The 72,089-nt window shown below is 33.7% G+C and overlaps 8 protein-coding genes across 9 annotated transcripts; 4 read left to right on the top strand and 4 right to left on the bottom strand.

The window, feature by feature from the left end:
- Positions 1-20,629: 20,629 nt before the first annotated feature.
- LOC123913451 lies at positions 20,630-27,861 on the bottom strand. Its single transcript, XM_045964200.1, has 6 exons — positions 27,536-27,861; positions 27,313-27,445; positions 26,812-27,216; positions 26,467-26,695; positions 20,984-21,360; positions 20,630-20,902 (listed from the first exon to the last, which is right to left on the bottom strand). The coding sequence occupies exons 1-6, from the start codon at positions 27,859-27,861 to the stop codon at positions 20,630-20,632; spliced, it is 1,743 nt and encodes a 580-aa protein (XP_045820156.1).
- A 153-nt stretch (positions 27,862-28,014) lies between these two features.
- On the bottom strand, positions 28,015-29,455 carry LOC123918268. The gene is made up of 2 exons (XM_045970277.1): positions 28,900-29,455; positions 28,015-28,819 (listed from the first exon to the last, which is right to left on the bottom strand). Exons 1-2 carry the CDS (start codon positions 29,361-29,363, stop codon positions 28,045-28,047), a joined length of 1,239 nt encoding a protein of 412 aa, XP_045826233.1. The 5' UTR covers positions 29,364-29,455; the 3' UTR covers positions 28,015-28,044.
- LOC123913446 lies at positions 29,374-30,571 on the bottom strand. The gene is made up of 3 exons (XM_045964194.1): positions 30,535-30,571; positions 29,490-30,187; positions 29,374-29,418 (listed from the first exon to the last, which is right to left on the bottom strand). Exons 2-3 carry the CDS (start codon positions 30,183-30,185, stop codon positions 29,374-29,376), a joined length of 741 nt encoding a protein of 246 aa, XP_045820150.1. The 5' UTR covers positions 30,186-30,187; positions 30,535-30,571.
- A 7,590-nt stretch (positions 30,572-38,161) lies between these two features.
- On the top strand, positions 38,162-42,093 carry LOC123918267 (U-box domain-containing protein 4). The gene is made up of 2 exons (XM_045970276.1): positions 38,162-38,633; positions 40,974-42,093. The coding sequence occupies exons 1-2, from the start codon at positions 38,302-38,304 to the stop codon at positions 41,824-41,826; spliced, it is 1,185 nt and encodes a 394-aa protein (XP_045826232.1). The 5' UTR covers positions 38,162-38,301; the 3' UTR covers positions 41,827-42,093.
- A 1,342-nt stretch (positions 42,094-43,435) lies between these two features.
- On the top strand, positions 43,436-44,527 carry LOC123913442 (protein FAR1-RELATED SEQUENCE 5-like). The gene has a single exon (XM_045964189.1). It carries the CDS (start codon positions 43,436-43,438, stop codon positions 44,525-44,527), a length of 1,092 nt encoding a protein of 363 aa, XP_045820145.1.
- A 439-nt stretch (positions 44,528-44,966) lies between these two features.
- On the top strand, positions 44,967-46,355 carry LOC123918266. Its single transcript, XM_045970275.1, has 2 exons — positions 44,967-45,440; positions 45,543-46,355. Exons 1-2 carry the CDS (start codon positions 44,984-44,986, stop codon positions 46,241-46,243), a joined length of 1,158 nt encoding a protein of 385 aa, XP_045826231.1. The 5' UTR covers positions 44,967-44,983; the 3' UTR covers positions 46,244-46,355.
- A 22-nt stretch (positions 46,356-46,377) lies between these two features.
- Positions 46,378-48,588, bottom strand: LOC123918265 (protein MAIN-LIKE 1-like). Its single transcript, XM_045970274.1, has 3 exons — positions 48,348-48,588; positions 47,446-48,129; positions 46,378-47,280 (listed from the first exon to the last, which is right to left on the bottom strand). The coding sequence occupies exons 1-3, from the start codon at positions 48,498-48,500 to the stop codon at positions 46,543-46,545; spliced, it is 1,575 nt and encodes a 524-aa protein (XP_045826230.1). The 5' UTR covers positions 48,501-48,588; the 3' UTR covers positions 46,378-46,542.
- Positions 48,589-53,470: 4,882 nt separating this feature from the next.
- LOC123918264 (protease Do-like 7) lies at positions 53,471-70,935 on the top strand. Of its 2 annotated transcripts, XM_045970272.1 has the most exons (25): positions 53,484-54,045; positions 54,130-54,200; positions 54,544-54,678; positions 55,672-55,730; positions 55,833-55,869; positions 56,262-56,387; positions 56,525-56,614; positions 57,430-57,495; positions 57,599-57,655; positions 57,735-57,800; positions 58,634-58,741; positions 59,312-59,392; positions 60,107-60,156; positions 60,418-60,583; positions 62,872-63,363; positions 63,587-63,769; positions 63,863-63,968; positions 64,877-65,047; positions 65,130-65,209; positions 65,897-65,980; positions 66,919-67,146; positions 68,712-68,927; positions 69,049-69,206; positions 70,171-70,282; positions 70,394-70,935. In XM_045970272.1, exons 1-25 carry the CDS (start codon positions 53,760-53,762, stop codon positions 70,568-70,570), a joined length of 3,405 nt encoding a protein of 1,134 aa, XP_045826228.1. In that variant the 5' UTR covers positions 53,484-53,759; the 3' UTR covers positions 70,571-70,935. The 2 variants fall into 2 exon arrangements, with proteins under 2 accessions (XP_045826229.1, XP_045826228.1); XM_045970273.1 differs by lacking the exon at positions 65,897-65,980 and having other exon boundaries at positions 53,471-54,045.
- The last annotated feature ends 1,154 nt before the right edge of the window (positions 70,936-72,089 follow it).

Raw genomic sequence — 72,089 nt, 5'->3', positions numbered from 1 at the left:
TGTTAGTAAAAATGTAGGTTCCCGTGAAAAAAATAACGGTACTGCATAATTAAAAGAAGTGACAATTTTTTTTCAAGACACAAAATATCCCTATTTTAATTATTTGTGTATGTATTAGAAAGGGTAGTAATAACCTTTTCATAGCATATACTTTTAATAGATTTATATAGATAGATTTATATTTATTATATATTTTGATTATGTGATTATTTATTAGAAAGGCTAGTAATGATCGTTCTATATATTTTGATTATGTGCAGGGACGGAGCCACTTGATGGCTTGTGTGGGCATGTGCCTTCACAAAGTTTTGAAAAAAAATTAAGTAGTATATAGAATAACATATATATATATATATATCTATCTCAAGACTATTATAATTTTTAATGAAAGTGAAACAGACCACCCAAAAGAAACACATCTCACCACAACAATATATATATATATATATATATATATATATATATATATATATATATATATATATGTCAAATACATGTTTTCACATTTGTAATAGTTAAGTTCTTTAAGCTTTTTAGGTAATAGATATGTCCTTTAAATTTTTAATTTGTTGCATCTTTACCCTTTAAGTCTTCTGTTACAAAAACTTGTTGCGCACCGTTACTGTTCCCGTTAATCTCCTATAACATATGTGTCTTTTTCATCAAAATATTCACCATTGTGGAAGTCAACGTTAATGGCCATAGTGCAACAAGGTAAGAAGGTTAATTGGAAGGATAACAATGCAACAAGTTAGAAATGTAATGAACCTATTTGTCACCTACAAAATTGAAAGGATTCGGTTGTTACCTAAAAAATTAGCTCAAGGGACATAACTGTAAAAAATGCGAAACTTAATGGATCTTTGGGTACATTCGGCCTATTATATATTTTGTGAGTTTGAATTTGTGTTAATTATAGTGGAAACTCCATTGTTAGAGAGAAATATTTTTATTGATAATAAAAAAAATATGAACGTTTTGAGAATATAAAGCATCGTAGAAAACAACTTATGCAATATAAACGACGATTAAAAAATGAAAAGTTATTTTTATATTTAATATGAAAAATTTATATATAGTGGGGAATATATAGTGCCCCCACCGCTCAAAAGTTCTGGCTCCGTCACTGATTATGTGCTTAGCATCGTTTATCTGTAACACCCTCAAATTCCCTTGATTTTTATTTATAAAAATTAAATGATTGATTTACTGAGAGAGTGTTACTCTGCTTCAAATTAATTTCTAAACGGCGTAAAATTGCATCGAAAAATTAAAAGTTAAAAATTATAAATCCTGAAGCTTGAATTGAAAATCACTAAAACGAATAACATGATTCAAATAGTCTTAGATGGAAAAACAACTGAAATTCCAATAGTTTTTTTTTTAATGTAATAATAACTGAAAATGTAAATAAGAGTTCCCCTCCCAATTGGCTTCCCAGAGCGACTTAATTTATTGAAAGCAGAAAAAGAAGATAGCGTCCTATAGCCATCCTCGACACTCGGCAGCTAAGACTCATCTGTTACCTGAAAAATCTATGATTACACACCGTAGGGCCAAGCCAGAAGGGAACAAAGGGGTCAATGACAAAATCACATAAGAAACCGAAAATAATAGCAACACAATTTATAGTAAAAAAAAAAATAGAAGTCAACGAAATAAAATGTCGTCGTCTTTGAAGAATCAAACCTAACGGGGTCAACACAATAATTAACAAAATAAAGCAACTCATAACTATAATAACGGCAACACGACAAATTGCAACGTAACGGCTACCGTGACAACACGACAAACGGCAGCTCAACTGACACAATAGCAACAACAATAACAACAAAAATACCAATTTACTGCCACATCTAATTTCCAAGATAGATGAACGAAATAGACAAAACACACTTAATTAAGCAGAAGGTAGTAGTTCTCAGGTTTTGCATTATACAAACATAACAGGGTCAAGTGGCAATTGTTCACAAAATTTAGATTGTCTGCAACATGTTTCAGTGATAGAGGTTCATGTTTTAACTTTTATAAGATTCAAACTGAAACTTAACCGGCAAAGCCTTCAGTGCACCGCAATACTAAAAGTAAAACCATATACACCCATGAATTGAACAAAACTTGCATTTTTCATGTTGTTTAATTATAACCAAAAACATATGTTATTCAAACTAAAAGAAGCCAAAATAAAATTGGTTATGCATCATATAAGTATGGGTCACGTGACATTATTTTAAAAAGAAAGAGGCTAAACCACATCACAAAGTTTAAATAAAATAATAGTGATAATAATCAAATTAATTATATTCATCAAAATCAAACCCAATATCATTGCTATCGCATGAACCGAAGAACAATTAAGTTGTAAAGAGCAATCAATCGAAACATGGTATACCAGAGCATGTAAAGAATAATCATGAAAAGAAACCCATATAAATATGCCAAGCAAAACAAAATACTGAGAAGTAATTAACTCCAATAAAATTAAATCGGTGCATAGTCTTGTTCTCAAAATAATTCCATATGATTTGGTTCTAATATGAATTCTTAGAATTACGAAAGGAAGACAAAGAGAAAGGGAAAAACTATACTCATATGATTACTAAAACTTGGTTCTTAAAGATAAATTCGTTAAGCGCCCTTACTTGGATTTGTAGTAATTTCCCTAAGCTTGAGGTATGAGACTTCCCTTCTTTCCCTTCTCTGCTTCCCCTAAGTGCTCTCTCTCTATTCTCACACTGTATATTTTTGTTTCTTTGTCCAGCATGCTGACATCTCTCTTGTCTTGTCTATTTAAATTAACTCAGTCTATTATTATTATTAAAACCTAATAATGGAAATTAAAACCATGTTTATTCCTTTTAATGGAAATTAAACTATGTTTATTCCTTTCTTATCCCTGCCTCTACCAATTTCCTATCTACACCTCCTACTATGCTCTCACACCTCATTATATAATTTTCTATTCCTATTTCTTTTAATTTTTTATTTTCTAATTAGCAACATCGTTATATTTTTTTATTTATTAATTAATTAATTATTTTGCACACAAAATAATTAAACAAACATCGTCAATCAACACCACACCTAAATAATTAAAATACGAGAAAATCCTAATTTTTGGGGCGTTACACTATGAAAATCATAAACCTCAAATCTGGGGTGCTTGGGCTCTCTTAGTGGACCAATTATTTTAATTCGTACAAGCAGCGTCAAACTCATACACAAATTTGGGTAAGATTAATGGAGCTGCCCCAAGAATATTGGCGCCAACGCATGCTGTTTGAAATATAGCTAGCACTATCGGTACTTCGTTGTCGTTAGATAAAGCTACTAAAACTCGTGCTTTTGGCCATTATGCATGTATTTTGGTCGATATGGATATTTCAAACTTGCAGTGGTATATGAACGTTTGCCTGACTTTTGTATGCACTGTGGAATTATAGGGCATAGTGTGCAAGCTTGTAACTGGTTGAAACCGTCTGAAGCGATGGTTGATAGTCGTGGCAAAAAGATTATTACAATCAAGAAGGAAGGTGCGAACATGCAGTACGCACCAAAGAAGAAGGAGAATGCCTTACATATGGTTGAAGTGGAAAAAAAATCAGCAACCCGAGTTTATAGGAACACATGTGGGGAATAAGCAAAATGAGGAGCATGAAGCGGAACGCCAACAAGCGAGCCTTCCATGTAAGGATAATGGCGCAATTCTGGATGCTACTGATGGAGTTGTTGTCCAACATTCAACATCCTTTAGTATGACGCTAAATAATGTTCAAGATGACATTGTTCTTGGAGATATTGAAATCGATGATCCGGTAATGCAAGAAGTGACCATCGATGATGTGGCTAGTGCTACCGTTATGAATAAAGATTTGGACCAAGAAGCGGAGGAAACATATGATAATTCCTCTAGTGTTCCAGAAACACAACTATTTGTGAAGCAAGCTGATGCGGTAGAAGTTGAAAATCATTTCACCCCGGTAAATACTGCAGTCTCGGCGGCTAACTTTGATGCCTCCGCTCGTTCTATACCCGATACTACGCAAAAGATTGTGATATTGCCGGATGAGGAGTTTGATGAGGTGGTAGTGGATCTAAAAATAATTAAACAAGCTTTGGTCGCACAGGAGAAAGGAGAGAAGCATTTCACCCCGCTACACGTCAAAAAAAGAAGATAAAGCAATTGGCTCAGAGTGTTGGGCAACGATATCACATTCGCTCTAGCAGTGGCACATCTAACATGTCCCGATGACATGGGAGGGGTATTTTGGCAAACCGGAAGCTCGGGTCCTTCGTGAATTCCATTTGTAGGGATGACTATTTTGTACTACTTTATTTTGTTTACTCTTGGGGTAAGGTCTACCCATGTACATATTTTTTTCTATTTTTATTTATATTAATATGAGATATAGGTATAGGATGAGAGTGTTTAGAGATACTAACTTAGTTGGTATGCCTATTCAATCCTTGATGCCTAGATACTCTTAATTTATCTATAAAAAATCTTTCTATAGTATTTTCTTTGAGTGGATTTAATTTATTTATATGACTGGAATAGGCCATAAAATATAGGGTTATATTGAATATTCAAGTTCTACTATAACAATTAGTATTTAAATAGTTTTTCTGTAAAAAAGTAGTTGTTTTATTATGAATGACGAAATATTATTTTGAATGATTTTTTGGAGATATATTTTTAGGTGTAAGTATATTGAAAAGAGAAATGATTAATAGTACGACGGAATTTCACGAACGGGAAATTAAAAATTTTCATTCTTCATAAACTTCATAGAAAGTATAAACTCAAATTAATCATGATTTGATGATTTATGAATACCTCTAAAATTTACTTTTTCTGCTCATGCCAACTTCATCGTTTATACTGTCAAAAAAAAAAAAACTTCGTCATATATGACATGCGATAAATCATTATTGAGTATATTGTTTTTATTTTGTTTTTAGTCTATATGCGTGAATGAATATATTATTCCTATTTTGTTTTTAGTGATCTAAAGTTGTTCGCGGTGCGGTTTGGTTTGGTTTTGAGCATAAAAGTCATCCTAATCGCAAGATAAAATTGCATGCGGTTCGGTTTAGTTCGGTTGGTTTTTAAAAAGTCATCCAAACCAAACCAAATCAATGCGGATAGAGTTGGTTCAGTTTGTGCGGTTTATTGTGATATAAAAAATATGACAATATTACAAACTTGTTACAAAATAACATTAGGAAGTTTTAATTTATTTTATTGTTTACATGATATAATATGCATATACGGAAATTGCATATACATAAGGTTTTATTTTTAATACCAATAGTATAGCTCTGAATCGCGTTAAATGGTATGTTTTGACAACCTATTGTTTTATTAACTCAATTTGGGTTGGACTTGCTAAATTGGACTAGGTAATAGGTTGATTACTACTAAATGATAGAGTTAAATTAAATATTGCGGTTTGGTTCGGTTTTCTAAAATGAAAATCGCAAATCAAACAAAACCGTGCGGTTAATTAGAAGAAAAATCATTCGTGCGGTTTAAACTAAATGCGGTTTTTTGCAGTTTCGGTTTGGATTGGTTCGGGTTGCGGTTTTACTTTTGAATTTGTTCGGATATGATCACCCCTAGCTGGGAGAGGCATATAAGCTTGTATGTGTTCTTGGTCGAACTTCTCAAGGATATTTTCATCCTATATAGCAAGCTGCTCGCCTATCTTATTATATTTTACAGTTTAATTGTTGTGCATCGTTAGTATAAAATTATTTTACTCATGTATATATCTAATAATATGTTGTCACGTCATTTAATGAATATGACACGTAATGTGTTTTAAAACATTTTAGATGATTGTATCCAAAAAAACATATTACATGGCAATATATTATTGGATGCATGTGAAAAATAATTTTATATCGACAAGATTAATATATAAATTAAATTTTTTATTTTTAGTTAAAAATAAATGGTATGGATTTTTCTTAAGAGTTTGTTATGTTAATTAATTGATAGGAATGTCGTGTTATATATTTAAGAACTTGAGTTTAAACTCAGAATTTTCCATTTATATATTCGTTCTAAGAGAATTTATAACCACTTTTACTACCTAACAGTAAAACAAAAGAATGATTAGGCGAATGAGGTAAATATTTCAGGAGTTCCATTCTCATTCTCAATAAAAACAAAATTGCTAATTACAATATTCGCGGTATAAAAGAAAGAAAAAAATAATTACCAATATAGTGTGACATAAGTGGTAGATATTTGGATCCCTTAACTATTTGGTCCCGGGTTCGATCCATGATCATCGCTGTGTATGGAGAATTATTTATTCGGGCAGATCAACCTCTTAAATGGATCTCAGTTAACTCGAGGGAATTAATCTCTGTAGTTGCGCACGGAGGATACATTTGGTTTACCAAAAACAAAACAAAAAAGAAAGGAAAATAAAAACACAACTTCTATACGTAAATATATTGAACTTTATATAAAGCTTCATCCAGTACATTGAAATTTCTACAGCAAAGAGTTTGTTGGCCATCTTAACCACTCAATACTTTTTTATATAACAATTTGTTTTAATGGTATATATATATATATATATATGAGTCAAGATCGTTGACACCAACTAGTTTGATATCAAATGTTATATATCTCAATAACGTTTTAACCGATATAAATTTTATAAAATCCACCGTTAGATTGAAAGTTTATATCATATAGATCATTTATATAAAATTTTAAATAAATCCAAAATCATCTGATATGTAATCGAGATACATCAAAAATTAACGATTTTTTTATTAAACGATTTTAATCTTTATGTGTCTCAATACCATATAAAATGATTTTGGATTTGTCTGAAAGTTTACACAAATGATCTATATGATGTAAACTTTCAATCTATCGGTGGATTTTATAAAATTTATATCGGTTAAAACGTTATTAAGAGGTGTAAAATTTTGTGTCAAACTAGTTTGTGTCAACAGATCATGACTATATATTTATATATAAACGAGAAATATATAAGAGAAAGTTTAATAAATTAATAAGGTACCAAAATTACCCTTCATCAGAATGCAACAATCTCAAAAATAGGACAAGAAAACAAACGCAAAAAAAAAAAAAAAAAAACTACGATGAGACATACCACCAACAAACTAAAATTCTTAAAAGACACCACCACCAAAAAAAATACTTCTCCAAAAAAAAGAGACAAGAAACAACCACAAATAAGATAAAGGAAGATACTACTAGACATCGTGCACTTCTTAAAAGATATTAGGAAATAATTGTGTTTTTTTATAGTGAAAGATGAGATGAATTTCAAAAACTCGGGATGGTGGAGGTGAGGCAGGGAGAGGGTGGTTTAGAGAGTATGTTTCGAGACAGGTGGGGGATGGATCAGACACTTTTTTCTGGACTGACCTCTAGGTGGATGGTACTTCGTTGCGGGAGCGGTACGGGCGGCTGTTTGATCTGGCAGAAAACAAATCGGCTTCAGTGGCTGAGATGTTTATGCGTGGGTGGGGGGCAGGGGGGAGGCGTGGGAGTGGAGGCGTCAGTTGAGGGCGTGGGAGGAGGAGATGTTGGGGGAGTGTCAGGCTTTTCTACTCACCATCTCTTTGCAGGAACATGTTTCAGATAGGTGGCAGTGGCGGGCTGACCTGGATGACGGTTACACGGTTCGTGGTGCTTATCAGCTTCTGACAACCCAGCATGTCGTTACTTTGGATGTTGCGTCAGGTCTTATCTGGCATTGTCAGGTTCCTTTGAAGGTTTCCATTTGTGCCTAGCGACTCTTGCGGGACAGGTTACCTACCAAAGCAAACCTGGTTACTCGAGGGATTTTATCTACGGAGGCTCATCTTTGTGTTTCTGGTTGCGGTGAGGTTGAGTCGACTCAGCACTTGTTCCTCTCTTGCAGCTCTTTTGGCTCCCTTTGGTCTCTTGTCAGCTCCTGGATTGGTTCTTCTGTGGTGACTGCTCAGACTCTTTCAGAACACTTTGTTCAGTTTACGGATTCAGCAGGTGGTTCTCGAGCACGACGTTCTTTTATGCAGCTCATATGGCTTGCTTGTGTTTGGGTTGTGTGGACCGAAAGAAACCATCGATTGTTCAGGGGCTCAGCAAACTCGGTACATCATATGTTGGACAAGATCAAGACGTTTTCTTATAGGTGGTTGAAAGCGACGAGTAGCACTTTAGCTTTGAACTGCCATAGTTGGTGGTCTAGTCCTTTGCTTTGCTTGGGCCTTATATAGTTTCTTTTGGTTCCTGTATTTTGGACTTTATTTGTAACCTTATTTAGTCTTATTGGCACGTCTTATGCTGAAAGACTATTATATATATATATATATATATATATATATATATATATATATATATATATATATATATATATATATAGGGGAGGGATCAAATTACACCGGTGTAATATTTGAGTAATGTTACACCGCTCAATAACACTTTAACGAATACAAATTTTACAAAATCCACCGTTGGATTGAAAGTTTATATTGTATAGATCATCTATGTTGAATTGTATAAAAATCTAAAATCATTTGATATGTTTTTAAGATAGATCAAGATTAACGGTATTCAATAAAAGTGCATATACCATTAATCTTTATCGGTCTCAATAACATATCAAACGATTTTAGATTTTTGTAAAATTCAACATGAATGATCTATACGATATAATCTTTCAATCCAACGGTGAATTTTGTAAAATTTGTATTTGTTAAAGCGTTATTGAGCGGTGTAACATTACTCAAATGTTACACCGGTATAATTTGATCTCTCCCTATATATATATATATATATATATATATATATATATATATAGGGGTTTTCTAACTTAGACCCTAGTTAGGTCTAAGTTAGCAAGGTGCACCTTTTCAATTGGACCAAAATACCCATTCTTTTTAATTAATTAACCAAAATACCCATTAGTAGACGCAGATCCAGTGTCGCGCGCGTACCGAAGGACCATGGTTACAGACCGTTGATTTTCATCAGACAACCAAGATCTGATCTCATCAAGACTGTCTGATCAATCAGACAGCCCAGATCATCCTGATCCATCAGATTCCAGCGCCTGCGCCACACTGGATTACAACCTGGAGAGAGAAAAATTTGCTTTTTAAAAGTAGGACACGTGTCACACAATGGTTGGCTGGGCGTGATTTTTGTTCATTTAATACTTTGAACTCAATTATTTCGTTGTAAATTAATTTTTTATTTTTTTATTTTTATACCAAAATTCATAATTTTTTTTTGTCTACAAATAGAGACTTGGTTCGTTTGATTTGGACACCGAAAAAAAACGCAATTTTTCACTACCTTAATCTCATTTTTTGTCTACTAAATACGTTACTTGTGTGTTGTAATTTAACACGCACCACTCAACCAACTCACTGAAACCATTATACCAGGAAAATAGTAGATAATATTCTGGAACTTTTGGTATATTTTATGAAATTTTTGGAGACCTGAAACTATTTTTAGTTAATTAAATGAGATAAAACTGTAATTAAAAACTAATGTTTGCTTCTGAAACCATTTTACTGGTAGAATGGTTGCACATAGTTGTATTCTGAAACCATTTTACTGGTAGAATGGTTTCAATGAGTAATTTATTAATTGTGTTTGCTTCTGAAACCATTTATCTGGTACAATGGTTTCAGAGAGTTGTAATCTGAAACCATTTTGCTGGTAGAATGGTTTCAGTAAGTTGATTATTAGTTATTTGCTTCTGAAACCATTTAGCTTGTAGAATGGTTGCACATAGTTGTATTCTGAAACCATTTTACTGGTAGAATGGTTTCAGTGAGTAATTTATTAATTGTGTTTGCTTCTGAAACCATTTATCTGGTACAATGGTTTCAGAGAGTTGTAATCTGAAACCATTTTGCTGGTAGAATGGTTTCAGTGAGTTGATGTAAGGTAGTGAAAAATGAGATTAAGGTAGTGAAAAATTGGATTTTTTTTTCTGTGTCCAAATCAAACGAACCAAGTCTCTATTTGTAGAGAAAAAAAAAATTATGAATTTTGGTATAAAAAAAATAAATAAAAAATTAATTTACAACGAAATAATTGAGTTCAAAGTATTAAATGGAAAAAAATCACGCCCAGCCAATCAGACAGCGACACGTGTCCTGCTTTTAAAAAGTAGATTCTTCTCTCTCCAGGGTGTAATCCAGTGTGGTGCACGCGCTGGAATCTGATGGATTTGGATGATCTGGGCTGTCTGATTGATCAGACTGTCTTGATGAGATCAGATCTTGGTTGTCTGATGGAAATCAACGGCCTGTAACCATGGTACTGCGGTACGCGCGCGACACTGGATCCGTGTCCATTGATGGTAATTTGGTTAATTAATTAAAAAGAATGGGTATTTTGATCCAACTGAAAAGGTGCACCTTGCTAACTTAGACCCAACTGGGTCTAAGTTAGCAGCCCCCATATATATATATATATATATATCATTTTGGCTTGTTCAAAAAAAATTTCAAAAACTCGACCAGATGTTCTAGATGACCAATTATTATGCCATAAAGTTCTTGATATTTTTGAAAGAATTGACAAGCTAGGTGCTGTCCATGGCTGTTGCCTGTTGGCTTGTTAAAGTCGTGACTATTTATGAAACACTTTTTTTTTATAAACCAAATTGAGATATATACTATTAACCAACCAATTAATTCCTTTAGTACACGTTGTACCGGAAAAAGACTACAAGAGTTTACATATACTATAATTGAAAAAAACAATTGTGAAAAATAAAGTTACATCATATTCAAATAAATAAACGGGTTCGGTCATTAGCTATGGTAGTTGAAGACTACATTGATATTTGTTGTCTTCAACCATGTACCCGTAAGAATAAAGTTTGACCTTATCCAACAATTGAGGTAAGGATTGTTCCGAGTTCTTGAATAATATGTGATTTCTTTCGTTCCAAATAATTTAGACACATAGGAGCCAAATAAACGGTAGGAAGGAGCGACGAAGGAGCGACGCACTCTAAGATCACTAGATGAAAAAGTAAACTAAAGAAAATAAATAGCCAAATTTTGAGGATCCATCGATGACAAGTCAATCCACGACCTAACTGACGACCAAAGAGAGTCAAAGATGTTGCAAGAAAGAAATAAGTGTCGAGCTGACTCAATGCCTCTACATCCGGCCACACAAGACTGGGCCTCTGGAGTGATGATACCTCGAATCGCCAAATTTACTTTAGTTATAGCAACCTGTCTCTCAACCGTCTCCAAGCAAAAATAGACACCTTCAAGAGAATTTGTTTGTGCCAAATAAGATCTTCACCGACGGCCAAAGGATCAAACGAATGAGAAGTCAATAGCTGAAAAACTCCCCGAACTGAATAATCTCTGACAGGATCAAGCAACCATTGCCACAAGTCTGGGGACTAAACCTGCAACAAAAAATCGTGAAGTAAATAATTAAAAGAATAAATAAAAAATTAAAATTTTGTGAGTATGACTAAGAAAATAATATTTGATCACATGACAATATTGTGAGTAATGAAAATATTATGACTAATGAAAATAGTTATATTGTGGTTTACACGTTTAGGAAATTAGGAGTAGTAGTAGTAAAACTATGCGGCTCTACTTTTAAAAATAAATAAAAATGAAAGGATACTGAATCGATTCTAATTTTAAACTAAATTAAGAAAATAATATTTGATCACTTTAGTTTAAAATTAGAATCGATTCAGTCTCCTTTCCTTTTTATTTATTTTTAAAAGTAGAGCCGCATAGTTTTACTACTACTCCTAATTTCCTAAACGTGTAAACCACAATATAACTATTTTTAAAGTTTGTTATTTTTTATGTTTAATTATTTGCTTTAAGAATATAATTTTATTATTTTAACTATATAACTATATTAAAAAAAAATTATACAAGTGTACCCATACCTTAATTTTTTTTAAAATATCGTATCATGTATCGGTACCAGTACCGGATACCGGTACCGTACTCGCACCCATGCAAGATAGATTGAAACAGAATATTCATTTGACTATTCTCCGTTGATTATTGCATTGTACTGTAATTTTTTCTCTTTTAGACTTCGTTCTATATTACTATTAAAAGTTGTTTGGCACGTATTATTAATGTAACTAACTTTGAGCAAGGGGACCGCACGAATTATGAACCGTCAATTCACATAAAATCGTGAAAATTGACAAGCCACTTAATTTATTTATATATATTTGACAGTATAGAATTCTTCTCTCTGATTTTAAATATGAGCTAAAAAATACTCCCTCCGTTCCAAAATATAAGTTGCTTTGGTCAAATTATACAAATTAAGAAATGTAATTAAGGTCGTATGAAAAAGAGAAATTATGATTTAGTTTACAAAATTGTCCTTCATTAATGATATAGGAAAAATAAATTGAATAATTGAAAGAAGAGAGTAATAAATAAATAAGGGTATAATAGGACAAATAACATTAAATGCTTCATTGGTAATGTAAAGTGACTTATAATTTGGTACAAACTTTTTTCTCAAAGTGACTTATATTTTGGAACGGAGTAAATAATATTTTTAATTTTTTTGAATAATCGTATAGTTTATTTGTTAATTATTTAATAAATTTAAAAAATTATTTTTTACTTAAATTGAAAGGAGGGTATTCTGTGTTGGAAAAATATGACATAGAATTATTCTCATATGATAAATTAGATAAAATATTAGTACAAATAAATATGACTTATAATAAAATAATTTAGAGAACAAGAAGAATTTATCGAATTGACTGAGGCGTGCAAATGTACTGGGCTTAAGAGTATTTCGCCACCACAGGTAAGTTACCCGGTGCAGTTGGTCTCATAGCTAATACCCTCCAGAATACAACAGTCACTTTTTACTAGCACTGCACGTGAATTTTCAAGGTCTCAACGAATTACTTTTGGATGCTCAGGGGAACTTATTATTATATTTGCTCGTTAATTTTTCACCCTTACTTAGATACTTCACGTTTATGCATTACAATTTTTTTTTTTTTATATAATAGCATTACAATTTTTCTTATATAGAGGAAGAAGTAGTAGCTCAAGCAACCAACATTAAAATTATTAAATGTTGCAATTGCCTCTTTATAAAAACAAAACCGAAAGTCCGTAATTAAGATAGTTCAATGTACCAAATAAAGTGAACGGCTATATTGACTTGGTAAGAAAATAAAACGGTGCCACATAATAAATAATAATAATAATACTTTAAAATAAATTATTATAATAAAAATTATAACATTATGTACCAAATTGCACATACGTAAATACAGTTCACATTCCTTTAGAATTGACTCTCGTGGTTCAGAGGTGAATTGGCTTATATATAGGTTCTGTTCGGTAAAAATAAGCTATAAGTTAATTGATAGCTGATAAGCTAATTTATAACTGAAAAGCTAGCTTATAGGCTATAGCTGATAGCTGATGGCTGGTAGCTTATAGCTGAAAAGCTAGTAGAATAAAATTAAAGTGTTTGGCAAATTTAGCTGTTGTAAGTACAAAATGACATAAAAATACATGGTTAGTGGGTAGTTTTTTTTTTTGTAAGTGTTAGTGGGTAGTTATTATATTTTTTAAAAAATAAATAAATAAAATTAATGAGGCTAAATATGAAATAAAATGAAAAAACTATAAGCTATAAGCTCATACGCTACTTGAAATAGCATCTCAAAAAACGCTATAAGCTAGTTAGAGAAGCTCGTTACCAAACACTTCACATTTTTTTCAAACAAGCTTATAAGTTAGTTCAAAAAGCTATAAGTTAGTTTATATGCCTTACCAAACAGTATCATGGATTCAATTCAAACAATTATTGGTCCAATTATATTGCATGATTAGAGGTGTACGATTTTAAAAAACGTGGCCACAAGCCATATAACAATTCAGATTCAATAACCATATAGTATCATAGAGCACCATAATATGCGTCAAAAAAAAAAAAAGAGCACCATAATAGCTTTATAGCAAATAAGAATGACGATAGAAGTCGGTCAAAGAGGCAAAAATGAGCACAACCATATCTCTGGCACCATGTAAATTGATTTGCACGACAAAGACTACACATTTTTTCCTTTTGCCTTACAATGCGCTTTTAAGATAAAGAGATTATGTTGTCACAATAGAATCTCTCAAAAGACTTGGTGAGAATGAGTATTTAAATTGAAATTCACTCTGAATGCATGGAAACAGATTTCCTGCTGTGTATTTTAACACCGTTTTCACACTGTAATGTATCACAACCGTCCGATCTGTAACGTACGATCATGATCATTTTAAGAGATTTATCACAGAATTAATGTATACCGTCCGATCAATAATTAATGGTTCAGATTGATAACTGTGTGAAAACTGTGTGCTAAATTACTGTAGCAAATTTTCATCCTGAATGCGTTAGTCGTACTTCAAAAAATATTAGTAATAATATAGAGTCTATGCATCCTAAGAAAAGGATTTGGTGCAGTAATAACAGTAGTAATAATAACTAGGTTTAAATATGCATTTTCATCTATTTTAAGGGTATATATTAAGGAGTAAAAATGTAAAATGCTGAAAATATTCAATTTTTTAAAAATTAATTTTTATTTAAATGTAAAAAAATTATGTTTAAATAATTTAATTAATATGTGTCTTTATGACACATTTTAGCATGATCTTTAATGTTTTTTTGAAAATAAAAATAAAAATTCTACCTTACAAATATGCTTGATTTTGGGATATGCACCCTATTTTTTTCTGAAACCAATAGAGTCTGTCGTGATGTTAAGTTGGGTCTTCGTGATGGTCTGATTGATTGGAAGCCTCTAGTGTCTGTTCATCTTGGTGTTTGATCCTTGCCTCTTTCTGAGGGGTTCTTGGATCTTCATGTGGTGGTGGGTTAGACGCTTTTAGTTTTTGGTGTATCTATTTGTAGAATTGTGTGTGTTTTTTTATGCCATTTGTATTGAAACACTAAAATTAAATAGTCTGCATATTTAAAGAACTAATTATAATATAAACAAATTTTACCGAGACTAAAATCACCCAATGACAATAAAAAAATGTAGTAAACTAGCAAGGACAAAACAAAATGGGACATTAGTGGCGGATCTTTCCTAAAATGTCAAGGGGTGCGGTGACACGAATAATTTGTTGTTAAATAATGAATGAGCGAAAAAATAATAGAACAAAAAACATTTTCTTAATTATTCTTTTTTTTAGTATATTAAAAAAAAAGAATACTCTAATACTCTATAATTTTGTTGGATATTACTAATATCTAATAATTTAATAGCATGTCAATTTTATATATTTAATTTTTAAAAAATAAATAAATTGCTTCTAAAGTACCAATACACAACAAAACTCATTTTTTTAGGTATTTAAGAATATGTGTTTATTTGAGAATGTTGTTAGTATCTTTCAACTCCTTAAAAATAAACTCCAATATTGAAAAACTATATTGTCCTAAAAGTTAAACATACAATATTGTCCTAGAAGGTTAACTAAAAGCGCAATGAATATAAGTAATTAAACATACAAGAGTTAACAATATTGAAAAACTATTTACTTATATTCATTGCACTTTTAGTTAACCTTTGGGTGAAGACATCATGCAATTCAATATTTATACTAAATATTTAAATAATCTCCTCCACGTGACGAATCAAATATTTAAATTTCAACTAAAAAAAGTCTATATTTACTGTTTGCGGCAATATCACAAATATTATTACCTCTAGTTAAAGAAACCTAACTGTGGAAAGAAAAAATATAATAGAATTTGAGTAGTTAGTATGTAATTGTTAATTTATGCAAGTTAAATCAATACATGGAGTCTCTAATACGTACTCCTACATTTCTTTGGAAGTGCACTTACTGTACATGTGTGCGTGCTTTTATAATTATTGTAAATGTAAATGAGTTTTTACTAACAACACAAAGTTGTTTTGAGTATCAAAATTCTGGTGAAGGAGGTACTTTTTTTCTAGTGAATACAAAACTTGTACTCTAAGGACTCACACATGGCATGTGGCAAAAAGTGCATCGGACAAAGTTTTCTTTTTTTTTTCATCGCATCATTTTCTTCCAATTAGGTGGTCTTCCGTACCTTTAGCACATTTTTCAGGTGATATATAAAAGCAATGTTTCCTTCAAAAAAAAAAATATAAAAGCAATGTTATATCAACATTTAAAAAACTAAACAAAAATACGACATTATATTATCTTTACTCATAATCATAATACGGTTATTGAAACATACAAAAAATATTTAAAAAAATTAAAAGTTTAGTTTTATTACATTCTTATTAGAAATATGTTTTTAAATAACATTAGTGTATACTCCGTTTACTATAGTAATAGTAAAAACAACATGTGTGTCATAAAAAGGTAAAAGCAACGTGAATATAAGTAAAATATTCAAATAAATAGTTAATAAATTTTCTTTAAAATGAATTATTTTGGATAAGTCAAATTTAATTCTTGATAAAAATAATTTTTAGTTATATTTTACTTATTTCGTAGCCGAATTTTAGATTATCGGCTCTAAAAATCAGAGAATTCATACCAATAAAAAATCATGAATACCATATATAAAAAAATAATCCAGAAGGTGCATTATCCAAGTTTGATAGTAACTTGGGTATACAAAAGGTATTAGCGGTTAACGATCCACGATAGATTATACTCTACTCTTTCTTTTTTCATTTTTTAAAGGAACCTTATAAAAGTGATTTGTTTGTTCATATAAAAACTAAAACAAACAGGCTCGTATAGTTTTAGAGGGAGAATTAAAGAAATAATTTATTTGACCACCATCAAGATCAAGATGAACATAACGCAAAAAAATGAAAAATGTAGTTACACAATCTTCAAAATGTGAGAGTGGTTTTTGTCCGTGTCTATTGTTCACCATTAGAGATATCAACCAGGTGGCCGGGAATGTGCAGAGGAAGCTTCCCCGCTCCCTAAATTTATTCTCCGTCCTCGATCCCCGTCACGGAGAAATGTTTGTCATCATTCTCACAGATCCCCACGGTATCCGCGGAGATCCACAGAAGTCGAATATTAACAAAAATTTTATATTTTTTGGTCAAAATCTTTCTTATTTTTAATGGTTCTTTCTTATTTCTAATGATTGTAATATGCAACTAGGTTAACCCTAATTTGTTTTGCAGTTTAGACGAGAACTTTTTCACGTAGTTTTATTAAAAAAAATTAGAAATTTGTCAACCATGTAAATCGAACTTGGATCACTTGCTTAGAATAAAGCATTTCAACTACTATGACATATCAATCAATTGTAATATAAATTATGTCCTCAAAGTGTTAAGCATATAGCAATATTACAATTTGGTACAAATCTTTGACTCACGTTAATGGTTATAATGTGGATCCGTATATCTTTCTTATTTCTAATGGTTGTAATATGCAACTAGGTTAACCCTAATTTGCTTTGCAGATTATGAGAGAACTTTTTCACGTAGCTTTTATAAAATATTAGATATTTGTCAATCATGGGAATTGAACCCGGATAATTGCTTAGAATAAAGCATTTCAAGCACTAAGGCATATCAATCAATTGTGATATAAATTTATTTTTTCAGGATACAACCATATTGACTACAAAAAATTCAATTGTTGACTTGATTAATGAGTACATGTTGTCATTGATAGACGGTGAAAAGAAATTATATTTGAGCTACGATTCTCCAAATAATGATAACTCTGGTTTCGATAGGCCGGATGATATACACACTCCCGAATTTTTAAATACAATTGCATGTTCAGGCCTTCCAATCACAAGTTAAAATTGAAAATTGGAATTCCAGTTATATTATTGAGAAACATGGATCAAGCTCATGGGTTGTGCCATGGAACTCGGTTGATTGTTATAAAGATGGGACAATTTATTATAGAAGGAACGATAATATCAAGAAGCAATATAGGCGACAAAGTTTTTATTCCCAGATTTTCCTTAACACCATCTGACGTCAAAATTCCTTTCAAATTTCAACGTCGGCTTCATATCGCTATTTCATTTGTCATGACTATTAACAAGAGTCAGAGTCTGTCACTGAAAAATGTTGGAGTGTATCTTCTGCAATCAATATTCTCACATAGTCAGTTATATGTTGCTGCGTCAAGAGTCACATCGAGAAATGGTTTGAAAATTTTAGTCGTTGATGATAACGGCAACCTTACAAATACTACTTCAAATGTAGTTTATAAAGAAATTTTCCGCAATTTGTAGGATTGTTTGTACTTTTATGTTTATGTAAGTTGGTGAAAATAAATTAAACAATAAATATTTTGGTTTCAACGCGTATGAATTACTACTTTGTTTATTAGCCCAAAGAGATATAATATAATTGATCTACATTTTTTGACCCGTGCGAACGCACGGACATGATGACTAGTTATGATAGTAGTATGACGTTAATTTTTCCTTTTTTATTAAGAAAACAAATATTTTGCAGCTTTTTTTTTTGGCAAAATTACACTACAGGTCCTTTATCTTATTTTTTTGTAACACTTTGGTCCTTTATCTTTTTTTTGTAACAATTTGGTCCTTTATCTTTCTTTTTTGTAACATTTTACTCCTTATCTTATTTATTTATAAAAAATAAATGACCAAAGTGTTACAAATAAAAAAAGATAAAGGACCAAAGTGTTACAAAAAGAGGGACTAAAGTGTTACAAATAAAAAAAATAAAAGACTAAAGTGTTACAAATAAAAGATAAAGGACCAAAGTGTTACAAAAAAAAGATAAAGGACCAAAGTGTTACAAAAAAATAAGATAACATGTAGTGTAATTTTGCCTTTTTTTTTAATGATCAAAACAACAGATAATCCATTCATAAACAAAAAAAACAATGCAATAACATTTGCCTACTAATAATCATACAAAAACTAATAGCCAAAATATTCCATAATGTATAACAAAATATGCATAATCATGCAAAAATTCATAGTTAAGTATATATAGACGGATTCAATTCGGGGAATTCACGGAGACAGATGCTTCTTCCCTAGTCCCCGCCCCAAAGTGCCCGCGGGGGAGTTTTTGCCTTCATCCTCGTCCCTACGAGGAAAAACTCCCCGTTTTCAAAGCTCTGAACGGGACAATCCACATAGAAATCCGCTCTGACCGATGCAGATTGACATTCCTATTCACCACGATCAACCTCTAGCGGGTTCTCACAACCCATTTACATAGATTCGGATCTTCACGACCAATCTATTAATTTCAAGGTCCCTTCCTCCTTAATTAAGAACAAATTTTTATAATTCTTGAACCTCGATTTTATAGTTCCATAATTAAGGATTATAGTAGTGCTATTTTCAAGCTTTAACCATAGTCATATATATATGAAAGAGTTTAAGAGCGCTCATCTCTCCCTTAAAGTTAATTAATAACAAATAAATCAAAAGTTAAGCCTAAAGATTGTTAAATTTTGTGTTGAGTTCTGCCGCAAATAACTTGAACAAAAAGAAAATAAAGATGAGTATGATGAAATTAGCTGCACATAAATTCCAAAGTGTGAACATCACACTATGTTTTAAGTTTGATTCACCATAACCAGTTTATACAAATTGGATGTAAATAGGTAAACCGTGAATCCCTTCATGATACTTTGGAAATTAACCTGGACATAGATTGCACATTCATGTCAACTATATCGATAAATGATATTTTGTAGAATAAAGTTTCTTCTATTTATTCATGTGCACTATAGAAAAATGAAGAAATGACTTGAGATATTTTAGGTAGAACTTTGACTCAAATATGATTTTCGGATATTGTATTTTCTGCCTCTAAAGTACTCCCTCCGTCCCAAAATATAAGCAAAAATTGGTCAATGAAAGTTGAAGTATTTGGTTTAAAATTTAGTCCAGATACATTCACTTTTGTTGACCTCCTTTTGCTTATATTTTGGGATGGAATAGTATCTATTTATGAAGAAACTCGTGTCTTTTAATGATGACACTACAAGAAAACATGCATTTACTGGCGGCCAAAAGCCCTCAGTAATGCACAAATTTCGTCTAAAATGCATGCATTACTGACGGCCTTGGGCCCTCTGCAATTAGCTCGCCAGTAATGTTTACTGACGGCCCAGGACCGTCAATAACGTTACTGACGGCCTGGAGCCGTCAATAATGCCCAACGGTCACAATCAAAAGACTTACTCATTTATGACGGCCTGCAGCCGTCAGTATTGCTCATCCCATTTGTGACGGCCTGCAGCCGTCAGTATTGTTAACGCATTAAAAAAAAAATTAATAATTTAATTATTTAAAAATCAATATTAATATTGGTTTTTAAATAATTAAATTATTAATTTTTTTAAAAAAAATTCTAGTTTTAATAATTTAGTTTTTTTAAAAAAATATACTGCATAATAAATAATTAAAAAATATTAAATATAATTTTATTTTTACAAAAAAATATTAAAATTTAATAAAAAGCATAATAAAAATAGTTAACATAAGCATAATTAAACATAATGATAATATTGTCATTACAAAAAGAAAACAATTAAACATAATATAAATTGTCGTTATGTTATACAAATAATTAAGTCAACAACAGATTATTAAAATTACACATCAAGGTTGGTCAGGCGGCTGATATAGTGGTCGCTTCCCCTTGCCACTGTATGTTGGCTGACGCGACCTTCCTCGGCCTCGGCCTCTACCTCCCTCATTTAATACGACTCCGGGGAGTGACGTTCGCGGAGGTCGTGCCACAGGCCTATGAACGAAGTTAATTGGGGCTTGATTAGGATCAAAGCTGGCTTGATTCGGGAAGAAGTTGTCTTGGGGTTGATTGGGGTTGTCATGTGGGATTATGAAGTCTTGTTGATATGGATTTGATGATCTCTGTCGATGGAATTCGGTGAAAGCAGTTTGTTGATTATTTCTACCGCTTCCGCCACTACTGCTTCCACTTGTTTGCCCAACAGGATCAAAAAATTGTAAATGAATTGGTTCATTAAGCATTTGACTCATATCCTCTATGCTCATACTCAGTACTGGATCACCCTCTCGGTACTCCGGCAGCTGATTCAAATTGACCATGCTATTCAAATCCGGTCGATATTCTTGTTCACCGGCATTTTGATTTTGTCGTGCCGATCCCTGAGATGATGATCCAACCCCCGCCGGCGCCGGCGCCCTCTGCTGCGCAAAGAATTCCTGCAATACATGTTGGACCCGTTGGTCCACCCGCTCATTAAATGTTGCTTCGTACTCTTCGCGGAATTCTTCCCGATACGTGGCCCTCATTCGCGCTTCATACTCATCATCGGTTTCCTCTCTTTGAGTTGGACGAGAGCGTCCTGTACTATGTAACACCCCGAACTAACTACCCTTAAAAACGTGATCTTAAAAACTTCTTAAAGATAAGTAGCCGGAGCGCTACGGAAAACATTTACAAAACGATCGTGCACATGACACGAAACGTCGCAGCGGAAAACATAACATAAATGATTTTCAAAGCAATGAACAAAATAGTTCAAAAGATAATTCATTAACATAAAACATAAGTTAAGATGTTCGCATCGATATACGACGGAATACAAACGATCCCCGACTCGATGTTACAAACTACCAGAGCACTAATATACATCACAACCAAACTAAACTATACAAAGGTAGCCTACACTAGCTCCTCACCAAAAGTGCTCCACACCAAAACGATCTGCAGCTAAAGCTCGATCGAAACCACGACCTGAATACCTGAACCCCCAAAGGTCCAGCACATAACAATTAGGTAGAGAGTTAGTAAACATAATCACATACATACGAATATAGAAACGCACCTATATTCAACCTATCACGTATTACTAACTCACACACATGCCTCAATAAGCAATACACCAGGTAACACATACTCACAAATACACAACCAGATAACTCATACTCACAAATACACAACCAGATAGTTTCACGTCGTCTCGGACAACACCAAGAACTCACATAACACATAACACATAATTGCACATTTACTCAAATGCGACTAATGCCAAACATTCAATGTCATGCCAACCTAGACACGACTAATGCATGTGGTACCATCTTCTTTATCAAGGAACTTACCATTGATATTCTTCTTTATTGGACAAGTCCAATATCCTTCTTTATCAGACAAGTCTGATATCCCTAAATAATGCATGAATTTATGAATGCCATGCATTTACCAAACATATGATAATCACTTAGCACGAAGCTACTGCTCACTACATGGATAACATAATCCATTAAACTTCTTTATCAGACAAACTGATATTCTTCTTTATCGGACAACCCGATATATAAAATACATATACTTCTTTGACATTTTATATAAATGCCATCACACAACACAATTATTAAACATATAATAATTCCAAACCAAAACGAAACCAAATACATGGATACACACACTTTACAACATTAGCAAAAATTGCTGTCACAGAGGCCTTCGCTAAGCGAGGGCTTAGCGAGACATGGCGAACCACACCAGGAAGTCACCTGCTCATGGCGAGCATTGGCGAGCTTCAGCGAACCTGTTCGCTACAGCGAACTCCTGGTCGCTTAGCGAACTACACCAGAAAAATATCTGTTCTTGAGTTTCAATAAGGCGGTTTAACCTTGAATCCACTCAAAAATACATCTAGACATGTTATAAATGCATAACAAGTGATCAATCATGTATATACCATACATATATACATGTATTAACATTCAAAAACACCAAAACACATCACACATACAAAATCATGTCAATTTCTTGCAAAATAAGCAAAGTTGCATAAACATGCAAAACCATCATCAAACATATACATATTCCCTCCTAGATGTTCATTAAGCATACTAAGATGAAAAGACATGTTTATGATAAAGAAACTTCACCCAAACCCCAAAGAAATTGGATGAGAGAGTTCAGGAATGGAGGCTAGACACCTCCCCTCTCTTGGATCACCCAAGCTTATGCTTAACCACTCTCACCTTAGATTGAATGATGATTCTTGGCCTCTAAATCTCTTCTCCTTGCTCGTGTTCTTCTAGCTCTCCTAGGGTTCTTGCTTCTAAGCTCACAACCTTCAACTTCTCATGAAAAACAAGTTATGAGACTATTCCTTGGTTTGACTTGCTACTTATACCACTCTCTATTGTCATGAACCAAGCCCAATGGCTTAGGCCCATTAAGCTCTCACACGCCCCAAGCCCACTAACACGACAAAGGTTTCGCTCACAAACTTATGTTCGCGATAAATAATTATACGTCGCGTAAATAAATATTTAACACTAACCCAAAATATATGCAAATATATAAAATATCGATTTACTAAAAATCGGGTCGTTACAACTCTACCCCCCTTAAAAGAATTTCGCCCTCGAAATTACCTAAGAGATAAAGCGGAGAACGAACCCTCAACGCGGCATCTTCGGTTTCTTGCATACCGGACTCTTGTGACCTTCCTCGCCACAATTGAAACAAAACACTTTCACCCGACAAGCATCGGCCTTGTGCCCAAACTGTCCACAACTGAAACACTTGTCGCTTTTCCTCGGGCAATCATATGACATATGACCCCGCTCTCCACATTTGTAACAACTTCCACTTCCATTGCCCTTGTTCTCATACGGCTTACCACGATCCAAACCTTTTCCTTTCCTATCATTCAGAGCCTTATAGTAGTTGGTCTTGGCTTTGCTATCTTCATCACAAATCCTTGCCTTGGTCATAAGGGTCGAAAAATCCCTGATTTCAGAAAATCCAATCAAAAGCTTGATATTCGGACGAAGTCCACTCTCGAACTTGACACACTTATCCTCTTCGGCTTCCACCGTGTTGTAGTGTGGACTAAACACACACAAAGCTTCAAACTTAGCCGAATACTCGGCGACCGATAAATTTCCTTGCTTGAGCTCCATGAACTCGATCACTTTCTTGTTCTTCACATCAGCCGGAAAGTACTTCCTTAAAAATTCCCTTTTGAAAGTTTCCCAAACGATGGCAACACCGTCCACTCCTATCCTGAGTCTCACATTCCTCCACCAAACGATTGCCTCCTCTCTAAGGGCATAAGTTCCCAAAGTAGTCTTGTTCTCCTCAGAACAACCCATTGCTTCAAAGATGATCTCAACCTCATCTAACCACTTGATAGCCCCCTCCGGGTTATAGCCTCCGGTAAACAGAGTTGGTTTATGCGACATAAACCTTTCCAATCTTTTCTCACTATCCCTTCCCGGGTCATTATCCCTTACCACCAATGTAGTCAAAGCAGTCAAAGCTTGTGCAATCTGAGCGTTGGTCCTAGCAGCAGCCATGATTCCTGAACGAATCACAACTCGACGTTAGAATGTATTAACAGTGTACCCAACACATGCTTCATACAAGAGAAAGAAAATCCTAATGGCTCACATGAACCGACCTGCTCTGATACCAACTATTGTAACACCCCGAACTAACTACCCTTAAAAACGTGATCTTAAAAACTTCTTAAAGATAAGTAGCCGGAGCGCTACGGAAAACATTTACAAAACGATCGTGCACATGACACGAAACGTCGCAGCGGAAAACATAACATAAATGATTTTCAAAGCAATGAACAAAATAGTTCAAAAGATAATTCATTAACATAAAACATAAGTTAAGATGTTCGCATCGATATACGACGGAATACAAACGATCCCCGACTCGATGTTACAAACTACCAGAGCACTAATATACATCACAACCAAACTAAACTATACAAAGGTAGCCTACACTAGCTCCTCACCAAAAGTGCTCCACACCAAAACGATCTGCAGCTAAAGCTCGATCGAAACCACGACCTGAATACCTGAACCCCCAAAGGTCCAGCACATAACAATTAGGTAGAGAGTTAGTAAACATAATCACATACATACGAATATAGAAACGCACCTATATTCAACCTATCACGTATTACTAACTCACACACATGCCTCAATAAGCAATACACCAGGTAACACATACTCACAAATACACAACCAGATAACTCATACTCACAAATACACAACCAGATAGTTTCACGTCGTCTCGGACAACACCAAGAACTCACATAACACATAACACATAATTGCACATTTACTCAAATGCGACTAATGCCAAACATTCAATGTCATGCCAACCTAGACACGACTAATGCATGTGGTACCATCTTCTTTATCAAGGAACTTACCATTGATATTCTTCTTTATTGGACAAGTCCAATATCCTTCTTTATCAGACAAGTCTGATATCCCTAAATAATGCATGAATTTATGAATGCCATGCATTTACCAAACATATGATAATCACTTAGCACGAAGCTACTGCTCACTACATGGATAACATAATCCATTAAACTTCTTTATCAGACAAACTGATATTCTTCTTTATCGGACAACCCGATATATAAAATACATATACTTCTTTGACATTTTATATAAATGCCATCACACAACACAATTATTAAACATATAATAATTCCAAACCAAAACGAAACCAAATACATGGATACACACACTTTACAACATTAGCAAAAATTGCTGTCACAGAGGCCTTCGCTAAGCGAGGGCTTAGCGAGACATGGCGAACCACACCAGGAAGTCACCTGCTCATGGCGAGCATTGGCGAGCTTCAGCGAACCTGTTCGCTACAGCGAACTCCTGGTCGCTTAGCGAACTACACCAGAAAAATATCTGTTCTTGAGTTTCAATAAGGCGGTTTAACCTTGAATCCACTCAAAAATACATCTAGACATGTTATAAATGCATAACAAGTGATCAATCATGTATATACCATACATATATACATGTATTAACATTCAAAAACACCAAAACACATCACACATACAAAATCATGTCAATTTCTTGCAAAATAAGCAAAGTTGCATAAACATGCAAAACCATCATCAAACATATAAATATTCCCTCCTAGATGTTCATTAAGCATACTAAGATGAAAAGACATGTTTATGATAAAGAAACTTCACCCAAACCCCAAAGAAATTGGATGAGAGAGTTCAGGAATGGAGGCTAGACACCTCCCCTCTCTTGGATCACCCAAGCTTATGCTTAACCACTCTCACCTTAGATTGAATGATGATTCTTGGCCTCTAAATCTCTTCTCCTTGCTCGTGTTCTTCTAGCTCTCCTAGGGTTCTTGCTTCTAAGCTCACAACCTTCAACTTCTCATGAAAAACAAGTTATGAGACTATTCCTTGGTTTGACTTGCTACTTATACCACTCTCTATTGTCATGAACCAAGCCCAATGGCTTAGGCCCATTAAGCTCTCACACGCCCCAAGCCCACTAACACGACAAAGGTTTCGCTCACAAACTTATGTTCGCGATAAATAATTATACGTCGCGTAAATAAATATTTAACACTAACCCAAAATATATGCAAATATATAAAATATCGATTTACTAAAAATCGGGTCGTTACATACTAGATGAAGATGAAGATGTGTAAGTGACATCTCTCAAACCAGTTGGGTCACTTGCATATAAAGAAGATGTACACCCAGCAGCGAATTTGCGACCTCGAGTCGCACCACCAGCATTCTTAACAAAAGCCAATGACAGCTTGTTTCGACGAACCTCCTCATTATCTCGCCTATGAGGTGGTAGTCGTAGTTGGCTTGCATTATATTCTTCAGCCCAAATTTGCGTCAACCTCTACAATAAATTAAAAAATAATTATAATTAATTAATTATAATATTAAAAATAATTATAATGTTTAAAAAATAATGTTATAAGAAATAAATAATAAATAATATATATAAATACTTACCGAAACTTCTTGCGCCCTTGCCCCCGTCCATTCACCGGAATCTGCATACTTGTGCATCATGTCATTCATTTCCATAAAGGTGGGTGGACGACCAAATTGTTGAATGAACTCAAGACGAAGCGTTCCGGCAGATTTCGACCCTCCAGAGTGTACGCACGCACGATTGGCTTCATCGGTATTTCTGTTGGCTTTGTTCTTTATACACTTTGCCTTATACTCTTCCTCTTCCCATCTGAGGCACAACATAGGGTATGAGTTACCAGCGAGCCAAAGTGGTGGCTTTGAAGGATCCTTTTTAATCTTTTTCCGCGCTTCAAAAAGTAAGGTTGACAGACGCTTGGTGGCTTTTCTGTTGAATATAGCCTCAATAGCCGCTGTGTGGTGATTTAGCCAAGTTACTTGCGACTACGAAAAATAAAGAAAAATTGTTAATAAATTAGTAAATATATGTTTAGTAACAAAATTGATTGGATAAAAAATTAATTATAAATAAAAACGTACCCTGAAGCCATTCCAAAATTGTTGATATCCACGCTCATCTGCCCTGACCTCCGTCCAGTTGAGATATGGAGCCTGGAATTTGGATTTCAATGCATTATTGATTGCCTTATTCGCCGGATTTTGGGGTTGCAAACTGCACAATATATATATATTAGTTAAGAATAATAATCATATATATCCAATTAATTTATTAAACACAAATTCTTAATAATAATTAACTTACTCTGTGGCGGTATATGGCATGATGATGGGTCTACCATACCGGTCAACCAACAATTCATTTTGAGGAGCTAGAAGTGCAATATCGGCAATTTCCTCGTCCTCGTGGTCATCATCGTCGTCGTAGGAGTCGTACTCCTCTTCCACACCATCTACGGTTCGAGACTTGGGCATACCCTCCAACCATCGATTCCGAACAACGCGGCGGGGTAATCTACGTCTACGTCCACCGCGTCCGCGTCCTCCGCGTCCGACACCCGGTGGTGGTGGAACATCATCAATGTCATCATCGACATTGTCATCATCGAAATTTTCTTCATCTGGATTCATCTATAATAAAAAAATATATGACAAATATATTTATATAATTAAGAAATACATGACAAATATATTTATATAATTAAGAAATACATGACAAAAACAAATATTCCCAATCTGATAACTATATTATAAAAACAAATATTCAAGTACAACGATTAATATTATTACAACGCGGATAACTATATTATAAAATTAATTGTCATCCCAATCTGATACATCTTCATCATCACTGCCTTCATCATCACCATTAGCTTCGACGTCCTCTTCATCAACATCACCATCAGAAGGTACTTCTTCGGCTTCTTCTTGTACACAAAGTTGATTAAAAGTTTCAACTGCAATGACATCATCAACATTGGACATCTCATCTTCCTGATATGGTTCATCTTCACGTTCATCTATCTCATTTTTTTCAATCAGACCCCTTGGTTTTGATGTTATTGCGGCACACCAACCTCGCTTATCCCTTGTAGTCGATGGATAAGGGACATAGTGAACTTGTCTGACGTTATGAGCCATAGCAAACGGATCATACAATGGATAATGTTTGTTCATTTTTATGTCCACGGTATTAGTCTTTGAATCATATCTGGTACCTCTATTTGAAGGATCAAACCATTTACAGTAAAACAACACGACTGTTTTCTTGTAATCAAGGTAATTGTATTCGATTTCAAATATGTTCTCAATGACACCGTAAAAATCTCCTTCACCATTTTCAGTCACACCTTTCATACACACTCCACTGTTTACTGTTGTTTTTCCTTCACTCCAACTGTGTGTCTCAAATCTGTAACCATTGACAAAGTAGGTGTGCCATTGTTTAACGGTTGACTTTGGGCCATCAGATAAGTTTCTCAAGTGTTGTATGACACGAGTTGCGGGTGTTTGTTGGTACATGTATTCTTTGAACCATGCTGGAAATTGCGAATTGATTTGAGCAGAAGTATGTTGTGTTAAAAACATCCTAAGTTATTAAATATCGTTAGTTATAAGCAAACTTAATTGGAATAAATAATTATTTATTAACTAATTAAAAATACTCACTGTAAATATGGCTCGACTTCATTGCAATTAATCAGCAAGTGAACATGCGCCGAATAGAGAACTTTGTCACCAGGATACAACACTTTCTCACCACCACCATTACGACCAGGCAAGCTGAATATTGACATGTTTAATGGGTGAATTCTCACAGGCCGAGATGTTTCAGTTTCATTGCGAATATGGCTTGATGACAACGTGTCTTTGAAGTAATGCGAACAAAAGTAAATTGTTTCGCGGTGTAAGTATGTTGCACAAATTGAGCCTTCGACCCTAGCTTTGTTTTTCACGGCACGTTTTGCATAACCCATGAACCTTTCGAACGGGTACATCCATCTATATTGAACCGGCCCACCAAGTCTAGCCTCGTATGCAAGATGCACCACAACATGCTCCATAGAATCAAACAAGGCAGGAGGAAATATTCTCTCCAACTTACACAAGATCAGTGGAATGTCATTTTCCATCTTGATGAGATCAGCCTCTCTTAGCGTTGTCGAACACAAATTCTTGAAAAATTGACTGATTTCAATAAGCGGATTCAATACATGTTGGGGTAAAGAACTAAATGCAAGCGGATTCAATTGTCTTGCTTCGTAATAATTTTTTGGCAAATCAAGAGGACGGTCTATTGTTATATCCAACATCAGTTTCGTTATCAAGTCCATGGTGTATTCTGAAACAAGACATTCAGACTTGATACCCAAAAGTCTAATACACACCGTTAACTTTGAGTCTCGAGAGCCTTCACACAACGGTGTATTTGTCTCTTTCAAAAGATCAAAAAATCGCTGGGCTTCCTCATTTGGTCTCTCGACGTTAACATCAGCGTCATATTCATCATCAGCAGGGTCGTCGACATCATTTGGCACATAAATCGGCGTATTAAACCCAAGGGCATTAGTTATCATATTGTCCATCTCATTAAACGGATCATAATGCTGATGATAATATTCGGGAACAACAACGGGCTGAAAAACACTGCTTGAAGCACGATTTTGATTCACGGGAACAGTCGTGGAACATCCCTCGCCATGACTTGACCAAACCCAATAATTAGGTTGGAATCCCTTTTTATATAAATGAGACCTAATTTCATCTTCGCTCCGTATTCTTGTACATCGACAAAGTACACACGGACATCTAATTCCCCCTTCACGTATCACAATGTCATTATATTTTACTGTATTGATAAACATTTCGACCCCTATTTTAAATTCCTCTTTAACCCGGCCCCTCTTTCCAGGATTATGTCTATCGTACATCCAATTACGATTGGTAAAATCCATATCTGCGTAGTTTAATTAATATATAATTAGATCAATATATGTATTAAATTTATTACTTTATTTTTCAAAAGTATTTTGGACATATATATATGTCTACTCAACAATAACATATAAACTTTTAACATTTTATTTTTAAAGTTTATGGTTTATTAAATCTAAAAAATACTAAGTTTTTTAGTTGACAAAACTACCGACTTTTTAACATATATATTATAATTTTTTAAAATATAATTGTTTTTCTTTTTTTAAATACATAGTAATAATAAAATGCTAGTAACTATTTCTAAGTGTACGGTAAAAATAAAACTATCACTAAATATTATAAATTAAAATTACATATATTACTTACTTGGGTGCCGGGTAGAGTCTTACTTGGCGCGCGCTCCTAACCACAAACTCCGCTCCTAACCCACGACCTCCGATGACCACGAGAATTTGCTAATAAAAATTGTAAACAACAAAATATTAGAACATATACATTTAAATAACAAAGTAAAAATTTTAACTTTAAAAGTAAAACACAAACACTTACCACTTTTTAGATGGAGAAATGAAAATTACATTACTTTTTTAAAAATACACAAACTGTTAAAAAATTTCTTTTTTAAATTTTTTTTTTAAAAAATTCGTTTTTTAAAAAAAGAATATAAATATACTGTTTTTTTGAAAAAAAAAATACTTATTTAAAAAAAATAATTCTGTTTTCGAAATAAACAAAATTAAATATATTTTTTTAATTTTTTTTACAAAAACAATAACTTTTATACATAGTGATAAGAAAATATTAGTAACAAATTACAAAGTATTAATTAATAACTATTACTAAGTATACGGTAAAAAAAAACTATCACTATATAAATTAAAATTACGTTACTTACTTGGGTGCCGAGTAGATTCTTACTTGGCGCGCACCTAGCCCACGAACTCCGCCCCTCACGAGAATAAGACTTGCTATTAAAAATGGTAAACAACAAATATTAGAACATATACATTTAAATAACAAAACAAAAATTTTAAATTCGTAAAAGTAAAACACAAACACTTACCACTTTTTGTATGGAGATTAAGTTGAAAGTATGAAATTAGAGAAAATTTAAGAGAGAAGTTAGAGAAAATTTAGAGAGAGAATGGAAATGAAAAAATGAAGTGAAGGAGTAGTAATATATAGGAGTAGTAATATACAACCGTTGGAATTTAAAATTCAAATACACATTACTGACGGCCATAATCCGTCATAAATGCGTAACGTTCAAAATATTACTGACGGCCTGGGACCGTCGTAATTGCTGTCTGCATTACTGACGGCCCAGGACCGTCTTAATTGCGCAACGGCTATATATTTACTGACGGCCTGGCACCGTCTTAATTTCGCATGCATTACTGACGGCCTGACACCGTCACTAATGCGTAATAGTACCGTTTTAAATTATTTCGTTCTTCAAGAAGCAATACTGACGGCTCATAGCCTTCAATAACCCACAAATGCATTACTGAGGGCTAAAAGCACTCAATAAGTTTGGTCAGTAATATTATGTTTTCTTGTAGTGTAGTGTGAGAAATAAAGTTTTACAATAACTTAAACTAAGAGGAGTGCTAGTAATATTTAAATGTTCACTCTCTAACGTGTTTGTGATATAAAATAAAATATCTAACATATTTTTTTTACCGTAAAAATATCTAACGTCTAACGTGTTAGTAATAAATATAATCCACTCCTTTATTTTTTTAAGAATTGGTATAGTCCACTCCTTTTATTTTATTAGAAAGAAAAAAGCAGGTAGAAACAAATTCGATAAAAAGTACTTTTCTTTAGTTCCACTAGTTAATTATTCATTCATCTGTACTTTGAACAAGCCTAGGAATGATATACCATGATGACTTTAGCATGTTTTACATAGCAACAAGTAATAATAATAACAATATTGTAAAAAAAAAAAGTAAAAAAGTAAAAAAGAAAAATTAATAAAATTAAATCCATTACATCGTTCCAAAAGGAAACAAATTGTCCCCACACCTTAATTCTTAAATTATGAAAGCAATTTAACACGTGTGTGGACAATATATATTGGGAAATTTACAAATCTAAAAAAAGCTACTAGTAATAATAAAATAAAACTGGACCAATGGACAAGCCAACAAAATTAGTAAAACACACGTTGATTGTAGACTGGACCAAATGGCAAAAGAAACATATAATAAAATAATAATAACAATTGTGTCAAAAAAAAAATAATAATAACAATTGTGTCAAAAAAAAAAAAATAATAATAACAATTAAATATTAACTTTTTTTTCTCCCCAAAATAGCACAACACTTCAAATACATCTCTAGATTACTCTAAATTAAATTTAGTATAGATCTTAACCAAATAAATAAATTTTGTATAGATTTATACTCTCTCCCCTCCGGTCTTATATATAAGAAATATTTCAGTTTTTAGATTCATTATAAAATTTATGTTTTTTTTTAAATCGTTAAATTTTTTTTGTGTGAAATATGTAGCAATATATATATATATATATATATATATATATATATATATATACGTGGGATAATTACACTTGAATGGAAGGCAAACGGGCAACAAGCTGCGCCGCTAACCCTTTTTGAATGGCAAAACCAATCTTTTTAAATACTATATCTAGAGACCTCGGAGACACCACATTGCTATGCATGACTCTTTGAACTCTTTTCAAAATATTCACAGCATCTGGTGCTAGAAAGCCAAACGTGTCAAACGCAAATGGTATAAACGCATGTTGATTGTTAGAACACGCTCTCTTATGTTTCGCCACTTTGCTTGAAGCAGCTTTGAGGGCTGCCTGTCCTACAGTAAAATCCCCAGTCGTCAATCCCACAAGTGGGGATACTCCAGTCAAGTCCACACATGCATGTTTTCCTCCTTCCCATCCGTACACCAAAATATCGGCTGGCCTCAATGTAGATCTCCCTTCCAGTGGGTCAGTCAAGAAGTTCACAGGTGTCTCTTTCTTCACAGATACGCCTGCACGCTTAAAAACATCAAAAAGGACATCCCGAACAAAGTCATGTCTGTATTTGAAGCCTGGAAGCTCTCGACAATGAACTGCATGCTCCCCAAATCTATCCAGACATGCCTTACGACAAACAGGGCATACCTTATCCAGCAGGAAATAGAGGAATCATCAGGCGATATTTGAGGATAGTGCGATATTCTACCGGGGACATATGTTGACCTAATCCCTCGATTGGGATAGCTAGAAGAAAATCCTGAGCATGGGCCGCCTGCAAACATCCAAAAACTGCTTTCTGTCTGGTCGTCAATTGAAAGTTAACTTCCATGTCCTTAACAATTTTACTAAACAGGGCACTCGCCAAAACATGTTGGGCTTTAAGGGGACGGTGTCCTTGCTAGTGAAACTGCTAAAGTCTAAAGTTGGAATCATATCACGGAGACCATCCAAAGCATTGTCAAAATCAGCGTCCATACCACACACTCCACTATCCCTCAATATATGATCTTGCAACACCCAAGACTGAGCTCTAGAAGCCACAAAAGCATATGAGGCTGCCTCTACTGCTGAGTACAACCCTAACCCCCCGACCTTAATAGGTAAGGAAGCTATTCTCCATTGAAGATCCCCAAAGAAAGGACCTCCGCCAACCACAATGTCTTCAACCGCCCCACGCAACTCTTTATCAAACAAAAAAGCTGCATCTTCCATGTAAACTGGTTGACACGTCCTTAGTCCAAAAAAAAGTTTGGCAATACCCATGCATGATCGAAGTAGAAGAAGCTCACTTTGTGGGTCCCTTAACCGAGGAAGAAGATGCATCAGCTCAACAGCCCTGACAGCTCTCTTCATGGCCACACCCTCGATAAAACATTTATCTCGACTAACAGCCCCTCCGAGCAATTTCACCCCTAACGTCGGCCTCCCAATGTCTGAAGGGAACAACCCCTCACGAAGTTTATTTCCATCACATGAAGGCCAAAAGATCTCAGTCTTACGAATATTTAAATCAAGACCCAAACCTGGGCCTCTCTCCCGGATGATATCAAGTGCTTTAGCCACTTCCCGGATGATATCTCAGTCTTATGTATTTAGATTACATTATTGTTTAGACTTTAGATACGTAAGTTTAAAAGTTTAAAATGAATCTAAAAAATAAAATGTTTCTTATATATAAAACAGGAGGGACTAACATTTTTAGGTAAGCAATACTTTGTTTTTTTGGTTACATGTAAGCAATACTTTGTTAATTTAACACAAACCGATAGTTTTTTTTTTTAATAAAAAACATCCTTCAATCAATTTTTTTTGAAATTATATTTTAAAAAGCATTCAACTATTTATTTTTTTCACCATAATTATCCGACTCACTAGACTGCCTAATCTGGTTTTGTGTCAGTTTTGACATCAAGTGGTTTCAATCCTCTCCCGATCGCAGTTGCGGAGAATCGAACTGTGATCTGCCTACCAAATTCAGCGTCAATTACCACTGGACTAACTAACGATTTGTAGCATTTGTTGGAACAAAATTGAGTTGTTAATATCTCACTAAGGTTTTGATGATAACAAAGTATTTAAAGGAAATTGGAGTTACCAGTGATTTCCTTATTAAGTGTGCAGGTTAAAGAAGACATTCATTGTACACTCTTAAACAAAGAGTATCCAAGAGAAGCAAGCGCGCTGAAACGCCTCTGAAGTATCTTGCTTACAAGTCTTAAGAAACAGACTCTTGAAGCATAAGGCAGACTCTGAATATTCTGCCTCAGAATGTCTAGGTTCTGAAGCAATTGGGATACTTTGGTAATTTAACACAAACCGATAGATTTTTTTAATAAAAAACAGCCTTCAATCAATTTTTACTGAAATTATATTTTAAAAAGCATTCACCTATTTATTTTTTCACCACAATTATTCGACTCACTAGACAGCCTAATCTGGTTTAGGGTCAGTTTTGGCAACAAGTGGTTTCAATCCCCTCCCGATCGTAGTTGTGGGGGATTGAATCGTGATTTTGCCTACCAAATCTAGCGTCAATTATCACTTGACCAACTAACGATTTATAGCATTTGTTGGAACAAAATTGAGTTGTTAATATCTCTCTAAGGTTTTCATGATAACAAAGTATTTAAAGGACAATTGAGGTTACTAATGATTTTCTAAGTGTGTAGGTTAAAGAAGACATTTTATTGTACACTCGTAGGCAAAGAGTATCCAAGAGAAGCAAGCGCGTTGAAAATGCCTCTGAAGAATCCTACGTACAAGTCTTAAGAAACAGACTATAGAAACATAAGGCAGACTCTGAATGTTCTGCCTCTGAATGTCCATGCTCTAAACAATGCCTCTGGGACGTCAGCCTCTGAGTGAACAGACCATTGGTGTTATTACCTTGTAAAGACCAAAAGATGTCTTTAAGGTTCTAACTTGTAGAAAGGATAAAGCAGAAAAAGAAAAAAAGAAAAAAAAAACTATTTAGTCCAGTGTACTTTCCTGTTTTGGAAGTTGACAGATATACAAAGAATAAATGAGTATTTATTACCCAAAGAGCAAAGCTTCAACACGACTGTTGCAAAAATAAAGTCCAACAACTCTCTGTAACTCACAAGGCTCAAGATAACGCTCCTACAACGACTTCTCCAACGGATACATTTCTTCGACGGTCTCATTCTCATTGCCTATATAAAGAAGACATCAGTTGAAGAAGAACATCGAGACTTGCAGCCTCCGAAGTCTCAAATTAGTAAAACAATTTGTACATGTCGCATTTAGGGGTGCTCGCGGTTCGGTTTGGATCGGTTTTGAGGCAAAAATTCATCCGATCTAAAAATAAATTCATTTGCGGTTTGGTTCGGTTTTGGATGACAAATAAAAAAAATCCGATCCAATCCGATCCAATATTATGCGGTTTAATTTGGATCGGTTTTTGGATATCAAAATTATAAATTGTAATTTTTTTTAATAAATATAAATATTATAAAAAACACTACAAAATAATAGTTTGACATTTTTGACAAAATAAATATTAAGTTTGATGTAAAATATAACATATAATATATTGAAAATTAATATTTTGGAATGACAATTACCAATTATATTCCAAACATATAAAAAGTAAAAAAAAAGATTAAATTAAACTTACATATAGTATTAACAAAATTTAAAATAGATTAAATTAATTAACAAAATTTAAAATGAAAAAAAAAGTTAATGCAATATATATATATATATATATATATATATATATATATATATATATATATATACTAATAAAAAGATAAATAAATATTAAAATATATGTATGCGGTTTGGTTCGGTTTGGATCGGTTTTAAGAAATCAATCCGAAATCTGATCCGATCCAGCGGTTTTCACAAAAGAACATCCAAACACATCCAAAAAACTTAGGTTTTTTGCGGTTTTCGATTTTTTTGGATCAGTTTTCGGTTTTTATTTGGATTGGTTTGGATTTGAGCACCCCTAATCGCATTAAATGCTATAGGAAGCGTGCACACACCCAACAATGTTGAAGAAAGATCATTTCTAAGAAAACTCAACGGATAATTTCATCTAAGGAAAATGATTGGAGTTATTTATGGAACTGGAATGATCATTTGAAGAAAGGAAAGTAACCAAGCTAGTTAGCTTTCCAATGGATAGATTGTATAAGAAAAGTCTTCATCAACGACTATATTCATATCTCCTATATATTTGGAACTCTTAGCAACTTGAAGATTAACGCTTGTATGTCAATATTGTACAAAACACTTAGATAGTTTTCTTACAAACTTGTAATCTCATCAAACATTTTGTGCATTTTGTGTTGTTAAATCTGATTGTAAAAAGTCTTGAAGATAAGACAACTTGAAGTCTTTTGGTCACTAGCACCTTGAGCAAATAAAAGTCTCTTGGTCAGTAGTACCTTGAGCAAGAAAGTTTTGGATTAGGTGTATGAGCAGGGAGTCTTGGACTTAGTGTCTAAGACATCGTAATCTTGATGATTATAGTGTTAAGCTTTCTTAGTGAGAGGACTGGACGTAACCCTATTTAATAATAAACTAGTATAAATCTTTGTATGTTTTCTTGTCTTGTCCTTATTGTTCTATTTACTTTGTCTTGCTTACAAACTATTTATCTTAGCAAGAAGTTTTTAGAAAAAGAAAAAACAATTCAAACCCCCAATTGTTTTTCCCACCTTCAAAGAGCATCATCTGCATATTGGAGGTGCGATATTTCTTCTTATGAGTTTGGTATTTGAAAATCCTTAACAAATCCTAAATTTACCACCCTTTTCATCAATGCTCTCAACCCCTCCTCCGCCAAAAAAAATGTAATGTCTTATCTGTATCTTTATCTTATCATGTCTCTAAATTTATAATTATTAAATATTTTAATTTAAACTTCGATCCCTTTAAATAATTGATGTTTAATTCGTGTTTAGTTGATTACTTTATTTCAAAACATAACTTTTATTTAATCAAAATATTGAATTCAAATGGTTAATGAGCTTTTCTTAAGATGAACATTTCGGGTGAATCTGAATTTGATTCTTTATGAAAACAACTTTCAACTAGACATTACTTATTTCGCAGCCGAAGTTTAAATTATCGGACTCATTCCTCTGAAAAACATAGGGTTAATACCTTTTACCTAACCTCCCAACTCACCTAAAATAAAATACTCGCCCCGATTCTTAATATAAGAAGAAATTTGTTTTTTAGATACATTGCAAAAATTAATGTATCTAGACTATATTATATACTAAATATATTTACTTTTTAATGTATCTAAAAACTCAACTTACGAATAATATAGTAAATTTGTCAAGTTAAAACTATATTTAGATCCAAAAAATATCAATAGCAGTGTTTTTTTAATAATTCCAAAAATTTAACCAAACTACCACCAAGAAAAAACCAACAACAACTGCTCTTTCTCTCTCTACATCACTCTCTCTTTCTTTCTTTCTCTCTCCATGTGACTTTGCATTTGTCCTATAAGTTAAGTTATCAACATTCATAAACTGTTCCTTAACGCCTCTCTAATAACCTCCACCCAACCATTTCCATTTCAAAAAATCAAATCCCCACACTCTCTCTCTCTCTCTCTCTCTCTCTCTCTCTCTCTTCAATGGACAGTCCTCATTCACCTTCTTCCTGTTCATCTTCTTCATCCACCTGTTCATTTGAAGGACAAACCACCGACACAATCTATTTAGAAACGGAGGAGCCACAAACGCCGTTAGCCGTTCGCCGTGCACTTCAGCTTCTCAAATCCGGCGTGCCGGAGTTGCGGATTCAAGCCGCGCGTGATATACGGAAACTCACCAAAACTTCACACCGATGTCGGCGTCAGCTCTCTGAAGCTGTCGGTCCACTCGTTTCTATGCTCCGAGTTGACTCTCCCGAGTCACATGAACCTGCGCTCCTTGCTTTGCTTAATCTCGCTGTTAAAGATGAAAAGTAAGCACTTTTTCTATACAAATTTGTACAAGAAATCAAAATTTAAAATCTGAAGGAGGAAAAAAATTAATTTAATCAATAATCGGAATTGGAATTTAAATTTAAATTTTCGTGCATAGAGATTATTGGTAGTGGTTTTGTTATAATTTGAATTTTGCTTTTTCTTTCTATTTTAGATTTTGTTGTTTTACGTGGTTTTGATATTTGGGAATTTGTGCGATTTATTAAAATAATATAGTAATATGCGATGCCTTGAAGCCAGGGACTTGTTGGATATTCGATCTAAATCTAAAGTTTAAATAAAGCTAAATTAAATCTAAAGTTTATTTTTTTATTAATTATTATGTAATAGTTTTATTATTTTAATTAATCCGTATCCTATGCATAACGTTAGGATTCTCTTTAGCATAAGAATGCTAGGAGCAAACAAGAAAATTGTTTTATATTTAATTTTTTTTTATAGTAATAAGACATGTATACCATTAATCCAGCTCAATTGGTAGTTCGGATGGGTTGAGATTCGAACTCCGGATTCCTTACTTTTTCATGCGTAGTTTGTGAGTCTAGTCTCAGAGACCAGCTTGACAAAAATAGATATGCATATAACCAATTCCTTTATAATTTGTATACTAGTAGCATGTACGGGTACTAATACTTTAAGGTTTAGGAATTTTCATTGACTGATGTATTTGTAATAAGAATTATTCTAGGATTTTGTTCTTTGTTGGGTCCCTTTATTTTCTTTAATTTCTTACCTCTCTTTAGATTTCATTGGTTGGTGGGAAAATATAGAAAATTTGAGTTGTATTTTATTTATTTTTTGTTATTGGTTTTCATAATCTACCATTCTACCTAAGGTATAGTTGTTAGGAATAATGGGTTGGGGTGTGTGGGGTTAGTTATAAAGCAACTTGTTCATGACTTTTCTCATCTTACGTTGGTAATTTACCATATTCTTGTGATTCATTGAATTCTTCATGATAAAAGAGAAAACAAGTATTCAAATTGGTGTTTTTCTGTTACATTTTTCCATTTTTTGTTTTTCATGGTGAGGAGTGAGGAAAATGTCATCTTATGACTACTAGAATATAATGTCAATTAAGTTGATTTTTTTAATGATTATTGTTTTTGATAACTTGAATCATGCATATTGCATACTATGTCATCAGAAAGAATTAGATTCTTTGTTGTCAAAGCTTATCCAATTAGATGGTGGATTTCCTTTTGGGTTCTCATGGTGCACTTTCTTTTTTACCTTTTGTTTCTTTTCCTTTTTTTTTTTTTATTTTGCTTATTTCTTCTTCATGAAGTAACCTCCTTCCTAAGGTTCTAATTGTTCTCATCTCAACCTTTTTTTTTACACTTTTACTTTCAAACTAGTGATTTAACTAGAGTATACTCCTCTTTTCATTGAGGGTATTGCTTTAGAGAAATAGAATAAAAATGAGATTCTAGTCTATGTTTCAAAAAAAATTCGACGATGTCCTTTTTTTGGGTCCTAACCTTCCGGTCTTAGGGGGTTATTCGTGTCTGAGGGGGTGGAAAATGACAAGTTCAGAAAATAGAAGTATGAACTGAGACTGTGGAAGAAGGTATTGATTTCCAAATCTCACTAATGGTTGCTAGCTTAGAGGGTGGAAAATCACTTTCATGCTATATGAGAGTGACCAAACTTTGTGAAGTGGACATGAATCGTAGGCTACTTTCAACCTCCCTACATTTTTGTTATGTCAAGCAAATTTGAAGTGATTTTCATCCAAATTTCCCACCCTCTCATCTACTACTTATATGCAAAACAAGTATGGCCTAAAATTTCTTGTTTTGGCTTGTGTTTCAATACATAATTATTGCCATTCTAGATGCTTTTTGAGAAAAAGGACAGTACTTTTACGTTTCCATCTCTCTCTCCACCCTCACCTTTCTTGGGTCCTAGGGGAGTTGTTGTAAGAGTCTTTATTTGTCCAACCACAAAAGTGGTCATTGAATTAATAAATGAGCCAGCATCATGAAAAATTGTGCTTAGCAAAGAAATTAATTAATGGTACAATCTATCCATCACAACAAGTGTGTTAAGCAGGGGAATTAAATAAAATTTTACTGTGTCTTGCCCTCAATAGTCTTATTATTCTTTACTCATTATAGCACAACCATGATTAGTATCTTGAATCTTAGGCCTGATTAGGTACCTCCCAGCTTGTGATTGGAGAATGAACTAGAACTCCAATTATCTTGTCTGTAGTACCTTGTGCTCTTTATTTTAGATTCCATAGTACTGATTAACTTTTTGCTAGATAAATTTGTGATAATTCAGTCATGCTCATAACTGCTCTTATCTTGCAGGAATAAAATCAATATTGTGGAGGCCGGAGCATTAGAACCAATACTTAGTTTCCTCAAGTCACAAAATACAAATCTGCAGGCGTCTGCAACTGCAGCTTTGCTCACACTATCAGCCTCTTCAACCAACAAACCAATTATTAGTGCTTGTGGCGCAATTCCCCTTCTTGTGGAGATTCTTAAAGATGGAAGCCCACAGGCAAAAGCCGATGCAGTTATGGCTCTCGCTAATTTATCAACATATCCTGATATTCTTAGCATTATTCTCAAAACAAATCCAATCCCTTTCATAGTTGATATCCTCAAAACTTGCAAAAAGTCCTCAAAAACAGCTGAAAAATGTTGTGCTTTGATAGAACCCTTGGTGGATTACGACGAATGCAGAACTTCCTTGATATCTGAGGAAGGTGGGATTCTTGCAGTTGTGGAGGTTCTCGAAAACGGCACTCTCCAAAGTAGGGAGCATGCTGTTGGGGCACTACTGACAATGTGCCAGAGTGATCGATGTAAATACAGGGAACCAATTCTTAAAGAAGGTGTGATTCCAGGCTTACTCGAGCTCACTGTTCACGGAACACCAAAGTCTCAGACAAAAGCTCGCACCCTTTTGCAACTACTAAGAGAATCTCCTTATCCAAGATCTGAAATTCAACCCGACACTCTCGAGAATATAGTATGCAACATCATATCTCAAATTGATGGGGAAGATCAATCTGGTAAAGCAAAGAAGATGCTGGCTGAGATGGTTCAAGTCAGCATGGAACAAAGTCTGAGACATTTACAGCAAAGGGCACTCGTATGCACCCCAAGTGATCTTCCCATAGCTGGCTGTACTTCTGAAGTTTCTTTTAAGTAATAGTTACAGTTGGCCAACTTTTTATCTTTTTTTTTTTTTTCGTTTCTTCTCACTTGGGGCTTGAGAGATAAAATTTCCATAGAAAAAGGGAATAATATTATTATGAAATATGCCAGTCCAGGCCATTGTGGATGTATCGAGTCGAGTGACTGGTAATTGTCAATAAATTAAGCTGTAAGACATTAAGAAACATGGTTTTGTAGTTTGTTTGTAAAGAAACTGTTGTATAAAATGACATACAAATGGTAAAGGCTCATTGTTCTGTTATTATTGCTCTTCGTTTCTTTCATGACTTAAACAAGAGTGAGTTCTTCGGAGTTGGACTGCATGGTACATTTTTTATTTATTTTTAAAACCAATATTAGTAGTTAATTTGTTAGTTTTTGTTGAATGTAAGAGTTGAACCCGAGACTACTTTTTTCACTCAACTCCTTTACCTTTTTCACCCAATTATCAACTAAAATCATCTCTTTAAAAATTCACCAGAGACAAAACCACACAATAGCACAAGGACCTCTTCATGTAAACAAAAAAACTACCATGTATAGTTCTTTCATAAAAAAACCATATCACGTAGTTCTAGTCACCTAGGTCCCTTGTACATGGATTTAGATTTGGTGCATTTAATGCGTTACACAGTTTGACATTTTTAAATGTTGGATCTTAAATTAACAGTTGATATTGTTTTAAGTTGAGTTTATAATTGTGTATTATGATTCTACTAATCTTAAGGTTGATTTTATTCGCATGATTGTTCTACGACTGATCATTCAATCCCTTAACATGTCGGAACTAAATTGTTCGATTGACAACAAAAACATCGTAATATTTTTTTTTTGGATTGCTTTGTTTCTATTTAGATTGTGTAATAATTTTATTTTTATCAAATAGTTTAGTGACTATAATTTTACCATAATGACTTGCAACATAATCAAAACTACATTAAAAAATTTGTAACAAAATAATAAAATACCATGTAAAACTTTTATAAAAATTTCTTTGCGTTAGTCAAGAAAAATAAATTCTTTGTTAAATTTATTTTAAAGCAAAAACAATCCACTATAAAAATTATATTTTTAGAAACACATTGTACTAATAGATAGATTCTTCTTTAGAAAAATTTTTTTCCTACCCCAACAATCTTCACTTTACCCCAACATTTTTTTAAAAATACCCAATATACCCTTATTAAAAATTAATATATTTTAAAAAAACAATTTTTGTCGTATTATACTGTTCCGGTAGAATTTTCATCCTCACGAAAAACTGTTCCGGTAAGCAATTATCCATACCGGTAAGTTAACTTTACCGGTACACTCTTTTAACAGTGTTCCGGTATGTTAATTATACCGGTACACTTTTATAACGTTTCCGGTATGTTTATTTTACCGGTACACTTTTTAAAAAGTGTTCCGGTACGTTAATGTTACCGGCACACTTTTTAAAAAGTGTACCGGTATGTTAATTATATTTCGTTTATCATTATACATACCGGTACACTTTTTTAGAGTGTTCCGGTAGTCAAAGTGTTCCGGTATGTAATAAGTGTACCGGTATGTTATTCTTAATTTTTTTAATTTTAATTTTTTTTTTTTATTTTTAAACAGATATGGCTTATCTCGACGATACAAGTCAAATGTTGGTAGATACTACGGATGTTTTTACAACTCATCAAAAATTTGCTACCGCAGATGATGTTGTCAAATGGGCTCGAGATGTTGGAGATGCCAATAAAGTCGGTATTATCATTACTCGGTCGGATAAAAAGAACGGAATAAGAGGAAGAAATGACAAGTTGATTTTGGGTTGTGACAAAGGTGGAAAGTATGACTCTTCAGAAAGTTCCACGACATCTGCATCGAAAAAGTGTAACTGTCCATTTAAAATTAGAGCTGCACCTTCAACAGATGGTTCAGGATGGAAAGTTCAGGTTATTCATGGAGTTCACAACCACGGGCTACCTGACCAATATCATGGTCATCCTCGCAAGGCACGTTTAACCGCTGATGAAAACAAACGTGTTCAAGATTTGACAAAGCGTAAAGTAGCACCAAGACACATTGTTTTAGATTTGAAAGATCAAAATCCAGAGTTTGTTGTTGATGCCACACTTGTATATAGGAAAAGACACATGATGCAAATACAGGAAAGAGGTTCCAGAACAGAGCTGCAACACTTGCTGCAGTTGTTAGATGATGCAAAATATGTCAGCTGGAATAGAAGAAAAGATGATGGCTCCGATGTTTTGAGTGATATTTTTTGGGCGCATCCAGATTCAATCAAGTTGTTGAACTTGTTTCCCATTGTTTTGGTTATGGACTGCACGTACAAAACTAATAAATATAGACAGCCACTGCTTGAAATTGCTGGCATAACGTCAACTAACATGACATTTGCTGTTGGATTTGCTTACATGGAATCTGAGAAGACGGACAATTATCATTGGGCGTTAGGTAAGCTGAAGCAATTGATTACAAAGCAAGATATATTTCCTAGAGTAATTTTGACTGATAGGGAGTTTGCTTTGATGAATGCAATTAAAGATATATTTCCACATACTACTAATATGCTTTGTACGTGGCACATAATCAAAAATGTGAATGCGAGATGCACCGTGCAAATACCTAAGGATATGAAACAGAAGGTGAAAAATTTGTGGAGAGATGTTGTTGAAAGTCCGGATGAGGTGGAGTATCAGTAACGGTTGAATGCGTTTCAGCAAGCATGTGTTAATTCAAGCAATTTTGTCGAATATGTCAATAACACCTGGTTGGCCCCTCACAAAGAACAATTTGTTGAAGCATGGACCAATCGAGTGATGCATTTAGGAAACACAACGACTAATAGGTATAATTTTTTTATTTTAAAATTGAAATTATATTTTTCTTTTTTTGGCGTTTAATTGACTATTGTTTGCAATTTGATATTTAGAGTTGAGTCTGCACATTGGAGACTGAAGAAAATGTTGGAACACAACAAAGGAGACTTATGCAAGTGTTTGGAAGGCATGAATGACAACATAAGACTAGAAGTTGACAAAATAAAGAAGTCTTTTCAAAAAAGTTTTTACTATACAGAAAAGACACATAGCAGTCCATGTTTTCAATATTTGAGAAACTTTTTCTCCAGGGCCGCTATGACACTAATTTCTGATGAGATGGAGAGAATTGACATTGTTGGAACAAATAAAAACTTGTGTGGTTGCAAACTTAGGTCAACATGTGAGTTGCCTTGTGCTTGTGAATTGAGTGGATATACAACCAGCGGTGTACCGATACCGTTAGATTCAGTTCACGGTCACTGGAAGAAATTAACTATGGAAGAACCATTGGAGGATGACACAGAGGATGGATATGAGTTGGACATGAGTAATGCAATGGAGGCCATATGGACTCGATTTCGGTCACTTGATATTGTTGGTAAAAGAGCGTTGAAGAGTAAAGTGTTTGAACTTGCTTATCCAGCCTCAAGTTCATTGTGTCCACCACCTGAAAAAATAAAAACCAGAGGAGGAGTGAAGAACAAAAATAAAGGCAAAGCACCAAAAGGTTATGATGTGTATCGTGATCCATCATACTTTGAACACGTTGAAAGAGAATATGGTGATTCACAAGGTGACTAATTTATTTTGTTGATAATATAGTTATTGCTTATATTTTTATGTCTATATTCTATTATTATATATTCAACTTTTTTTTGTTTTTACATAAATCTAGGTACATCGAAGAGGTTGTGTACACAACAATCACAGTCATCTCAGAAGGAACTATCTCAACCCTCTCAGAAGCAACAATCTCAACCATCTCAGAAACAACTATCTCAGATGTCTAAAAAACTGACATCTCAGAAATATTTGGGGCAATTTCCTGATCATATGCATCCACATATTGTTGACATTGCTGATGTGCTTGAAGATGGAAATTGTGGTTTTAGAGCTGTTGCATCTTTACTTGGTTACACAGAGGAAGGTTGGTCCATCGTCCGCCGGGAGTTAGATGAAGAGCTTAGAAATAATAACAATTTGTATGAGAAATTATTCAGACAAGATTTGCAGGTTGTGAGAGATTCGTTGGTAGCAACTAGATGGTTCACCATACCTGCTATGGGTTACTTGGTAGCAAATAGGTATAATGTCGTTCTCGTCACGTTGGGTAAACCTAGTAAGACTTTCTTTCCTATGATGACTTCATATTCCTCTTCAGCAAGGTTTTTTTGTATTGGTTTTGTCAATGGAAATCATTGGGTTCCGGTAAACATGTCAAAGGGGTTTCCGTTGCCCGAAGTTACAGCTGATTGGAAGAAATTTTGTTCACATGAAGCAAGGTCTTGGATGTCAAACTTAAACGGACGCCTACAATATTGGAACCTTCTAAATCCTCCGGTGAAACCTCTTAGTGGTGTTATGTCTGTTGAATAATTTTTAATTGTTTATTTTATGTCGAATATTTATATTACTTATGTTTTATCAAATATCTAAATTCGTTAGTAACGTTTATTGTGTTAAAAAATATTTTATGTCAATAAAATGCAATGCCTACTTTAGCAACGTTATTTGTGTCAAAAAATAATGTATTGAAGTATAAAAAACATTTGATCGATAAAGTTCATAATCTAAATAAAGTACACGATATAGTAAAAATAGTTCAACAAAATACACAATCCAAAAATAAAAGTACATAAACCAGTGTTCAAAAAAACATAACAATAAAAAACTAGTCATGGGTATGCACCACGACATACATCTAGTGCAAAAAAAAGCTCCTCAAAATCCTCATCATCCCTATCAGCGTCTATCCTCGTAAGAAATGTCTCAAGCGCGCCTCGAGCCATACCTCTCCATCTCCGCTCACGCTGTAGTGCAGTTTCTTGTGGTGCATCATCTGCTGGTGCATCGTCTACTGGGGCATCTGGTGCAGGTGCAGGTGCAGGTGCATAGTGCGGAACTGGTGGTGCTCCATGTGGTCCATCAACAGGGCGACACAGTCTAGGATGTGATACCCTATAGTACCAGGACATGTAATCAGGTACAGTCTCACTAGCATATGTCACTGGACGTGTCGGCTGAAGGATCCGATCAACGGACGCGTGATAACCAATCCAGTCGCTATCAATATCAGAGTAGGCAGGAGCTAGAGGTGGTAGTGGTGGTATATACTGTACAAATCCAAATTGCCTAATACACCTCTCGGGCAAGTAAGGAACTACCGTGGATCCACGCAGATGACCACTATACAGAGTAATCAGATCAAAAGGAATGCTACCTCTGTGAGTCTCAAACGGACGCCATATCACGTCATCAGGGGTCAGTGCATCCAATATAGGCCGATAATCGGGGAGCTTGGTCTTCCCTTGCTTATACATCCACCGCATAGCTCGAGGAAATCCAGGATTATCACAATTAAGATCCGACTGAGCACGCCTACCAAGGGTAGGAAAATACTCGTGGATCCAACACTGTTACAAAAAAGAAAAAAAAGAAAATTGTTAACAACGCAACAAAGAGAAAAGAAAATTAAATTACGCAACAAAGATAAAAACAAAATTTAATTGCACAGCAAAGAGAAAAAAAATTTAATTACGCAATATTTAAATTATGTCTTTGTAGTGAGTGTCGCATACCTGAAGAAGTGTCGCATACCCTGCAAGGGCCCTCGTAGAAAACATGGATGCATCGTTCAAGTTATCGTATAAACAAACTAATGCAATACTGGCCCACGAATATGTATGGACTGCAGACAAATCACTAAACAGAAGTAGCCATTTGGCATCCACACGTGTATAACTCTTATCGGCCAGAATGGTAGATCCCACCAACATCAACATCCATGCCCTAGCTGCGCAGTCATATTTCCCGTACAAATTGGCATTCCTATTATAACTCTCATATAGCCACTGCTGTGAAAAATAACCACCCCTCTGCGCTACAGTCTCTCGCAATGCAAATTCATACTCCTCTCCTAACAACTCAACTGCAAGTTCCCCAGCTTGTTCTTGAGAAACTGATACAGGAGTATAAAACTGACCCCTAACAGGTAGATGCAGAAGACATGCCACATCGTCCAAAGTAATAGTCATCTCGCCGAACGGCATGTGAAATGACGATGTCTCAGGGTGCCACCTCTCAACAAATGCGGATATAAGCTGCGGATCGGTAAATTTCAAGCTAGTCCGCTCAAGCCAGCACAACCCCGAAATATTCAACCACCCTTGAATAACTTGAGGATGGTGATCAGGAATCCTGTCAGCTAACTTTCTTCCTAAAGATACTATTCGTAGCTCAATTTTGTCACCTTCGACACGTTCCTACATATATTTAATAAAAAAACATTGTGAATAATAAATTAGACCGGATAATTGGATGCATATCATAAGACATTGAAAATGAACTATAATAATATTTTAACACTAAATTTGTATGTAAAATAAGGATTTAACAGTTGTAACGAGAGTATAAACAATACAAATTAAAAAAAATGATCAATATAACTTAACAAATAATAACAAAAAAAACAAAGTAGTACCTGACCAAACCATACATGACGAGCAACATGATGCTCGTATCGAGTCAAAAGACTCGTATCGATCGGCCCTCCAGGCCAAGCCTGCTGCACAGCCTGCTGCTCAGCCTGCTCCTCAACCTGCTCCTCAACCTGCTCCTGATGCACTGGCGGCATCTCATCGTCTTCCGGCTCCTCCTGATGTGGCCGAGACTCTCCGCGTCCTCTGTTATGCCTAATTCTACCGTCTCCTCCTCTTGTACGCACCACTGAAAAAAAAAATTGTAAAAAAAAAAAAAAATCACTGTGAACCGGTACACTTTTTTAAAAGTGTACCGTATGTAATATGATACGCAGACGTCGAATATACCGGTACACTTTTTTTCAAGTGTACCGGTATGAATATTCATACCGGTACACTTGAAAAAAAGTGTACCGGTATGCATATTCATACCGGTACACTTGAAAAAAAGTGTTCCGGTATGAATATGCATACCGGTACACTTTTTTTCAAGTGTACCGGTAAAGAAATCGAACCGGCACACTTCGAAAAAGTGTACCGGTATGTAAAATTGCACTTACTCGCTCAAATTCGCCGAACTCACACCGGAACACTTTTTTGACTAGGGTAAATAATGATTTTTTTTTTTCCAGTTTTACATTATATATGAGGGTATATTTGTCATTTCAAATAGGATTGTTGGGGTAAAGTGAAGATTGTTGGGGTAGGAAAAAAAAATTTCTCTTCTTTAACTTATCTCAACTACTTGAAGAAGACCACATACTTTTTAGAACTAAAAGTCTAAAACTATATACACGTGCGCGATATGGCTGTTTTCTTGATCTTTTGGGGCTTATATTGTTAACAAAAAATCATCGTTAACAAAAAATTGAAGAAGTGCGTGATACAATCATTTAACAAAAATTGTACAGTACTATAGTACATAGTACTGTAATAAAAGTACTGTAATAAAAGTAAGATACATCATCTAACAAAAAACAACAAAAAATTGTACAGTTGTATTAATGTAATAAAATTCACAAAAATAAAAAATATAATCCAATGGTAAAATTACACTACAAGTCCTTTATCTTATTTTTTTGTAACATTTTGGTCCTTTATCTTTTTTTTCGTAACACTTTGATCTGTATCTTATTTATTTATAAAAAATAAAAGACCAAAGTGTTACAAATAAAATAAGATAAAGGACCAAACTGTTATAAAAAAAGGGACTAAAATGTTACAAATAAAAAAAATAAAGGACTAAAGTGTTACAAATAAAAGATAAAGGACCAAAGTGTTACAAAAAAAAGATAAAGGACCAAAGTGTTACAAAAAAATAAGATAAAGGACTTGTAGTGTAATTTTGCCTAATCCAATTTTATTTTGTTGAAATAGTTTAGTGGCGGATTTTTTTTGTTGAAATAACCTAGTTGTTATAAAATCAACCTTAATGATGAATAATTGGAGTGTTCAAAGTCAAACTTCGACTCCACAGGGTGCACGTCGGCCGGTTTGGGTTGGATTTGGCCAAAACCACAACCCAAACCACATAGGGTATTCCGGATTGCGTCAAGTAAAATAACCATCCGTTACAACATTGAGCCGGGTTGGGTAAATCCACTAATTTCCGGATTGGATTGTGTTGGGTCATGGGTTACCAAATTATTTTTCTATTTTTTTAATATTAAATATCTAAATGAAGAATCATCATATGTTTTCATAAAAATAAGTTAAATAACTCACTCATTGTATTTTTTTGAAAAATATCGTAACTTTATTTGACTATTAAAAATATGCAATGAATTATCATTTTTGTTTATAAAAATTATTCGATCTTTTTATTTTTTATTTATAATAGTGCGATGAATTATCATATTTGTTTATAAAATTATTCAATCTTTTTATTTTCTTAAAAATTTGTATAACTTATTTTCACTATAAAAATATTTAACGATTAAATGACAAAACCTTTAGTATTTTTATAAAATATATTTCGAAAAAACATAACACTAGTGGGTCAGTGAATTTTTTGGGTTGAGTACGGTTTTACCCATAACCCAATTTTTTTAATGGGTTTTTCACTTTTAAAATCCATATCCACCCAATTGCCCGACCCAACCCAATTTTTTGGGTTGGATTGGGTAGGTTTGACCGGATTTGCCCAATCCATGTACACCCCTACTACACATACAGTATAGTGCAATGTCCCTTGTCAATTGAAGTAAACTAACGGATTAATGTAATAATTGAATTTAAGGGTCCGTTTGGTATGATGGAAAGAAAGTGAGAGGAAAGAAAATTACGGAAACCGATGAATGAACTTGAATTGTAAAGTAGTCCAAATTCATTCTTTGGAATGCGTAATTTTCTTTCCTTTCTCTTTCTTTCCGCTCAACCAAACGGAGCCTGATTAATAAACAAACTCTTAATAAGAGCTTCTTCTTTCAGATTAATTGCGGTAAATAAAAAAAGGAAAACAAAGAACAAGTACAGTGATCTCTTATCTCTTATATTATAAGCTTGTATACACAAGCAAACCCTAAACCTAATCTCTTATATTATAAGCATACATCTTATATTATAAGCTTGTATTCTCGAGCAAACCCTAAAACTAATTTGTTTTCCTTCCACTTTTATCTTGCAATTTTTATTAAAAAATAATACAAGTTTGTCTTGACTAGGATTCGAACCCGCAGCCCTTCAATGCAAGGCAATATTTTCAACCACTATGACAAATATACCAATTGTGATTAAAATTATGTACAATAATTGATAAACACCATCGATTTTCATAGGAAAAATTTCATACAACAATTAAACACCATCAAATTACATTGCATAGTTTAAACAATTAAAAACCGATAATTAGAAATCTAACAAATCATCAAATCATACATTTTCATAGTTTTTATTTTTCAAAAAAATTTACATTTTTGTTATCCTAATTCAATATTTTTTACTAATTAACTAAACATGTTAATCATTTTCTTAGAATTTTTTTTAGGGAATGAAAAAAATCATTGGATTTAAAAGTTACTTTTTTAAACTAAACATGCTAAGAAAAATATACTTTTTTTATGTCTTTCTGAACTTAAAAGTTTGTTCATGTTGAGGAGTATGGTTGATCATATTATTGCAAATATATATATATATATATCAAGGTGATATTTATGCAAATAGTAGTTGACTCTAGGTATATATCAACGTGACTATATTACTAATTACGAAAAAAATCACTAATTCACATTTGTTTCTTTTGCTAACAATGTATCCTAACCTTTCCGGATCAAAGAAGATTGTTTTCTGAATGAGTTTGGGTGTTGGCGATGGAGAAATTGATGATGACAACGACGATGATTTAGAACTTTACAGTCCATCAGATTTATTGATTCCAAATTCAGGTGATCCTCTTGCTTCTATCGTTGAAAGCACATATCCCCAATTTTTACAAAACATGAACGATATAACATGTTTCCAAAATATAGCTATATTAACTCCTAAAAATTCAATAGTCGACACAATAAATGATTATATGTTGGATTTAGTTCCTGCTAAAGAAAAAACATATTTGAGTTATGATACTCCACTCGCACAGAATGTAGATGGTCAAACAGCGGATGATGTTCATACTCCCGAATTGTTTAACACGATTTCTACGTTGGGACTCACAAATCACAAGTTGAAACTTAAAGTTGGAGTTCCTGTTATGCTATTAAGGAGTTTGAATAAAAAATTAGGATTATGCAATGAAACAAGACTTATTATTACAAGATTGGGAAAACATGCTCTTGAAGGAAAAATTATTTCATGAAGTAATATTGGTGATTAAGTTTTCATACCTAGATTTTCTATGATACAATTTGACGTAAGAATTTCTTTTAAATTTCAACGGAGACAATTTCTTCTAATGATTTCTTTTGCGATGACTATTAATAAGAGTCAGAGACAATCTTTAAAGCATGTTGGGATATATCTTCCGTCATCAGTGTTTTCACATGGTTAGCTGTATGTTGCGATTTCAAGAGTTACTTCTAAAGAAGGATTAAAAATATTGATCATCGACGATGACAGTGAAGATATGACTAAGACTTCGAATGTGGTCTATAAGGAAGTCTTCCATAATATACCTTCCTTTATATGAATATTTATCCAAAATTATTGTTGAACTATCGTTTAATGTTATTCAAAAATTTTCATATATCTTATAGGCAAATGCTAACATGTGCCCCAAGGACACATTTTAAGGTGCATTTAATTAACTAATATTTCATTTAATTTACTTCAAAAATAATCAACTTTATTAATTAAAAGATATGGTTCACTATATTTATTACCTATTTAAAAGAATTGGAAAGACAAAAATATTATATGCTGCCAAATTTGATTTATGATGACGCGCCTGATTATACGACCATAATTATATGACTCCAATTTTTATTTTTGTTTGTTAACAATCAGGCTTATATGTACTCTTGGTAATACTTGATCTATGCTAACTTGTGTTTTTTGTTTTTTCTCGGTGAACATGACCGAATATTATAGTATTATGTTGTAATGGTAACGATTGTTAGTAGTATTTTAGCTTTTGAATTGCTAATATGTTTTAGAATTTTATAATACTTACTAGTATAATTTAATTTTGTTTTCAACTTAAAAAAAAAATTTGACCAAAAAAAAAAGCTTTGTAGCAAAAAAAATATAGTTAATTATCATATTTGGCAAGTATCATATTTTGCCTATGCAATTTTTTTAAATGGGTAATAAATATAATGAACTATATCTTTTAATTAATAAAGTTGATTATTACTATTTTTGAAACATATTAAATGAGATATTAGTTAATTAAATACACCTTAAAATGTGCCCTTAGGGCACATGTTAGCAGAATCCTATCTTATATTATTGCAATTATCATATCGTAATTTATTAAGGAGAATGCTAACTTGTGCCCTTAAGGGCACATGTTAAGAAGATAAATGTGGAAAACATTTATTGAACTTGTGGTGTATTCAATTATCTAAACATTAAATTCTTTGTATCATTAAATGCTATATTTCTATTTTTATGTAGCTTAACATGTGTCCTTAGGACAAAAGTTAACCTGAACCATTTATTAATTACATATCTTATTGCACGGTTCGATGTTGTAGTTTAATAAGGAAATGACTTAATTTCAAAAGCTGATTGGATTGGATGATAATTGAAAATTTGAAACACACTCGTGGGATAATTATTTCATTTCGTAGTGTTATTCTGACTGTGTCTTTCTTTCTTCCCCAAAAACACGTTAACTTGAGAACCTTCATACCTCTCATTCGTGGACTCCATACTCGAGTTAACATTAACATCATCAACACACACTTGACACTTCTCACTTCACTTTCACTTCGATTCACATCACATCATCAACAAATCCCTAAATTATTCACACAATGGAAGATCCATCAGAGAGATTGGGATCAGAGGAATTAGACACAAGCATAACCGTTAAGACCGATGACTTATCCATGGAAATTGATCCGCCTTTTCAGGAAAACGCCGTAACTGCCGAAGATTGGCGGAAGTCTCTTCGCAAAGTCGTCCCTGCCGTCGTCGTTCTTCGAATAACCGCTACCCGTGCTTTTGATACCGAGTCTGCTTCTGCCAGCTCAGCTACCGGCTTCGTCGTCGATAAACGCCGTGGGATTATTCTTACTAATCGTCATGTCGTTAAGCCTGGTAAGCTCGCTGTTTTGGTACTTACTATTCCGTTTGATTTAACGATCTTCTGTTAACTAATTGTTTTCGGTTTTGAATGTGTAGGACCGGTTGTTGCTGAAGCTATGTTTTTGAACCGTGAAGAGGTTCCGGTTCATCCTATTTACAGAGATCCAGTGAGTTAACTTTGGCTTCGATTCTCATTCTCATTCACTGATGACGAATAAATGATTCTTCTTATCTATTTTTATTTATTTTTTAATTGTAAATGATAAAATGATTCTCTTATATTATATTATGTCATATTCAATTTCTGTTTATATGATGTAAAAGCTCTGATTCTGTACCTGCTTGTACTATATTTTGTGCATATGTTTAAAATTAAATTCTATACATAATTATTATTTTGGTTCTCAGATTGATATTTTTTTTATAGTTCTTAGTTATTTGATTACGTTATTGAAGAGAATTAATTTGTATTTGTCTTTTTTCTGTGTGGCTATTGATACGCTTCTGCAGGTACATGATTTTGGGTTCTTTCAATATGATCCTAGTGCTATACAATTTCTAAATTATGAAGAGATACCGCTTGCTCCTGAGGGTGCTTGTGTTGGATTAGAAATCAGAGTGGTCGGTAATGATAGTGGTGAGAAGGTATGAACTTAATATTTACATCTCTGATTTTGTATCTGGTTTCATTTTATTGATTTTGGTTTAGATATTTTAGATAAGCATGTTTCATTAAATAGTTCAATTGCCTCTCTTTCATGTTGCACTCTTGCATATTTTTCTGGTCTTAATCTACAAAGCATGGACACTCGTATGACACCGATACGACACAAGTTGGATAACTCGGAGAAGTGTCCTAAAAAAAGCTCTTTTCTTGGACACAACTTGGACACAGCATAGATTCATGTATAGTAATAGTGTAATACAAAAATTAGAACAAAATAATGTTCTGAAATTAATATACTATAAAATCAGAAACTTGGTTAGAAGAAGTTAAAAAAAAAAATAGGTATTTGAAAATTTCTTGTATATGCACGTCATTTACATACAAACATCTCCATCTTCTATGGTATTTATGGATGATGATCGATGAGTGGGGTTAAAGATTTTAAGTTTGATTATATTATTTTCAGTTTTTGGGTAGGAAATGGATAGATGAAGATGAAATAGTAGCATATCTTGTTTTAGCATTAGCAGTGTCACTGTCAGAGTCCGTGCTTCGTAGGTCGTAATTGATTCTTGTTGGAACATGGGTAACTGAGTTCATTCTGTAGCATTTGATAGTTTTCTTGGCTAATTGATCATGTCAATAGAACATTATCGCAAAAAGCTTAAAGTTAGTGTTGTCTTCTGCAGTTTTTTTTTTTTTTTTGTTTCTCATCATTGTTAATTTTGAACGGTTACATCCATTTGTTGTCTTATGTAAATGTTCTTGGACTTTGGTTTGTAAAATCAAGTGACGTATCAAATATTTGTTTTTCTCAACATTGGTAGATCAAATTGGTGCGCTTTCATGGTTAAGTCTTGTTTATCGTTACCACTTGCTCGTCATTGATGTAGATCGGCCCTGACTTCTAGTATTACCTGGGTTTATTTTATCCCAATAATTTGGATAATTATTTTGGCTTTTATTTTCAGGTTTCCATTTTGGCTGGTACTCTTGCTCGTTTGGATAGGGATGCTCCTCACTATAAGAAGTATGGTGTGAAATAACTGTAACTTTTTTCCCTTCTACGTGTATGTTATGGCTCCTTTAAGAGCAGGTTGAATTTAGATTGTTAAACTATTTTTTGATGCAGGGATGGTTATAACGACTTCAACACATTCTATATGCAAGTAAGTGCGAATACATGCTTATAAATTTATTCACATTTTTCTTCAAAATCTCGAATCATGAGTTTGTTTATGTTATTTTCTTTTTCCTTCTAATTATAATATATAACATTGTGTAATATTTTTCCTAGTTTGTATTTGAAGTGTTTAAGTATCTTCATTTACTTAAAATACCAGGCTAAGAAAATTAGCTTCAGGGGATAACACTAATTTTATGCCTTCATTTGGCATCTTAGTTTGTGGATGGAGTGATTTGGTTGACATGGATTCCATGCCTCTTTGAGACGGGTTTATATTAACTTTACATGTTCCGACTCTTGTAGTGAGCGTATAGCGAATTAGCAGTTGGCCATTACTTGATTGCAACCATATGCTTATTGATATTTTCTTTACAGGCAGCATCTGGGACCAAAGGAGGATCGAGTGGTTCCCCAGTTATAGATTGGCAAGGCAGGGCTGTTGGCCTGAATGCTGGGAGCAAGACAACAAGTGCATCAGCTTTCTTTTTACCTCTAGAACGAGTGAGCTCTTGATATATATTTGCTGAACTTGTCTCTCACTTCATGTAGTAACCAAGGAGAAGCACGGCTCTTCTAGTGGGGAGTAACTAATTCAATTGGGACAAGTGAAAAACTAAACACAGTGATTTACTTTTCAGGTTGTGAGGGCATTAAGGTTTCTTCAAAAGGGCAGTGAAACATATGTTGATAAATGGATGCCAGTTTCTATACCTCGTGGTACTCTTCAGGTTTGACTTTGAAATCATTCTTCAAATGTTCTTCCTTTAATGTTTTTCTCGTAATTCACTATTAAATGCATTTCATTATAACTGTAATTATTATATAATATAAGGAGGCTTCTATATTTGTATGCTACATTGTTGCCACAATGTTTGAAATCTTTTCAATGGACTTTTCCACTTTTCCTTGTAAGTGAAAACATTCTGCCGTGACAAATGACTGTAAGCCATAATGATGTCTGCAGTCCTTTGTTATTATTATGCCTAAAAGGTCACAATGAAGGCTTGATATATAAAGTTGCATTTTTTTGGAACTTGGCAGCATTGATTTTAGCTTTAGGTTATTATTATCTTGACATTTTCCAGGAAACTTGAGTGTTTATAATATTTTGAATTCTTAAGTCCAAATTAATTATTCATTGCAATTTCTGTCTTTCTTATTCCTCCATCCCCGGAGGATTTTCTCTTATCTTCCTTTATATGTTCTCTAGGTTTGAGGGAGGGAGTGGTGATTTCATCCCCCCTCTTGATGTCTCCCAGGTATGCTTATTATGAAAGAATAAATATTATTTATTCTTATCTCCAAACTTGATTTTAAGAGAAAGTGTAAATTACACTACCCTCCCCTTTTATACATGTTCAGATTCCAATTTACTATTTTATGTTTTTTTTTTAATTCCTTTTATCTTTAATCTGTTATCTGCTCAATTTTTCTCTTTTCATTTTGAATGAGATGATTCCAGAGATTTTTTTAGTCTTGGTTATGTGAACGGATGTTTCCTTTGGGTATGAGGCAATAATAACTGTGTAAAAATAATGTACAGGTGACTTTTCTCCATAAAGGGTTTGATGAGACTCGTCGGCTTGGCCTCAGAACTGAGACAGAGCAGGTTGTTCTAGTCTTTGGTTTTAATTTTATATCTTTGTCAAGTAGCAATTTCTTTTAAATATGCCCTTTCCCCGCATTATTTACACTGCATTTGATTTTTTTAGATAGTTCGAAATGCTTCTCCTGCCAGTGAAACTGGAATGCTTGTTGTGGAATCTGTGGTAAGCAAATTTTATTTTTCCTTTAGTTTAGATGATATTCCATTTCAATTTCTTCAGCTTTAATCTTTGCCTTGTTTAGGTGCCAGGTGGTCCAGGTTATAAAAATTTGGAACCGGGGGATGTACTTGTTCGTGTCAATGGTGAAGTAAGTTTGTTTGTTGGGGAATCCCGCCGCCTTTCAAAAAAAAAAAATCTTTGCAAATATTGTTTATTATTGTGATCGTATTTTAAGATCTTTATTCTTTCACTTTTATCGAAAACCCCAAAAATTCAATAATTACTAATTAAATATTGTAATTTTAAGAAAATAAGAACCTAAAAAGTAGTGTCCCACGATAATAGACAAAATGAAATAAGAGATTTATTATAATTTACAACTGTATGGATAAAAATAGAACTATATGGTTAAACATTACTTGAAGCACCATTTCAAAAAACACTAGTTACTGGGATAAGCTCATTTACCATAGACATCTTTTTATTTATTTATTTATTTATTTGGAATGACATGTTAGTAAATTGTTGTTAGAAATATCAGTGGGGGGAGTTGAGTCACATTATCATTACTCACCAAAGACGTCTAATTTGTTCAGCAAGTCTATAAGCAAGCTAGTAAAATGAGCAATAAGCTAGCTAGAACGTGTGGTCAAACACATTCATGTTCTTTTCTGTATCTCTTATGGTATATGTTTCATCAAAAGAATGAGAGTTGAGCATAAAAGGTCATACTTGGTTATGGACGACTGATGTAATGGGAGAAACAATTATTAGGAGAAACTCTTCGGGATGGAAGTAATTGTACTTTTGTATATCCTATCTGCTGCCTATGATGATATATACATAATATAGGTCCAATTTGCTTATATACATGTTTGATGATTGGTTTCAATAGTTACTTGCATTTGAAAGCTACAAAAAATGGTGTTTTCTTGGTCCTTGTTCTGGTGGTCTCAAATGTTTAACTGGATATTATTGCAGGTCATCACCCAATTCCTGAAACTGGAGACTATACTTGATGACAGTGTAAACTCAAGTATCGAATTACAAATTGAAAGGGGTGGTGCATCAAAGAGTTTAACTCTATCGGTGAGCGTTTTATGGCTTGGATATATATAAAATAGTATTGTTTGACATTATTACTGTTTGACACACTATACTATGTATATTTTTTATGGGAAGGCACCATGGTGAATCGGTGATTCCACTCTTTCCGAAGGGAATGCCTGAAGAAATCCTAACTTCATGAAATTACTTACGTTAAAAGTGTTCTCACAATCATACTTTGTAGTTTTTACACTCCCCAATTTTATTAAGAAGCTCTGAAAATACAGTTAGAGTAATAGACTAGAATGATCAAGGTTATCGAAATCAGGATTTAGTTTGTAACAATTAATAAAAACAATCAAGGGTGTCTTAGTTCCATATAATATAATAGCAAAGTAGTAAAATTAAAATCCATTAAAAAAAGTAATAATATGAAAATACTTAATAGAAACACCTAGCTATGTGTCAGGATTTCATTGTAAGAAACTGATAAAGCATAAAACTAGGTTTCTTAGTTGCCACTACTTGGCTTGTGATTTTACTGTCAGCTTGAATAATATAAATAAGATTATTGCTTAATGTTGTGCCAACCTTTTTAAATGTTCATCTCAGGTGCAAGATTTGCACTCAATAACTCCCAATTATTTCTTGGAAGTTAGTGGAGCAGTAATCCAACCTCTTTCATATCAGCAGGTTAGTTTTATTTGCAATGTTTTCTGTATTTTATAGTCATCACAAAAAAAAAATAATAAAGTAGTTGAATATGATTTTGCTTTTGCCTGCATTTAAGAGGCCGGAGGAGAGGGCTATTCAAATGAAAAACTTGTCTTGAATAATACTACTTCCTCCATCACTTATTATAAGACCCTCCAACAAAGTTCACGGGTATTAAGAAAACGTTGTCATTTTTTTTCATTTCATTGTTGCATCTGTCTCTAAATGCCTTCTTTTAAATTACTATTTCCCATAAATGGTCAATTTTCTATCTCATACATATGAAAGAGGGTACCAGCTTGTTTCATCTTGTGGTTACTACTGCAACATAGTTATCTGGACATTTAACTTGTTATGATTAGAAGTTGACCTCCATTAGGTGGTGTTGGTTTTAGTTTTATTCATTGGTGTTCCGCATATATACGGTGCCTTTGTTTTTGTAGTTCCGTTTCTCCCGACCTCTGTTCGTCTTGTACAGAGACCGGTTATTTATAATAATATATTTTGCTGTTCAAAAAAAAAAACTTGTTATGATGTTGTACAACAACTGTCATGTATTTCTCATTCGGAGATGTTACTCAGCCGTCCCCAAGTTGCTTCTGTTGCTCTTCTAATTTTTACCTACCTTTCTCATTTTTTTTTGAACAAGACCTACCTTTCTCATTATAGTTATGTTTATCACTTTTAATGCAGGCTAGAAACTTCCGATTCAATTGTGGTCTTGTTTATGTGACAGAACCAGGGTATGTATACCTAGATCATCATTGATTGTTTCATACTTATTAGTTAATTCCATTTGACAAAATATTGGATATTGTTTGTATTTATATTTAAATACTTAAAGTTGTTTCTCACTTGACAAGTTTGCCAATAATTTTGAGTCTAGCATCACTTGAGTCATGCATAAGGGTCGTTGCTGGAAGGATAAGATATCTGTGATGCTTATTTTACATTTTGGTATAAAGCATGTGATTTGTTGAACATGTCACAATTACCTTTTGCAGATATATGCTCTTTAAAGCAGGAGTTCCTCGCCATGCGATAATTAAGAAATTTGCTGGTGAAGAAATATCTTGCCTCGAGGAACTAATATCAGTTCTGTCTAACCTATCAAGGGGAGCTCGAGTTCCATTGGAGTATATAAGCTACGTGGATCGTCATCGAAGGAAGGTAAGGTTACTAAAAAATCGAGTTATATGATACTAGTGGCCAAACGGGCATGTTCCGTGCCTGTTTGTGTGATGCGCATTTTCTATTGTGCTAACACATAAATTATAAACAATATTTGTAAATTTGATTTTTATTTAAATTTATTTTTGTCTATTTTAGTTTCCATTTAAATGAAAATTATATTTTACACATATTAGTCTGCATCAAGGCATAAAATAAGAAAAAAGAAACGCCAACAATAATTAAAAATTTGGAACCAAATTTCTTGACAAAGAAAAATATGGAACCAAACTTTACCACCAACAATATGATCAATATTCTCCAAAAAAAGTAACCAAACACTAAAGACGATGACCAATTCTGCTAATGATTACACTCATCCCTTGAGTCTTGTGGAATTTAAATCGACGGGTAAAACTCTTCGTAAGAGTTTTAAGACTGTTGCACTTGCACTTCCAAACTCAGATTCGGGACTGTGGTTAAGTTAGAAAAAGATTTGTGTCATCTTATTCAAACGATCACCAAAATACTTGCATGAGTTTGTAACAATGAAATGAAATCCCTATAAGAAATCCTCCCTTGTCATTCTTTCTCATGAATGGTCGAATTGAACTGCTTCACAACAATCATCTTCCAATCATTCTATGAGGCAAAAAGGAAAAAGGAAAAAACACCAATACTAAAGCATAATTAGATATTGTGAGAGCAATATATAGCAAACAAAAAATTAACAAACAACAATCAGAACCCAAAAAATTATTAGAACTTGAAAACACAGAAGATTGTGTTCACTGTCGCCTTGAAGTGTCTGCTTTGCTTTCGATCGAAGTCTCACTATAACGTTGTAGTACTACAGGCCTTCATGACCTCCGCCGTCGTGATCTCTGTCATTGCAACTTGCAATTTTGGAAAACTATATATTAAACTCAATAACAAAAAAAAACTCTATTAATCAACTTCATATGTGATTATAAATCAGACACATATAACCTCTTAACTCAGATAATTCTCATAGTAAAACAACTTAGAAGTAATAGATAAATGAAGATGGTGAGGCCACCATGCTTTGAGAAAAATTACCTTGGACTCCTGAGGCAGATATCATCTTCTTATATTACATTCAACAATACTGGTATATATAGTCTTCATTTTTGTGCTCTCTTTCAAGACCTATACATTAATTCACATACAACTAATCATACATGTATATAAACTCAATAGCATGCACATTTGACATGTTCACAATATCTTTACACAAACACAATTTTTTATGGTTTTTCGTTGTATATTGTGATGGAACAAACAATGATAATAGAAGAGAGAAGGAAATAAGAATTAGCTAACATGTTGTATATTGTTTATGGTTTTTCGTTGTATATTTTTTGATTAAATTGATATCAACTCATTAATTTGAACACAATTGGCTAACACATTGTTCCCAACATCCAACTACCCCAAATCAACCATAAGAGGAAAATTAAACCTCGACAAAGCAAGCAGAATAGTCTCAACAACAATAAAATCAATATAGATGCAAATAGACACAAATTCACAATAATAAAACACCAAAAACAACAAAAGGAAAAGAAATTAAAAATATCTAAAAGCAACAAATCAAATGTAAAAATTGTGAAAAATTTGAACATTATAAAAATGGAATAAGAAAAAAAAAACCTGAGTTTTGAATGGTCAAAGTGGTGACATTGGTTGATTCATGCATTGCATCCTCTATTATATCGACGAAATTTCTGTAAAATAAACTTAGGAAGTGAAAAGAGGAAATAAAAAAAAGAAGTTCAGAGAGATAGAGAAAGAAGCGGAATGAGTTTACCGAGTGCCACAAATATCCGCAGTGTGTGAAATCTGTCTTATGTGATTGATTGATCACGCAGGCGACTTTGTTGTATGCAGTCAATGCACATTCTGCCAGATGCATAGTCTCTTTCGCTGCCATCATGAGATTGTATCGTATCCACATCGGATCCATTCTTTCCTTCTGTTTTGCTTCAATTTCACCTTCTGTACATGAGGGGGTTATTTTTGCTTCAATTTCACATGGAAACTAGTACTAGGTGGTAATCTAAGATACCCTGAGATTAGCAATCCATCTCTGGAGATAAACTAAGATACTTTATAACAGTATCAAAGATATTTTACTATATTTCTACTATTTCAACGATTTTTTTAAACAATAATGTTTCATGATCAAAGCGGCATAGATGACTGAGATCTCATAAAGGTGTATGCCATTTCTAATTTTGTTTCATGACCTTGTCTGATGGTTGCAGTCGGTGTTGGTGACAGTTGATCGCCACGAATGGTATGCACCTCCCCAGATATATACTCGGGACGACAGTACTGGCCTCTGGATTGCTAAGCCTGCTTTTCAGCCCGATTCCCCGTTTTTATCATCTGGAAATCTGGCCGGTCGTCCAAGTTCGTTGACCGGTGAGCATGCTGACGGGGGAGATGTGTGTGAAGGTAACCATCAGGAGTTGGTCGATGGTGTCACTAGCATGGAAACTAATTCTGAAGATCCTTCAGTGTGTGCATCTCATGACAACGGATCTGACGGGATAATAAAAAAACGGAGAGTGGATGATTTATCAACTGATGGAAGTGTTGCTGATATTTCCTTAAATGAGCCCGAGGAAACTAAGCTAGAAATATCGAGTGCCATACAGGATGATGGGTTAATGGACTATCAAGGTGCAACTGCTGCCACAGCAAATGCATCAGTCACTGAACGTGTGATTGAGTCTACTCTTGTGATGTTTGAGGTAGTTTTTGAAATTTATCACAATTCTGATCATTGACTTGACTTGGCATAAGTTCTACTGTAGTATTTCAATGTCTATGTCCATTCCTCTTGGCAATTCTGTTTTTATTTTTTTTTATTTATAACCCCTTCTATGAATTACATCATATATTGCTTAATGCTGTAGCGTGGTAATGACCCTGACTTACTGGTTTTCCCATGTTTCTTAATGAGTCCGCTTTCAGGTTCACGTTCCTCCATCTTGTATGCTTGATGGTGTTCATTCACAGCATTTTTTTGGAACGGGAGTCATAATATATCACAGTCAAGACATGGGATTAGTTGCAGTTGACAAGAATACTGTTGCAGTATCTTCCTCTGATGTGTTGCTATCTTTTGCTGCTTTCCCAGTTGAAATTCCTGGAGAGGTAAATCTTTCTTAAAGAATTTGTCGTCATTAATATAAAATGAATAAACAAGGCAGAGTTTCTTTAGCTTGGTGTCTTCTTTCGTAATGGCAGGTGGTATTTCTCCATCCTGTTCACAATTATGCTCTCATATCATATGATCCATCTGCTTTGGGACCTGTTGGTGCTTCAGTGGTTCGTGCCGCAGAATTACTTCCAGGTAGGTTTGACCATGCCATTTCTAATATAAAGACTTTTAGGAGTTGGCTTTATGCGATCCACTTTTGATGATGAAGAACATGTTTCATGCTCAGTGACTCTTAAAATATTACTATCTATACTTTGACTGAACTGAAAAAAGCTAACTGGCACTGCTACCCCTTGCAACTAACAAAAAAATAAAAAATTGGGAATAGTAATAAAAAAGTTTTGATTTTCTGTTGCTCCAAAGTCTGATTTTTACAGTCCTCTTTCTGTCAAGTTTATCAGGTCTTATCAGTTAGGGTAGGTGTGTTCATGGTTTAGTTCAGAGCAAAAACCGAACCAGACTGTTTACACAGTTCAGACAAACCGACCCGTTAACAATACATCCCGATCCAAACCGAATTGTAATAGAAATAAACCGAACTGGTGAAAAAATGTCAAAAACTAAACCTCGTTAAACTGAACTGAATTGATAATTTACTAATTGAACTGAACCGGACCAAACTGGTTCAGTTCAGTTCGCAAACTGTTACTTACAGTTTGGTTTTTCTTGGGGCGGTTCACTTCAGTTTGGTGGTTCGGATTTTTGGTTTTTTTAAAGACCCGTAAGTCAGGGTAGCATGATAAAAGTGGATATGGTCAACTTTTTGTGGACTTATCACTATGTAATATGTATCTTTGCAGTTAGATACTTGATAGTTTTATATTTTGTGTGGAAGTTGATTGCTTCTGGTAAATGATTATATAATATAACTCTAGCAAGATATGGGGGAACTTTTTTAAGGTAAAATGTGATTTGTCGTGATGTCTGAAAAACTATATATATTTTAGAGGTTTGTGAGCTTATGCACTTTCTTAATGATATTTTAATTTATCTATATTGACGAAATATCTGTAATATCTGTACATTTGTTTTTTGTTCAGATCCGGCATTACGTCGAGGAGATTCTGTTTACCTTGTGGGCTTAAGTAGAAGCCTTCAAGCAACTTCTAGGAAATCAGTTGTTACCAATCCTTCCGCTGCTTTAAATATAGGGTCTGCAGACTCCCCACGTTACAGAGCGACCAACATGGAAGTTATCGAGCTTGATACTGGTAAATTTAGATGTTTTCATTTTTTTAACCAACATTATACACATTTAGATAAATATCTTACTCTTAATGTGTTCAAATACAGATTTTGGTAGTTCATTTTCGGGTGTGCTAACAGATGAACAAGGAAGGGTCCAAGCTTTATGGGGAAGCTTCTCTACTCAGGTTCTTACCAATTATTCTATTTGCTTGCTTACCAGGATGGATCTGGACATTTTTCATTGTGTCCAAGATAAGAAAAAACACTAGTAAATTGGATGATGAAAATTAATTCTTATTCTTAGAAACATTAAAATAAAAAGACTATTGTAAGTCTTGTCCAAATATCTATATTCTTTTGGGTGAGTTCATTCTTATGCATAATATGAGCACCTTTTTTACTTGACCTTGAAAACTTCAAATTTACTTCCTTTTTCATTATTAAATTAATCAACACCAGATTTGGGTTAGCTTAGGCACTTAAACACAACCCTCTCCCCCAAGTTTTAGTAAGAACTACTCTTGGGGTCTTATTCTAATCGCTTAAACAGAAGGTTTGTTTGGAATTGCATTACCCCATTTCAAGGTCAGGGGGACATGCCACAAGCCACAGCAAGGGATTATGTTTACTGAATGACTTTCTAATGATGGACTGCCAGTTGGAATTGAACCCGACCATTATATAGTCCTAATTCTAATTTATAAATGAAGTTAAAAATGAATAAGCAGACTTTGTGAATATATGATACCGTAATGATTAAAATCCCCTTATGAGAGACTTTAAACAATGAACATATTCTATGATTGTTTTTGTTTGGTCTTCTCATTTGTATAAATAATAAAGCCTAACTTAAAACAGTTGTATCTTCGTAGAAGAAGAAAAAGAGAAGAAAGATGAAAACTGGGAAAAGACGAGACGTGACAATATTTACTCATACTTCAAAACGCGACCTGATGGTGGGTTGGACCTTGAAGTCTATAAGCCATTACTCCTTTTTATTTTCTAATATTAGTTAAGACAGACCTTTAACTGTGTTTAAGTATTATGGATTTTATATAAGTAAATCACAAATTGTAGAAGTTAAATAATACAGTAATCATGTATATAACCTTTTTAATTAGGCTGTTTAATTAAGTATTAACAAGATTAAATTCATCTGATTGAGTAATGTTACACATACATCTGAAATTACATTGCCTGAAATTTGGCAGAATTCAAGTGTGGTTGTTGGACTATTTAAACTGGTAAGGACTAGGGACCACCCATCCATATAAGAATTAACAAACATCACATATTATTTTAATGAAATTTCTACCAATTAAACTCAAGATGTCTGTAGCATTCTTCTACTGCCTAAATGTGCTTGAGCAGAAGGGTGGAGAGCAAAAAGGTAAAAAATAGAGGAGGGAAAATGTAGAGAAATGGAAATAGGTGTAATCTTGTATTGGTCGTGTTTGGTAGAGAATATGATAAATAAGATCACAAATACAGTTTTTTTGGGGAGGTATTGGGTGTGACAATTGGAGATATTTTAGGTTTCCGGCTAACATCTATAATGTAACATGGCCACTGACCCTAGGCTGTGGCCGCTGCATAAACAAAGCCTTGAACTAATTTAAAAATTATATTGATCAAACTTCAAAACATTTAACAGTGAAAAAGGAAGCAATAATATTTCATGAGACCTATATTTTAAGTAAAACTTCTACCTAAGTCTTAAGAGTTTCTTTATTCAATTCAATTTTGCAATAGGGTTGATTTTAATGAGATTACTTACTCAAAAAAAAAAAGTTCTTGTAGTTTGCAAAAGGGAGGTGCAGGGTTATATGATGAACCCTGACTGTAAAATGTGATGTATTTTTTTTATTGACTTGAACGAATTTTCCTGTTCCAGCTGAAATTCAGTGGCAGCACATCAGAAGATCATCAATTTGTTAGGGGGATTCCAATTTATGCAATAAGCCAGGTCCTAGACAAGATCATATCTGGTGTGAATGGACCACCACTTCTAATAAATGGTGTCAAGAGGCATATGCCACTTTTGAGAATATTAGAAGTTGAACTTTATCCAACATTACTTTCAAAGGCTCGCAGTTTTGGATTAAGTGATGCTTGGATTCAGGTATGGTGGATATTCCTCTACGGTTTGAGTTTTCGCTTTAGAATATTTACTTTCCTTCCATGTGTAATATTTTTAAACTTTTTTCACTTTATTAGCAATTAAAAGACTGCAAAGTTCCAGCTTCTTTTTTATGATGTGTATCCAAGGAAGAATTTTAGATTTTGTTCTGCCTGGTTCTAGAATCTAGAACCACATTCAAGCCTTTCCCGTACTTGGTCAGATGCTAGCAATGAAAAATGGTTTGATTGAAGTTGAAGTATTTATGTCGTAAAAACCAAAATATTTATTCATTAGTAAAAAGTTGTTTATTGTATGGATTTCATTTGTGAAGCTTAGTCTAATGTTTTTCAACTAATGGCGTGTCAAACATACCATCATTCCCTTGTTGACATCTATTGGAGTTTGCTTGTGTTTAAATTTCACTCTATCTAGTGAATAACTGAAATTAATGAGCATTAGGAATTAAATATTTAAAACAGTTCTGAAATTAAGGAAAATTATAGTTTTAATATGTAAGGACTGAATGAAGTTTCATTAAATGGGGCATGTAATTTTCGTTTGGAGAAAGATACTTGCGGTCAAAGAAAAGTAAATTTAGCTCCTCGTTCCCTTAGGTTATGAAGAATCTATGTTTGGAAAATATTAATAATGTATCCTTAATGATCCTAGCTTCCTATTTTAATCAAATGCATCGCCGTATTACACCTCCAATGTTGAAAAATGGTTATTCTTCCTTGATGGTTGATATAAAAGCCCTTTTGGTTTACTATATGAAAACCATGATGAATGTGTATTGGCACTAATTACCTTTGTGGATTGCCTTGATTACAATTTTCCATTTTGTTTAAAAATTCACGTGGACTGTCAGAACTATGTTATGTTGCCTTTGGATCATCTCTACATATGGTTCCAGATAGGATTCTGGACCCAGATAGAATGGGCTATGAGAGATTGGTAGGTTGTACTGTGTTCAACTTTCTAAATCAGAGGGACCAAGAAATTGTGGTATTGAGGGAAGAAGTTCCTAAAGAAAATGAGCAACAATTGGGAAGGCTAGGAATCTCAAAAGAAGGGGAACCAGAAAATAGAAGCAAGGATGAAGTCACGAAGGTGGAGAGCAAGAGCAGCCACATGGGAAAAAAAGCATTTTTATAGAAATTGGTACCAATGATAATTATACTGAAAAACAACTGAATTTCATTGATAAATCCTTGGTGAATTGCTCTTAAACAGAGATGGAATTCATACAGAGTCATAGACACTGTTACAGAACAGAATTATTACACAGGAAATAGGGACTGCAAAGTCACGGTTTCTACCAAGTTTTGAAAGCTTGGTTCTCTCACACCCACATAACCATTCAATAACTCTTTGTTAACGAACTATGCCCTTCCCTCTTTCCATTTATTCTTACTAACAGCCAAAATTATTTATTTTGTCTCTTGTTAATTTGTTCTTTAGTTATTCTTAGATTCCGTTACCTTCTTTCACTCCTTGAAAGAACTAGCTTTGGTACTTCAATTATCAAGATTTGTTATTAATGGTTTGGGGTAAAATTATTGCAGGCGTTTGTTAAGAAAGATCCAATAAGACGACAGGTTTTACGTGTTAAAGGTTGTTTAGCTGGATCAAAGGCTGAGAATCTTTTGGAGCAAGGGGACATGGTTTTAGCAATCAATAAAGAACCAGTCACATGCTTCCGTGACATTGAAAATGCTTGCCAAGCTTTAGATCAATCTAATACCAATGATGGCAAGCTTCAGATGACTATTTTTCGGCAGGTACGTTGAAAATATTTGCCCTGTTCTGATTTAGAGTTTGTAGAACTTGCTGAATGTACTTTTGTGTTATTTATAGCACATGGGTTATGACTTTATGATTGATTTGTGTGGTTGTGTCTAGGGACGAGAGGTTGAACTTCTTGTGGGAACAGATGTTAGGGATGGAAATGGCACAACTCGTACAATTAATTGGTGTGGTTGTATAGTTCAAGATCCACATTCAGCGGTACGTGCTCTTGGATTTCTTCCTGAAGAGGGTCATGGTGTATATGTGGCAAGGTACGATTTTAACTTTGTACATGTAATTTTTTTATTGAAAAGGGAAAAGTACCGATTGATGAATAGTAGCATTGTAGGATGTTCATGTTGCAAGTAAATTGTATCAGGGCTTACTGTTGTTATCATTAGCAAGCTCACTTAGACTATGAATCAGATTGGATAAAGTTCTCAAGAAGTACTTATAAAAAGAAATATTTTTTTTCAATAAGTAAGCATATTGGTGTGGAGGATGTTAGGTAAATTCTATCTAATCTTTTTCAATAATTTTCTCATTTGACTTCTTCATAACCATCTATAAGCTTATACATAGTTTTTGCTAAGAGAAGAACTATGAACTTATTTTAATTGAGAAGCTCCCACAGCCTAATTCAAATGTGTTTGGACTTTGGATCCTCTCCCTCCTCTCGAGCACAGATGAACTAACGGTGTTAAGAGATATAGAGAATGATGGAAAGTAAGAGAGAAGTTAAGAGAGAGATGGAGAGGATGGAGAAGATATAGAGTATTTGAAAAGAGTGGATCCAAATCCAATCTAAATTAGGTTATCCTATGCTTACAGATTGTTTCCGTGTCTCTACTGCATGTGATGGACCATTGATCTTGGTCTAAATAGATGTAAGGTCTGAATAGGTTATTTATGTAAAATCCTCCGCACCAATATGCTTACTTAATTAACAGAATTTGAGAACTAGTCTTATTGATACCAATTGGATACATCTGCACTTTATCATACAACTTGTCCACACACACCTATCATCTTTGCAGATCACCACTGTGCAATTGAGAGTGGGTTTTATGGACAATTTGAATATCAGCTTAGTAATCCTTCTATCATGTAAATACTTTTTTAATAAAAAATAATATAGACATAATACATTTTGTTTATTCATGAACTTGCGCCGACGTTTTGCTAGCATGCTTGTCCGACCAAAGCATCAGCTCACAACTTTTTTCAAATTCACAGGTGGTGTCATGGGAGTCCTGTACATAGATATGGTCTGTATGCTCTTCAGTGGATAGTTGAAATTAATGGAAAACCAACTCCAGATCTAGATTCTTTTGTTAACGTTACGAAGGTATGGTATTTGTTATGGCAGATTTGCATATTTCATGAAGTATTTGTTCTCATGATGATCTGATACTACTGTTTGATTAATACATTGTAACTATTTCATGAATGTTATCAGGAACTAGAGCATGGAGAGTTTGTCCGTGTAAGAACAATTCACCTCAATGGGAAGCCGCGAGTGCTAACATTGAAACAAGATCTGCATTACTGGCCTACATGGCAGTTAAGGTTTAGTCCAGACACGGCAATTTGGCATCGTAATGTAATCAAGGCATTGGACCGCAGTACTGTATGAATCAACAGAGTATAGTATGGATATACATCCCTATGTACGCAGCAGCACAGGAGCGGATAAATCTTCCTCGTTCAAACTTATGATTTGGCAGTGCTGCCGTGCAACAATATTTATTGCATTGTGCAATGATTAAGAAATGTTAAGTTATGACGCATTCGATTCAGGCTGGCAATGTATTATTCGGATTATGTACAACATTATTTAACCCCTTGGTTAATCATATCGTATACTAGAAAGCTTGGTTTATGAAAAAATGAAATAAATATTTATAATTTTTTATTAGGTATTAACAAGAAAATTTGCTCGTTGATATTTTATCAAACCACTTTCCCTTGATAATGTGATGGAAAAGCTTGGAGTGATTATTATTTTACTAATTTCTTGCAAAATAAAACATTATAGAAATTGTAGTTCTGGTCGTGTAAACTAAAACATCATGTTCGTCACATATACGACTCATAAAACGATATGTTAAGATTGTCATTATCGTTTAACTTATATTTTAGCTCTTTAAACATGACATTTTCTCTTCGGCATCTCAAAACAATTTCTCATTATGGTATTTCATTTGAGGGAATGTGATTCAATGTGTTATATTTCTTATCTATGTTTTTGGCAACCTGTTGCGCTTGTTTTACCTTTAAAAAAAATGATTTTTTTTTAGATATTTTTAAAAATGAATTTTAGGATTGCTTAATAAAAATAGTAAAAGTTATTTTAAATTCAATCTTTTATAAATATAAAAAAGTAATTTTAAATTCAATCTTTTAATCATAAAAAAGGTGATTTTAAATTCTCTCAAACCAAAAACACCTTAAGATTTTTGTGCGAGTTTAAAATTATCTAACAAATCAAAAATTTGAGGGGCAAAGACCGTATTGCCCTTGCTCAAGGCTTCCCCTGAGAGCCTCCATCTCCATTCTCTTCCATAGTCATCTTTTTCTTCCACACATCGATTTTTCAGCACCAATGTTTGGGGTTATTTTGCATGCGTCGTAGCAACGGCAAATTCGTGACAAAGTTTATATCTCTATTCTCCATTGTCAATAATAATTTCAATTATTGTTCAAAAAAAAAAATTCAATTATGTAATAGATTTTTTTTTTTAAAGAAATTATGTAATAGATTCTTATTTGGTTGTTATTTTCTATTTTGTTAGTTTTAAGTGCATTGTGAGATAAATTTTTTGGTTAGAGCATTATAATTTTTTTTTTTAAAAAAGTCAAATGAGATATATTAACTAAAACAGTCTCTCTGGCAACAAGACATGTCGAGATCGACTACAAAAGTTTACAACGAGTCAGGAAAAAACAAAAACAGAAATCAATCATACAAAGCCCAAACACGGTAGAGGACTAGATCACCAGCTATGATAGTTTGAAGCTAACGTAACACTCGTCGACTTCAACCACCTGTATGAAAATAGCATAATCTTGCCAACAAAAGATGAGTAGTGCCTGTTGAGCCTCTAAAGTTTTAATAATTTTATGTTTTTTTTTAAAGACGTGTTATGGGTGTT

Source organism: Trifolium pratense, linkage group LG3 (assembly GCF_020283565.1).
Source record: "Trifolium pratense cultivar HEN17-A07 linkage group LG3, ARS_RC_1.1, whole genome shotgun sequence".
In the NCBI taxonomy this organism is placed as follows: Eukaryota; Viridiplantae; Streptophyta; class Magnoliopsida; order Fabales; family Fabaceae; genus Trifolium; species Trifolium pratense.
Note: the sequence above shows the minus strand (reverse complement) of the source record. Positions and strands in the feature narration are given on the sequence as shown.

Bases quoted from the DNA above. Each gene is read 5' to 3' on its own strand.
- LOC123913451 (XM_045964200.1), bottom strand. From the start codon at position 27,861: ATGAATCCAGATGAAGAAAATTTCGATGATGACAATGTCGATGATGAC. The intron at 27,446-27,535 runs GTAAGTTAATTA...TATATTGTGCAG, and splicing joins ATGCCATATACCGCCACAGA to TTTGCAACCCCAAAATCCGG. The intron at 20,903-20,983 runs GTTGGGCAAACA...TTCCATCGACAG, and splicing joins ATTTACAATTTTTTGATCCT to AGATCATCAAATCCATATCA.
- LOC123918268 (XM_045970277.1), bottom strand. From the start codon at position 29,363: ATGGAAAATGACATTCCACTGATCTTGTGTAAGTTGGAGAGAATATTT. The intron at 28,820-28,899 runs GTGAGTATTTTT...TTAATAACTTAG, and splicing joins GAAGTCGAGCCATATTTACA to GATGTTTTTAACACAACATA.
- LOC123913446 (XM_045964194.1), bottom strand. From the start codon at position 30,185: ATGGATTTTACCAATCGTAATTGGATGTACGATAGACATAATCCTGGA. The intron at 29,419-29,489 runs GCAAGACAATTG...TATTGAAATCAG, and splicing joins TGCCAAAAAATTATTACGAA to TCAATTTTTCAAGAATTTGT.
- LOC123918267 (XM_045970276.1), top strand. From the start codon at position 38,302: ATGGACAGTCCTCATTCACCTTCTTCCTGTTCATCTTCTTCATCCACC. The intron at 38,634-40,973 runs GTAAGCACTTTT...CTTATCTTGCAG, and splicing joins CTCGCTGTTAAAGATGAAAA to GAATAAAATCAATATTGTGG.
- LOC123913442 (XM_045964189.1), top strand. From the start codon at position 43,436: ATGGCTTATCTCGACGATACAAGTCAAATGTTGGTAGATACTACGGAT.
- LOC123918266 (XM_045970275.1), top strand. From the start codon at position 44,984: ATGGAGAGAATTGACATTGTTGGAACAAATAAAAACTTGTGTGGTTGC. The intron at 45,441-45,542 runs GTGACTAATTTA...ACATAAATCTAG, and splicing joins AGAATATGGTGATTCACAAG to GTACATCGAAGAGGTTGTGT.
- LOC123918265 (XM_045970274.1), bottom strand. From the start codon at position 48,500: ATGCCGCCAGTGCATCAGGAGCAGGTTGAGGAGCAGGTTGAGGAGCAG. The intron at 48,130-48,347 runs GTACTACTTTGT...AAATATATGTAG, and splicing joins GTCATGTATGGTTTGGTCAG to GAACGTGTCGAAGGTGACAA. The intron at 47,281-47,445 runs GTATGCGACACT...TTTTTGTAACAG, and splicing joins GGTATGCGACACTTCTTCAG to TGTTGGATCCACGAGTATTT.
- LOC123918264 (XM_045970272.1), top strand. From the start codon at position 53,760: ATGGAAGATCCATCAGAGAGATTGGGATCAGAGGAATTAGACACAAGC. The intron at 55,731-55,832 runs GTATGGTGTGAA...TTTTTGATGCAG, and splicing joins GATGCTCCTCACTATAAGAA to GGATGGTTATAACGACTTCA. The intron at 63,770-63,862 runs GTAAATCTTTCT...TCGTAATGGCAG, and splicing joins CAGTTGAAATTCCTGGAGAG to GTGGTATTTCTCCATCCTGT.